Below are 72089 nucleotides of genomic sequence, written 5' to 3' on the forward strand. Positions count from 1 at the left end.
TTTATGGTACTTATCAATGCATCTACTAGATGGTCGCATGCATGTTATTATCCACCTGCAATTTGACATTTGCAAGGATGATGTGACCATCAAATGAATATTATAAAAAGATATCGAACTGATTACCCAGAGCCAAGCACAAAAGACTCAAATGACTATGCTTTTCTTGGATAATTGTGCTATGAACTTCATTATCGAAGAAACTTTCAAAGATAGAACAACTATGGAATCTTATAGGTTTGATTTCCCAATCACTTAATCATCTCGAGATCATCATCAGAAGATCTGAAACTGCCAACCAAGACAACTAACAATGAATATCAATAATTATGGAAGAATTTTATAGTTTTCATAATTCTATTTCTTTATAGAATAAGTTTCCTTTTATTATATTTCCTAATAGGTTGTTTCTTTATTTTATGTTTCCAAGTTTATATGTTGTCTTTTAAATTTTTTCCTTGTTTTCAATGTTTCCTTTCTTCTACCCTCAAGGACCTCAATATAAAGGTCTTATTTATCATTTTCAAGACACCACTTTAATAATGATTATATAATTTCTTTGCTTTCAAGAGTGATTCTTACTCATTGATTATTCGAGATTGTGCCATGCAATTCTCGTAGTCTTTTAAAATTGGCTTCTTTTTTAGTGATTCGAGACAGTTTGTCGCCTCTCAATCGATGTTGGACCGCTTGTTGCGTCAACTTCATTCCTTGATTGGTTTAGAGATCTTGTGTTGTGTGCTGCCTAATTCTCACGTGGTGCTTATCCGACCAACCATATGGATCGAGAATCCAGATTATCCTTTTTTATTCCTTGTTTGGTTTAGAGATTTTGTGTTGCATGTTGCTTAGTTCTCACGTGGTGCCTATCCGATCAACTTGTGAATCAAGAAACCAAAGTATCCTTCTATCCATATTATTTTATCTCTATTCTTCCACCAAATTCCGCATCTTTCTATTTCTTTATTTCCTGTGGTTTGCGAGTTTTCGACTCCTTCGGTTACGTTTGCATCATCTAGTATCAGAGTTAGTTGATACAATCTGATGGTTGATAACACGGTTTTGATTTAAAAAAGAAAAAGTCCCAAAAAAAATCCAAAAAAACAAAAAAAGCAAAAAAAAATCTGTAAAAAAAGAGAAAAAAAAAGTAAAAGAAAATGGCTTGAGAATATTTTGTTTCCTTTTCTATATAATATATTAATATATTTTATATATTTTTATCCATTTTTCCTTTTTTCCATATCATTCTTCTTAATCTTTTCTTATTTAATATTTTTATATTCATTCTTATCCTTTTCCACTTCTTTACATATATTTCTCCTAATTTCCTTTTCTAACATCTCCATATTCATTCTTTATATATTTGTGTGTGGAGTTAATGCATTTGTTTGGTATGTATTGATTATTGGTATCGAATAGAGAATTTTCTCTAAAACTTTCCGAAATTGAGAGCATGCAACCAAATTGGTGATAAGACCTGTGTTGAGTGATATACGAGTTGAGAGAAAAAAGTGATTTTTTTCAAGAGTGTATTACATCCCGGAGAGATTATTATCTGAGAGGAGAAACTTAAGTGAGGTTGTCCTTATTTTTTTCTAACGTGCTATATATATATATATCTTTATGTATAATCATGTCAGGAGGCAAGGGAAGAAACCAAATTCCCTTGGAATCAAAACTCATCTATGATGTCGCTGATGTTGCACTAACCAGAAAGAGCAATGAAAGATATTCCGGACTAAATCAAAAGTTGGATCGACTAACTTCACACCTCTCTATTGATGCACAATTTAGGCCCGCAGTTGGCCCATCAAAAGTTCGTAGTCCTCAAAGTCACACCCCAGAGTCGAAAAGGCCAATATCTCATGAAATATGTTTACCATAATTTGATGACAAGTGGAGACCAACCAAACCTAGACCTTAACCGGATGAGCCATTACGATGCATCCCTAATTTGAATGGTTGTTCTAACCCCGACACATTCCTCGATTGGGAGCAAAGGATAGAGAATATATTTGATTGTTATGGATACAATGACGAACAAAATGTACGAGTTTTTATTCATAAATTTATTGATTATTCTTTGACTTGGTGGGATCAAATCTGTCACAAAAGAAAAGATGAAGGGAACGCACTCATAACTACATGGGAGGCATTGAAAAAAGCGATGAGGAAAATATTTATACCATTTTGGTATGAACGAGAGCTTTACCAATGCGCACAAGAACTCCGTAAAAAGAAAGTGAATAAGCGAGTTGATTTGGATTACCAATTCAATATTTTAAATCTAACCCATTACCCTAGTTTTGTGTTGTTTTTGAGGAGCTTTTGTTGTCTCTACTAATGATCTATCCGGTGGATTCCAACCATTGAGAAGAATTAAGCATCCAATTAATTTCAAGCCCGGAGTTCGACTACCAAATCAAGCAACATTTAAAGCTAACCCCAAGGAGACGAAAGGAATCCAATTTCAAGTTCCAAAACTACAAGCATCAGGTTGCTTGCTCAAATAATTAAATTGCGAGCACAACTTCCAAATCACCCAATAAAGAAAATTCATCTTTATAATGCTGGTGAATATTCATCTAAAAAATTTGACGATTATTGTATGTCTATTGAGATTGATATTGAGCATCATGTATCATATGTACATACTCAAAACGGTCTAACTGAATCACTTATAAAAAGGTTGCAATTAATTTCCAGACCTATGTTGATAAAATCAAAAAATTTTGTATCTGCTTGGGGGTATTTAGTTATGCATGCAGCAACATTGATAAGATTAAGACCGAAAAGCTATCATAGTTACTCTCCATTACAATTGGTATACAATGAAGACTCAATATATCACATTTGAGAACTTTTGGATGCACAGTTTATGTGTCGATCGCGCCTCCCCAACGTACAAAAATGGGCCCCCAACGGAGATTGAGGATATATGTCGGGTACGAATTACCATCTATTATTAAATATCTTGAATCATTAATTGGTGATTTATTTACGGCTCAATTTGCTGATTGTCATTTTAACAACTCGAATTTTCCGACATTAAAGTGAGAAATTGATCAATTGAAAAAGGAAAATATTTGGGAAGTACCTTTCAATTTTCTTGACCTCGTAATAGCCAAAGTGAATTAGAAGTGCAACAAATTTTACATTTGCAACAAATAGAAAATAAGTTGTCTAATGCTTTTTGTTACACTAGCAGAGTTACCAGATCATATATAGCTGCAAATAATGCACCGACTAAAATTATTGTCCCTGAAGGACAAATACAAAGTTCTAACGAATAGAATGCACGTGGCAGACTTTTAGGTTCCAAAGATAAGAATCCTCTAAATAAAAGATAAAGAAATGAAAGATTTATCGATTTAAATATATATCAAAATCCTCATGAAACAAGTATTTACATTGACCAAATTCCTGAAAAAATTGATCCTAATTAATTTCCTGAAAAGTTGATCTTAATGAACTTCCTGAAGAAGTTGAACCATATATAATTTCTCATTAAGAGAATGATGTTATTAAAAATTTAATAAATTATGTTACTATTGAAAAACATTGAAACAGAAAGGATATAATTATCGATAATGTTTTTGCATATAATGTAGAACTTAATTTAAGGAAAAATGACGAGGATCCTGAACCTAAATCAATTAATGAATGTCGGAAAAAATAGATTGGACTAAATAGAAATATGCGATCCGGTCTAAATTGAATTCACTGGCAAAATAAAAAGTTTTTGGACCCATTGTACCAAACACCTGAAGATGTTAAGCTTGTTGACTATAAATGGGTATTTGTTTGAAAATAAATAAGAATAATGGGATTGCCAGATATAAAACAAGGTTTTTAAAAAATACCTGAAATTATTTTAATTAAACATATTCTCCAGTAATTGATGAAATAACATTTCTATATCTTGTCAGTTTGGCAGTTCATTAAACTTGGATGCGTCTGATGGACGTCGTAACTGTCTATTTATATAGCTCATTAGATAGTGACATCTATATGAGAATCCCTTAAGGACTCAGTATGCTTGAAGCATGCAAATCAAAGCTGAAAGAATTTTATTCTATTAAATTACAAAATTCTTTATATGAGCTCAAGCAATCTGCTCGTATGTGGTATAATCGTCTAAGTGAATCATTATTAAAAAATGGGTATGTCAATGATTTTATTTGCCCATGTGTTTTTATAAAGAAAAATTGAAGAAATTTTGTGATAATAGTTGTTTATGTGGATGACTTGAATTTAATTGGAACTTCTGAAGAAGTCCAAAAAGTTATTGAATATTTGAAAAGAGAGTTTGAAATCAAAGATTTCAGGAAAATAAAATTTTGTCTTTGTCTAAAAATTGAACATTTGGAAAAGAGAATTTGATCCATCGATCTGCATATACCCAAAAGGTATTAAAACGAATTGCAATGGATAAAGCACATTCACTAACTACTCTAATGGTCGTTAAAACTCTCAATCCTATTCAGGATCCTTTTAGGCCAAAAGAAGAGAGTGGGGAAGCACTTGGTCTTGAAGTACCATATTTAAGTGCTATTGGTGCATTAATATATCTGACTAACTGTACAAGACTAGACATAACATTTGCTATAATTTTATGAGCAAGATTTAGTGCAATGCCAATAAAACGACATTGGAAATACATTAACTATATTTTTTGTTATCTTCAAGGAACGATTGATCTAGATTTATTATATTCAAAGAATTCTCTATACGAATTGATTAGATATGCAGATGCAGGGTATCTTTCTTACCCGTATAGATACAAGTCTCAGATTGGTTATATATTTATATGCGGTGATACTGTGGTATCCTGGAAGTCCACTAAATAAACTTTAACCATAACATCCTTAAATCATGTTGAAATAATAGCAATTTATGAGGCTAGTCGAGAATGTATTTGGTTGAAATCAATGAATCACCGCATTTTAAGGAATTGTGGTTTGAGATTTGAAAATGACAATCCCTTTACTACAAAGATAATGCAACTTTTATAACAGAACTGAAATGAGGATATATCAAACAAAATAGAACGAAACATATTCACCGAATTGTTTCTTTACTCGTGATCTTCAGAAAAATAGTGAAATAGATGTGTTACAGATTCGATCCAATGATAACTTAGCATATTTATTGACCAAGGTTTATCGATAGAAACGTTCAAAAATTTGATAAAGAACATAAGAATGCGTCGGTTGCGAAATTTCAAGCGATGTCCACATCAAGGAGAGTATTTTTTAATGCATGGACTACGTACTCTTTTTCCTTCACTAGAATTTTTGTTCCACTAAATTTTTTCCCAATAAGATTTTAACGAGGCATATTCATTGCATTTAATGACACCTAAGAGGGAATGTTATGAATCATTTAAATTATATATGATAGGTGTCATTTATTTGTATGGACAAGTCATCGTCTTGATGACTAATTGTTTTGTGAAATGATAGTTAAAAATTGCATGCGTTTTATGTTCATATTATATGCGATATTTGATTGATTTTGCTTGGATTCTACATAATTTATATGCGTATTGTTTATTTCCGACATGCAGGAGAGAAAAAAAAAACTGGTGGAGAAAAATAAAAGAAAAAAAAATCAGCATTAGACAATTAAGTTAGTCATGACCATGACTAACCATACCTTTCTGACATGGGAATTTAATTAAAGACTCAAAAGCCCACTACAAAAAATTAGGGCAAAATTAAATAGAAAGAATGAAGAGTCACACAAAAAAAGGAGGAGGACGGCAAGAAGTAGATACGCCCAGGAGCAAAAGACTGACAGATTCATAGATCCGCAGAGAAGATTTCCCTTAGATTATGACTTTATCTTTCTTTTTTGTTCTTTGTTGTTTGATTATGGAGTAGATATTTTTCTGGTTTGAGGGATGATACTATTTTGGTTCTTGTGTTTTGAAAATTCTTGATTTTCTTTATAAAAGTTCTTTTTTATTATCAATATTTGTTTAATCCTGAAAATAATGTTTGTGATTGTTAGATTGATTGGATATTTTAGTATCCATATTTAAATTAGTCTAATAATCTAAAGTCATTCATGCAGGATATCCGTAATTGTATTCGCACTTGAATATGTGACAACCAGGTTGAATAGTTCCTTCCCGAGGGGTTAGACAATCAAATCTAATTGCTCCTCTTAGGTAGTAATTGTTTTGAATTGGGTTTTTCTAGATTAGAATGCGATTAGACAATAATTCTTATAGGTGCACCTAGATTTATTAACTTAATTAGGGTTAGTTAACGGTCGTACCTTAATTACCTACACTGGAAAGAAAAATTGGTTGTCAGAGCTTGTTGATAACTATAACCAATTAATTAATACTTTAATAAGAACTAACTTTATTGAATCAATGATAAAACACAAGTGTCATAATTGCATCATCCATTGAGTTAGGCATCCCCTTGATAGCTAGTTCTCCGTTGATTTAATTGTCTTGTTATTTTGTCTTTATTAGATAATAAAATAAAAATTTCCCTTTTTATTTACTGCATTAGAATGCGAAAGAGTGAATCACACAATTCATGTGGAAACGATACATTCCCCTATGTTATATTAAATTGTGATCACAAAATAAGTGAAATATTTGATTGACTACGAGACCGGTCATGAAACTGCCTATAAATAAAGCATTTGATGAAATGAATGAAACACTTTTGTTCTAAAAAATTTTCCTTGCCTTTCTCTCCTCTCTCTCTCTCTAAATCAACTACACAAACACACATACAGTTGCATATATATTACTCTCTCAATTCTTTCTATTTTCGCATGTTCCACATAATTTATTATTTTTTTTTGAAAATATAATTATTCATTTTAATCACATTTTAAATTCATAATTTATAATTTTTTTTATTTTAAGTAAACTATTTAGTTATATTAATTATAATCAATAATTATTTTTATTAAATTATAATTATTTTTACTAATATATTTCTCAATTATTTACTAACTATTCCATACTTGAAACTTTATATTTAAATTAAAGTTGACAATTTAAGTAGGACCGGTGGGGTAATATATATATATATTAATATATTATACAAGATTACTATATGTATATATATATATTAGATATTGTATTATTATTATATTTTATATAGTTAATATATTATAACAAGATTACTTTTCTAAGATATGTCGGATCACATTTCATATATTACCATAGCAAGTAGCAAACCCCAAACCCATACCCACAATTGGGTTTGATTTAGTCATTGCACTAACAAATTTGACATTTGACATGCCCAAGATTTGATCTTTAGGTTTAGTAATCCCTACCCAATGTTAGAAATCGTCTTCCCCGCCCATTCTCCACGACATGCCCGGACCCACACCTAGGGTCCAAAACTGTTGAGACCCTTAGAGGCCCTTTATTATAAAAACTATATGTATATATATAAAATAAATGTTATAAATATATGTATAATATTAAAATATTTTATACTGAAATTTATTTGATTGTATTTAAATTTTGATTTAAATATATTTTGATATTATACTCCCTGGTCCCAACAACTCTTTTATTAATGACACTCTATTTAAAAAATAATGTTTAATTAGTTAATAATAATTAATTATGTATGATATTATTTTATTATTTTTTATGTAGTATTAAAATTTTTAAAATAAATTTAATGTATATAAATAAAAAATAATAAAATATGTATTTAAATATTTTAAAAATTATATCGCAATAAAAAATATATGCATTATATATAAATTCATAAAGAATATAATTTTTTTATAATACAAGTAAATAAAAGAATATATATTTTTATTTATTTATAATTAACATAAATTAATTTTATAAAAGAGGTGAAGTTTTAAATGTAAATAAAAATATTTGTCTTTTTTTTAGGTAAATGATGGAAATAAATGACTTGTGATTGAGTCCTAAGTAATGCATGATATTACTCTCACTATGTCCACTTTAGTTGGAGCACCCAATTTTAGATATTATGTAATTAGTAAGTAATTAATAAGTGTCTTAATATAAATAATTATGATATTATAAAACTAATTATAGATTAAGATTAAGACGACTAAATAGTTTAATTAAAATAAAAAATTATAAATTATGAATTTTAAAATGTGATAAAAGTGTATAATTATATTTTCAAAAGAAGAAATGACAAATTATGTAGGATTGATCGAAATAGAAATAGTGGACAAATTATGTCAAACGGACCAAAAGGAAAAAATAGATCAATTATGCGGGATAGAGAGAGTATATGTTAAGTAGTTAATTAAATTAATTTATATTTGTTAAGCGTGTTTTGATTCAGTCAGTTTTACCCAAAATAGGTACGTGTCAATTGTTACGGAATAAATAAAAATGAAAAAATATGTTAATTGTTATGAGACGAAAAAATATTTTATTAAAAAGAAAATACTTTTATTTTTTAATATTTATGATAGAACCAAAGAAATCTAAAAAAATTTAAAATTATTGAAAAATATTATTTTTATATTCAAGGTGACTTTTTCAATATTATTTTTCAACTGCAATTTGTAATTTTTCAAAAATAATAACAAAAAATACAATAAACTTTTTATAAAAGTCAAAAAGTTAAAGAAAAACTTCAAATATTCTTTTAAAATAAAATAATATATTTTATATTTTGATAAAATTTTCAATATCACACACACAAAAAAAAAAAAGAATTAATCTATTTAAAAATATTCCGTGAACAGAACCATTATTTATATACAAAATAATTAAATAAAAGCCTCACTTTTATATTTGTCCGGAGATCATCTAAATTCAAGAACGGGATGATTCTCCCTTCCTTTCAAGCCATGGTATGCATGTCCAAATTTTAAAAATATAAAAATAAAAATAAAGTACGAGAATAATTACGGTGCTGATTTGGAAGAATAATATACATAAACAACACACATTCTTATTTTACATAACATATATTGTGTATAATTAAAGTATGTGTTGTTTGTTTATAATTACAATTGTTGTATAAGTGTAAGTCATGTATTAAAATTAATTGTTGTGGATTGTATAATAATATAATACTACCTCCGTCCACCGTCAATCTATCTATTTACTTTTTTGCATATTCATCTTTGAATATTAATTATTATATCAAAACATAGTACAAATCAAGAGAACATGACAAAAATATTTCTATTGGTGTTTTATAATACTAATGTAATGATATACAAATATAAGAATATTTTTAATATTAAAAATAATGACGCCAAATCTAAATAAATATATTAGCAGTGAACGAAGATAATATATATTATTAATTTATATAATATATTTATATTATATTAACATGTATTATTCGTAAATTTTAAGTCAACACTGTGGCGCAGAGGTAAAGTAGAAAAAATAAAAGCATAATTTTGAGGTAAAGTAGAAAAAATAAAAGCATAATTTTTTTTTTGGAAAATCCTAGCTGTCTGAGTTACGTATGCTATGAGTCACTTTTATTGGCTCATGCTTGTGGCCTGTGGGTGATCATCCCACCCGGTCCTCGTCATTTTTCCATTCCGCTGCTACACCAAAGAGTAGTTACATGATTTGACTAGGTCAATTTGGCTTGGCTGTTGGGCTACTTTTCTTAGGTTTTGAGCTATTATTATTGGGCTTTTTTTGGTTTGTGAGAATAATGCACAGTCCAAAAATGAGTGATCATTCTATTTTAGTTTTGGGCTGTACTTTTTTAATTCAACACACGGTCAAAGGTAACGAAATTATATATATGAAAATAAAAATAATTTATTTTTATCGATAATTATATATATTAAATACTACAAAAACAACTAAAACCAAAATTAAACAAACCAAAAAAAATTCAATAAAATAAAATAAATATTAAAACTATTTATTTTATACTCTTTCATTTTAGACAGCTCCACGTCATTTTCTTTTTCTGAAAAATAATAACACATTTTAATTTTATTTTAAATACATTTTTAATTATTACTAATTATATTTATCGTAAATTCTTATGTTTACCGTGACAGAGTATTATGTATATAAAAAAGTTAATTAAGAGTTTTTCTTTAGACCTATTAAGAACTTAAAAATAACTTTGCTAGCTCGGTTGGTGCACTTATTAGATATTTGAACACGAATCAATGACTAAGAACTGATTTCTCAACATCTGTGCCTATAATTCACTAGCTGTTCGACAATATCAATTTTTATCATAAGTGATAAATAATATTCATTCTTACCTACAATATTTTCGCTATTTCAATTTCAATTGTTCACTTCAAATCTACATTTCACAATAACGAAAGGATTGTTAGCCTCCCTCTTAGTAGGCTTATTCTTTCTAATTTGGAATCCTTGGTATGTTTGTTTGTTAGGGTTTCTTCAACCGACTTCAAACTTAGAGAAATACTCTATTATTGGAGCAAAATCCCTCCAAGTGGCTTTATTTCTTTCTCTATTTTTGGAGGAATCTATAGTGTCCCTAAAAACATGTATGAACACCTTAGCATTCTCTGAAAATGGAGGATAATTTTTTTTTTTTTTTTTTTATGATTTGGTTCTCAAATTTTTTTATTTTATATTGTTTTATAACTTATAAATTAGATATAAATATTTATATTACAAAATATATGTTAATATTGAAATATAAAATTATATTATATTATAATTAATAAAAAAAATTTATTGGGGTTAATATATGAATAATAAAAGTTGAATAAAATTATGTAATTGTGTAAAATAAAGAATATATATAGAATATTTTTTTAGAGGAAAAAATAGAGTGGGTTGAAGTAAAGATAAAATTTAGAGAAAAATAGAACATTCCGTTGAAGATGGTCTTATGGTGTGATATATTCCCTCCGTACTATTTTCTATTTTTGTTTGTCCAGTAATAATTGATACTTTTAAATCATATAGTTTAAAAAATTTTATTCTCTACAAAATGATATTCACTTTAAACATATAGTTTAATTTTTTTAATCATATATATTAAATTTACTTTAAAATTATAAATATTATTAATTACATAAAAAAAAATAATTTAATAATATCATAACTCATTATTATTAATTAATTAAATATTCTTACCTTAAAAACGTATCCCTAATGAATTCACTTACCTTGTGTGTTGGTTTACAATTTTAGACGATCGAATGCAAAATTTTAATAATAGTAGAAGTTCCATTACAAATATAAATAAAAAAATTGTTATTGTTTAATGACTTTGACGGTGAAGATGATATACAATGAATGATTTAGACAATTATAGTGATTTCTCCTATAGAAAAAAAATAATAATTAAAAAAGACTTATTTTAGAATATTGTTCATTTTTACTTTTTAAAATGTCACTTCAAATTTATATATATTTATTTATATGATTATGTATGAAAATTAAATTCAGTTGAGGTAAAAAAAAAAAAATACAATTACCTAAAAGATCGAACAAGAATAAATAATTAATCGGTCAAAAAAAAATTTTAAGTAATGATAATTTGTGAAAAAATATTTTTGATAATTTTTTTTAAAAAAATTATGAATTATATACTATATTTTATAAGATTATATGTTAGTACTTTTTTTCAAAAATAGTAAAAATTAAATTCTTAGAATAATAAATTTAATATGATCTTTGTAAAATTGAAATAATATAATTTTCAAAAATTAAAAAAATTAAAAAGTACAAAAAAGATTTAAAAAATAATAATAATACTACAACATTCATTTCTTCATCGGATATGCGAGAAAAATGAAACAAAGACCCCATAAGTGAAGTGAACATATGGTATTACTCAATGAAATAAATAATAAGAAGCAAGGCAGTGCTCAATCAAACTAACTATGCTTGGTCAATCAGTGAAACTCATCATTCTCGCCAATATTGTAAAGAACTTAGGTCAATCAAGGTGGATCATCAGGTATATGACACATTTTGCAACAAGTAATTTGTGATTTTGGACAAAAAGTGTGTTCCAAACCTGTGCGTTACTGATGAAGACGATATTGCACGACTATTTTGACAATATTGCACAAAGATGGGTGCGATAGATCAAGAAACAATTAGCAATACCTACACAGAACAAGGAACTTCCGCAAGCAGGCTTAATGGAAAGAAACATCACACTTGGCATTGCCAAAATCATGGGAAGACAAATTGTCAAAGTGGAAACATAATGTGTCGTCAAATAATTTTAAATTTTAAGTATCCATTGACATTACCAACAGTGAGCAAGTATATACCAACATTGGCAGGCACAGAACAAGAAACATCGAAAAGCCAGTTTAATGAACAGAATTATCACAGTTAATGCCATCATAAATAAGGGAAGCCAAAAATCATTAAAGTGGAAAACATTTTTCGACACCAAACAATTTTAACTGGCAACCGCCCGCTGTTATTACCAACCGGGAGCAAGTACATATACCAATATGGGCAGGCACAGTAGAACAGATTATGGAGGTAATGAATGCATTTAACAAGAAATGAACTATCCATGTCATCATACTAAACAGTTGCAAGCACACTTACAGAAGGCACAAGTGGGTGTGACGCCATTGTTCATTTCATCTTGCTTCGCTGGAAAGATTAGAATATTTACAGGTCCACTTCCATGACTTCTGTGGGGTAAGAGGAAAACAAGGTTTTCTCTGTTGCTGCAAAACATAAATAACCAAAACTATGTCATCATATATGTTCAGCACCAAATGAAGCACATATGGAATCAAAGCAGAGAAGTCAAGATGGGTAGAGAGAGAGAGAGAACGATTTCAACAAGCTATAGTATAGTTGTATACCTCCACAGAGGACAGCACTCTCATTATAGTTAATGGTCCAAATGGATGCTTGTCAGACACCATCCTTTTCCTGCTTACAACTTCATTGAAGATGTATCTCAAGAAGTTATTTATAAAATCCCAATATAGCATTTCGAAATACCAGTTCTACTAAACTGACGGGTGTCCAGCAGATCAAGAAACACAATGTAAACACCCAAACAAAAGATTAACATCATTTGAGTTGCATACTTACTTCACAAGATTTCAACAGGGTATCGGGGTACCCAAATCAGAATGCCGAAACACACCCAACTGGATCAGCATGTGCATAATCGATTGTTTCATTGTAAATTTTTGACAGGATGCCGAATAATTTCATAAAATATACAGAAGGTTCAGTAGTAAGCATTTCCCTCACACTCAAATCTTGTCTCCAGCAAATATTATACATTCGGAATTACATTCCCCAAAGATACTGAGGAATCTCTAATAAAGTAAAGTTTTGACCTAGAGTTCATACACATGGGATAATACATCTTTCAGCAAGCCAATTTGCACAAATTCGAAAAACCAACTGTATCATCTATTAAGCTCAGATGGGTAGGAAAGGTGCTGCATTGAAGTAGCTGAAAAAACACTCACTTCTTATGTGGAAAAGCTGATATCTCATTGCTCGGATCATGTTAAACTCCCAACCTGGGATAGAATGATAGAACACATTTTTCCTGCCCAAGTAAGGAGAAATGAGAATGTAGCACTATTAAATGGATTAGCACAGGTCTGATCTTACTTTGCAAAATGAAACAAATAATAAAACGACAGCAATCTCAATTCACTATATTCGTCAAAACATGAAGGCTTTGAGATACTTGGATATATTTTCTAACACGAACTGCTCGGGGTTATTATAGACAATATTGCATGTATATATGAGGAAGATATGTTTAAGGCTGAAAAAATAACGTAAAGAAATAAAATCATAGGCATTGAGAGTTGAGACATCAAATTCCTTATGATAAAATTCATGGAAATATAGTCACACCCCGCTGCAGAAACACAATTACAGAAAGGCATATTTCATTCACAACTGGAGCATTCTTGCCTAAAAGCTATGCAACTCTGATACAGAAATTCAAGCTACAAATGTCCTTATAAATGCAAAGATAATTTTAGTAAGTTTGAATCCAATACCTAGATTGTGTGGTGTTGACTACCAAAGCCATTGGTATGTTTTTTGGGGGGAACCTCAGCACAATCAATTCCATCCTTGTCGTTTATCACCTTACGGTAGTGGCTTACTATCTGCTGATCTAACTTATAATAATGCTCCATTTTCTCCAGTGGTTTCATGTCCAAGTCAACAAAAGAGACCTATATGAAGGTTGGAAACATAAATATATGATTTAAAAATAGCAAGGATAACATTTCATAATGGAACATGAATATACAAGCCTCGAAACACAAAACAAAAAGATTTAATGCCATACAGAAGACAATTATTCTTCAAAGCCAAAATTAAAGAGTTGATGCATTTCTATATATAGTTGGATTGAATTATGTATCTTCAAAGATTTTGCAGTACATAAAGGATCTAAATGTAACAAACACTATGCAACAAAGTTGATGGCCTATGTTCCACATTAAAATAAACTTTTTATATATACAATATACAGAGACAAATAGCTAAATCAGTATACGCATGAATTATACTAAATAGCTAGTAATAGAGTTCAATGAATATCATCTAAATATTCAAATACATTTAGTTGATAACTGCAATTCAAGACTGTGTAAGATAAAGTTAATTCACACCTCAAACTTGAAGCTCTGAATTTCCGTGATTCAGATTCAATTTTAAAACTAGATTCTTTTATGCCCTTGTGTGATCATGCTATTTATCTGCAAGGAGCAATAAGGAATTCACCTTGTAATCAAAAGATTGATTGGTTGATTCCAGAAAGACAGAACTGCGGGAAGGTGCTGTATCCTTATTTTCCCGTGCTCTGAAAGTAATCATCATACTTATGTCCTTTGCAGTGGCAGATATCAAGTAATCTCTCACAACTTTCAACTTTTCATCCCTTGGCATAGAATGTAGTTTTGAATATGTTGCCATCAATTTATTTACACCTTTTTCCTGACAGACGATACAAGGTTTTGCGACAGTGTCGTAGTAGGTATGAATTGCACCTTCAATGTCAAAAGCATCAAGCTTCTGTATTTCAAGAAGCCGATTCAACAACCCCGACTTGATAATAATTTCTGCAACAAGTTCAAGAATATATTTTATATGCATCCCGTCTTTTGCCAGAATAACATGTTTGAGTCCATCCTGGAATACTTGATTAACCATATAACTTGTCTTGTCTAAAGCACCACCCATGCTTCCAAAGATTAGTGAACCATTTAAAAAAACCCTGAAGTTATTCTGAGGAGTATGAAAGAGAGACTCAATCGCTTTATGTATTCTCTCCTTGGATCCCGAAAACATATCCAGTGGATCATATTTACTCACTTGAGAAATCTGTATTAAGAGAATCCCCGTAAGAAATATGCTATGAAAAACTCATGCAAATAAGTTCTCTATACAAAAACAAGAAGCTATCAGCTAATAAACAAAAAGGTAAAGCAAGACACAGCTCAAATGCTGCAACAAAACAAGCACAAGAAAAAATGGTTATCTCAAGATGCAGTAAATCTGAAATGAGGAAAAAACATTACCTTTCCCTGATGAAATTTCAGAGCCTGGTGCATAGTAAAGCGAGAAATTTTCTTTTTGACTGCATTTTCTTCTGCTATAAATTCTGAAATGGGAAGAAACCCACCTTTAGGCTGCTTTGGTAGAGGAGGAAATGAAATATGTTATAAACAGTATACATTAATCAGGACATCAACAAAATTATATGGGGAGAGAATCTTGAAATGAAGATGTTAAGAGAAGCACCTTTATCTCAACTGCGATACAATAGTCCTCTTTGTTAACACCTGGAACTGAAGAATAGAACAGGACAAAAAAAAATGCATAATCAATCTAATCGTGATTATCCATCACAAACAGATCAAGTAACTGCATGCGGTCATAGAAACAAAGCAACCACCAGAGTTATGAATAGACACATTTGAGGACAATATACACCCAGAAAGCTAACATTCTCAATTTGGAATGCTATAGTGTGCATGTAACTTCCATTGGCAATCCATAATTCAATGGCCAGGAAACAGTTCATTTTATTCGTATTCCATGAAGATGAACTCCAGCAGTTATCAACTTACTAAATGGAGAAAACAAGCAGAACAAAACTTACATAAATAAAAATGATATAGGAAGAAAAACAAATCAAACAAGACTTGATTAATTTTTATACATCTCAATCGAGATAGCATAAACAAGACTTCTACAATTGAAATATGACAGTACTAACTCATACCACAAGGAAATGTTGAATGATCAGCAATGAGAAGCACTGAATCACACAGGGGATTGATTTTGGCAGCATCAACCCGCCAAGGAGGGCGCTGGTTGAGAATTTTTCTTTCAATTGCCTCCAAAAATTCTTTAGATGCAAGAACACGGATCTACAAAATCAAATGAAAAGATTAACTTTTCAGTTCAACTAGCTATTGTTGCAATATCTTTTTCAAAAGATAGGGATACATACATATATATATTTACTATAATACAATTCTAGAAAAGAAAGAAAGAAAGAAAAACTAGAAATGCTGGAAAGGGGCCAAAGAAGAAAGAAGGGAAAGGAAAAAATATACTCAAGGCCTATTTGAGCCAATCAACTTTTAGTTTTATTTTGGTGAAACAAATAAAAATTGTAGTTAGTAGTGTCAACATCACGCAATGACCATCATAAAATACAAAAACAACCATTTCAATGAAATAATAAATTAGGCCAAGTATTCAATAGAAAATGGTATGCTATTGTGCAAAGGTCTTCTAAGAGCCATGGAGTAAGGTGTCCAATGCACAGCCAAGCAATATCAAAACTAGCTACAAAAAACTCTCATAATCACATTATTTACTCCTATATAAAATAAATAAAAGGCATAAACTACATAGAAAGAATATATGTAAATAATTAGCACCAAAAGTGGTGCTAAATAAGTGCTGGGTTGTGCCAATTAGAAGACACAATTAAAGGTTGGAGAAACAGATCAAGTGTAATACCCATAAAATTGAATATTCATTTCTTAAAGTCCATTAGAAACAACTCGTTAAAATTCATTTTTTTCCCTGTTTGATTGCTACATCGTTTGATTTCAATAAATTTCCTATGTTAATGAAAAAAAAAAAGTTAATATGCTTACTTTAGAGAAATTTCAAGATGGGTAAAACCTCTTAACAAGTTTCTAAAGGTACACATAGTGGGGATATATGAGGGCACATTTTACTAAATTATAACTTACCCCAGCATCAACGTGTTCAGAACCCAACAGCGGACATATTACTTTCTGAACATATAATTGATCTGCAATTTCCCTTGTAGGAGCTGACACAATTCCTTCATATTGGCTCCACAGGAGATTTTCATGCTTGGTTAGAACTGTCTGACCATTCTCACATGCAGGCTCAGTATTTGAAATTTTTTGAATCCTTAATACCTTCCCAACCTAAAAGAAGGAAGCAAAGAGATATATAATAACAAAAATAAAAACACGCTTCATCAAAGAGCTCTGTGGTTTGAGTTATCTACTCTCAATATATAATAATAATAATAATCATTATTATTATCTTTTAACTATCTTCCTCAATCAAGAGCATTGCATGATTTGAATTATTAAAATGAACTTTAAACAGCCGTGGTCAGTCTTCATTTCCAAACTACACCACCCGTATTTTCGCTTGAGTTTTTTATTTGGTTTTTTGAATATCCCTTGGAAGAATCTGCTGGCAACCAAAAGGGTTTCATTTCCCTTCTGTTGCCTGCAGAAACTCTTGCAACCTTATTAACCAGCTTTTCTGCATCTATCAATGTTCAACGTCAAAGTTTTGATCACCCAGATCATGAATTGTTTTTACATTGCTATTTAGCTCAATATAAGTATTGATGTCCTATAACAAACTGGCTGCCCCCATGTGTGTAGTTTTAACAGAACAAAGATAGATTCTATATTTACAGGGACTCCAGAACATACAAAATTAGGTGAACTTCCGCAATAACCAAGAACCAAGTTCACAGCTCCTTCTCCCCTGTAAACCCAATCCGCCGGATCCTTGGCCTGTAAAGCTGTTGCCATCCACTACACAAATACGAAATAACAAGCAATTTTTGAGATGCAAGGAACTGAATTAGAACCCAAATTTCTATTAACCGGCTGAACTAATTGCATGCAATACAGAATAGCTGGATCATCCGAATTGATTCTAGAGGAGATGACTGTAACATAATGAACAACCTCAAATGAAAAATAAGTAAATAAACCACTTAGATTACAGTTTCACCAAATAATATAAAATACACTAACAAATTAGCCGAAGCGGTATACATATTAAGAACTGAAAACGAAAAAAAAAAAAAAAAACACACGCACGGAAGGAATGAAGAAAGAAAGAAAAATAAGCAAACGCTATTTACAGCGTACGGCGCCGGTCGACAGCGCCGGCCTCAACGTCGTATAACTCCAGCAGTCAGCGCGCCGATTGTGGATGTGTATGGTCTGAAGGTCCAGATTTGAGAAGAAAAGATCAGAGTTGGGTGGAGCACGAATGTAGTGCTGATTCAGGAGTGGGAGCCAGCGAATTGATCAAAGGAAATGCAGATCGTGCTGAGAAAAAGAGATTCTGCGCGCAGTAATTCAAGGGTTGTAGAGAGGGAGAGGGAGAGGGAGTGAGGTTTTTACTTCCAAGAGAGACGAAGAAGAATTTTTAATTGCTTTATTTATTTGTTGTTTTGTTCGGAAATAATTTGCTGGATTAAGGATATGTATGGGTTTTTTTTTATTTATTATTATTATTATTATTATTATTATTATTATTATTATTATTATTCAGTTCTAATTTTTTAATTATATATATTTATTTTTTGTGATAATTGGATTTAAATCCCTTTGCACTAAATAATTTGTGATTCAGTCTCTATTATAAATTTATCATACTGCAACCCTTACTTTTACATTTCAATTGCAAATTACTCCCCATTCTTTATTTTTTTCATTATTATCCTTGATTGTGTGAAAAGTCTTTTATATCCTCATCTCTTTCATTTAAATGTATTGAAAGGAATCCCGGTGCTTATCATAGCAATCTAATCTAGCCTAGGAAAAATATTTAAATGAACCCACCAATCCTGAAGACAACGTATTGTCGATCTGTTGAATATCGAAGAGACAACAACAAGCTGCCAGAGACGAACAATCCAGCGTTGATGGAGCCTAAAATTGTCCGCCTGAAGATGCGCCAGAGTACCGCGGTAAACCGTTGGGCTGGACAATCTTCGTCATCGGTTGTCTTCGATATCATCGATTAAAATATATGCAATCGTAAATGAAATATTTTTCTATTTATTTATTATTTTTGTTTCTTGGTTTCTTTTTAAAAAATATAAAACTTATATAAGTTCTAATGGAATACATTAACATGTAGCTACAAAACTTATTTGATGAAATTCCTTAGTAGATTGTGTCATTGATTTGCGGCTTGTTCGATTTGTTTGATGTATATAGCATTTGATGCTTTTATCTATGCCAATATAAGTTAGTCTTAAGTTAATTCGATTATGAGTTGGATAGATTTATACATATGGCTATTAATATTTGGCAAGAATAGCAAACAACCAGTACATGCGACTTGTTGCCCTGTTAATTTTTTTATATCTGTCTAAGCTTAGAGTGGTCATCTTCATAATTTTTACATCGATTGAATTGGTTTAAAGTTCCCAAATTGATGATGTTAGAAGAAAATTAGGTAAACTTTTGGTGAATTTGCATGAGAGATTTCAGTCATAGATAATTTTCCACTGGCATTAATTTGTTTCGAAAACTATTGAATTAAAATTTTGTTGCAACTGTGATTGTAATTGTTCATATTGATTTTCTTTATAAATTGTAACTATATAGCACTCTCACCTTTGTTGCAGGTAAGGACTTTCTAAACAATATTCGTGTGAAGTTGGATCTTATTTTCCCAGCATGCTTGGCAATATCTGATGGTATTGCATTAGGTCGACTTGAGGGTTGTTGAAATTCATCCGCCAAAATCAGTGGATGCCTTTCCAGGAATTGTTTTCAACAATTCCAATGTTATTATGGTCTACTGTGCTTCTCTATGAAATATGTTTGTATGTGTTGGAGTTCACGTTTGTTTTTTGTAGTCATTTAACTATTATTTGTAAGTATATTGATATATTAAGGTGGTTACTATCGAGCAAATAGAGGTTTATGAAATATTTATAAAGGAATGTACAATTATGACATACATATATAAAATTTAAATGGAAGTATATGAACAATGAATAAGAGTATATAGAATCATACAAGTTTTGACATATATAAATTTCATTGTTTTTTACAATATTATCGTAATTTTCAATCAATACACGATATATAGTTTTTGAGCTACGTAGATGACCTTATATGCCAATAGATTGGATCTCAAATTGAAGAATGAATAACCCATGCCAATAGATTATCCACCCAAAGATGTGATGACAAAGGAAAGACAATCACTTGTTACATTTAAATTGTGTAAGTGCATCTATACATAAATAAATTAGCCGAGTCATGCCTCATGCAAGTATGCTCATGACCGAATATTGTTGTGTGTGCTATAATGTGAATTACTATGTAATATGTCTAAATATTTTTAATTTGTGGTAGCAATCATGTAATCTAACAATCAGCATAACTCAACTTAGTCATTTATGACTTGTTTAACCATCTACAAATGGAGGTTGAAACTATGATTGTACATATATCATACAATTTAACTAACTTGTTTAGCCATATATACTAAACATGTGTTTTTTTACCTTTTCAAACAATTCAGGGTGTCGCGAAAATACTATCATGATGAATTCATCATTGGTTACCTATAGTAAACGAATACTTCAAACCGAAAATGGTCAGTTTCCCAAGCACATGTTATCAGATATACTCATTACTTAAGCATATGACACCAATATTATAGGTACGTAAGATTTGCGCCAAGGTATGTCGATATTTGATGCAAGTATGTAAGTATGTACTCTATATATAAACACCAACATTCAAGGTATGAATGGTGGTTGTTTAGATATTATCCGTGTAGTAGCAGATATCCATAAATGTGGTTGATTTCATTCGATACTTTGACGGAGGGGCCACGTCACAAACTAAAATTTAATAGTAGATTACAACTTGTTGTTTCAAGTAAATACTACATTTGTCTTGCGTTACTTCGTCAATGTGAATTTAGATTGCATCAACTATTTATTAATTTCATAGCAACACGAATGTAGCTTAATAATGAAAAACATTTTAAACAAGTTCTTTATAACATTTATTGTGTATATATGATAATATTCCCTTTTTTTTTTTTTTTGTAAATGTGTGGTGTTTGTCATTTCATACTTTCCTGGAAGTTGCAAGAATACTATCATGTTGAATTAATCATCAATTACCGTTTACAAGTGAGTATATGATACTCAATACGATCGATTTTTTTAGTAGAGGTTACTAAGGTATAAGTACGTATTTTCGGAGTATTTGATATGATAATACAGGTACACAACAAATAAACAACGACATGTTGATAGTGTATGTAGTTACATAACTATGCATACTGGGTATAAACACTGACAATAGAGGTATATATAATTGTTTCTAAGGTATTATGTGTCAAGTACTAGGTATCTTTGAGTGTAATTGATTTCTCACAGAGGCAGTCAATTCTCTAAAAATGGAGGGTATAAAGGAACTCGATGAGGGCACACCCTTTTTTTTCCTCTATTATACTTTGTTGAAAAGTTCAAGCATTACGTATACATTCAACAAATCATGCCACACTTTCCATGAGATTGCCGTCGAAATTGTAAGACTATTAATACTTATCTTTTAAGTCCATTACATCTAACTTAGCTTTAGGTATGGATAAAGTTAAACCATCATAAAATATTAATTTACCACCTCAAAGCAGTGTGTGTCATTAAAATTTGGATTGTGGAACAATCATAAACGAACGCACGCTTCATGAGTACATTGACAATATGTATGAACATATATATTTTATTTGGGGATATTTTCATGCATATTATGCCGGTATATATATTTTTATTGAAAGTACATCATGAGCATTCAGTTATATTTAATCGAATTTATAAAAACTCCAAGAACAATTCTAACTATTCACATGAGCATTAGGAAATAAAATAGGAGAACCACCGTAACCTACAGACAAATATGAACGACAATACTCAGTTTATTTCCCCCAATTCAATCCCAACAACCGAGATAGTTCCAAAAAAAGTAACTGGGATCATCAATTCCGCTTAAAAACGTTACATACAAATACAAATTACGAAATGAAGTCTACGTTTTAGATGGTGGACCTTTTAAAATTCAGTCAGCAATTTTACCGTGATAAGTTTTCACATCATTGTAGTCGTTACCTAAGCCCCTTTAAAGATGAACCGTCAGGTTTGCATGAGCGTAACACTAGACAAACATTTAGACCAAAGGATCGTAATATAGAGTATTACTTTGATGGCGTCATCTTATGGATTCAAGATCATCTCTCACCATGAGCCAGAGATGAGCTGCGTTCAGGTATATGTAAGGTCATCTACGTAGCTCAACAGAAATATAAGAATAACATAAAGAAACACACCTTTTATGATTATATTGACAAACACGTATGAGTGTATACATTTTAATTAGGGGTATTTTCATGAATATTATGACAGTATATATACTCTTATTGGGAGTATATCGTGAGCAACCCATTATACTTTCGGCGAATTTATAAAAACTCCATGCATAACTCTAACTATTTGCAGAATTATTAAGAAATAACATTGGAGAACTACCATAACCTATAGACAGAAATAAACAACATGTACTCTATTTACTTCCTCCAATTTAATCCCAAAAACCTAGACAATTCTGAATAAAGTTACTAAGATCATCAATTCCACATATAAAATTTAAATATTGCAGTATTATTTACTCTAAAATATGCCAAAGTATAAAATCCAACTTTAATAATATAGGCATACATTACCAAAATGGAAATTAACACACAACTATGAACAAACATACATATTGCAATATTCTATTGAATCATGAAAATATTCTACTATTCGATTCGATATGCGATTTGTTTCGAATCTTAAAATGATATATGTATTCGATTCTAAATAATTTTTAAATTACTCCGAATATTCAATTTGATTTCAATATTAAATATTTAATTTAAGATGTGATTCATTTTTGTCTCATCCGATTCGATTCAAAGCTATTCGATTTAGATTTTTAAATTAAAAATATAACAATAATATTAAGACAACTTGATAATAAAATACAAAATTTTATATTGACACATAAAAGATTTTCGTACTTTAACATAAATATAAATATCATGATATAATTTTAATTATATTATTTATTTATTTATATAAAATTTTAAAATTATTATACTTAATAAATTTAGTTTTTAATACATATATGTATGCTACATTTTATACTATGTATGTATTTTTTTCATTATTGAATTGAATATTTACGAATATGGAATCGAATATTAAAATTTTTATCTATATTCCATTCATATTTGAATCGAATAAAATAAATCTATTCAAATTCGAATCATAAATTTGAATCAAATATCAAATCGAACAAAATTATTTGATTTATTTACAATCTTAGCACGAAAAAGAGGTATAATTTTCCGTCTTACTCCACAATAAAATGTGATTGTAATTGTAATTTTTTTTATCTTTATTCTAATTATTTTAAAATACACAAACAAAAATATACATAACGTAAACAGAAGTATACCGGTGGAACAACTTAGGTAGAGCGAAATGTAGCATATGTAGAGTGGAATATATTATAAGTATATAAAATAATTTTGAGAGTATTTGAATATATTTTAAAGGTATATCAAATATATACTAGGCTGACAAATGGAAAAATAAAAAATAGATACTGAAATTAAACCAATATTAAAAAGAAGGGAGTGCAGGTCAATTTTTTAGTAATAGAGACTGATTTAAATCCAACACTACTTACAGGGACTGAAAATCAACTCTCCCTTATTTTTTTTAAAAATCTACCAATATTATTAATTAGATAAAAATAATAATAAATCTTTAATGAACGTATCAATTACATTGGATCGAAAAAATACTATTTTTTTATTAAAAAAATAAAATAAAATATTTTTTTTATTAATAATTCAAATGATATGATTGTAATTTATATAAAAATTAAAATTATTTTGATATTAATATATAATTATTTTTATTATATTAAAAATAAATACTTTATTTTTCAATTAAACAAAAAAGTAATAAAATTGGTCCTTACAATTGGAACAAAAGAAATATAAGATATGGTTATATGCAATTAGAAAGACAATCAGCTTACCACACTTAATGAAACTTAGAGATTATAATGTTGAGAAGAGTGCTAGGTGATGACTAAGGGTTGTTTTCCAATTAGCGGATAGTTGTTAGCCGATTTGACTAGCTGATTCGATTAATTATTTGTATTAAAGTATTTGATAAAATAATATTAGTTTTTATACGTAAAATAACAATTTAAGATATTTTATATTTTATTTTTAATATATTTAGTATTTTCGGTGGATAGATTTTTTTTAGACATTTATTATTAATTTTAAAAGATAGAAATTTTTTATTAAGGTATTTATTTTTATTATTTTTAAAATATTTTCTAAAGAATTAATGCAAGCTTGTTGAAAAAGACATATTTTTTATTAGAAATAGTATAAATATAAAACAACAAAAATCATTAGTATATGTATTTTTATTAGATTAATTTTTAATTAATATATAAAATAAATAAAAATATTATGTGATAAAAAATATTATATAAATAAATCAATAATATTAATCTTTTTATATTATCTTTATTCTAAAAAATTAAAAAAAATTATAAATAAGATAATTGACATAAAAAAAATAATTATTTTAAAGTTATAAATATGAATTTATAAGTTATTAAAAGAAAATATATATTAATAATTACTAAATAGTGTAATAAAAATATATATTAATATACGATGAAAAATTAAAATGAAAAAACTAATATGAAATGCTGAGATATACATTTTTTTAAAAAAAATAACTTTTTGGACTCAATAAACAGGTTTACAATAAGTTGAAAGCTCTTAAAAGCAGTTAACCAAACACACTCTAAATGTTAACAACTATGAATTTGTTTTAATGCGATTTCAAAATGAAATCAAAGCTATTCAATTTTTTATAATTTTTAAGAAAAATATATATTTTTTTATAAATATTATTTAAATAAAAGTTTAAATAAAAATATAATTTTAAATTAATTTTAAATTACAATAATAATAAAATAAACTTACGATGTGTTAAGATCTTATACATCCACTTTATTGAATTCTCAATAGTAAAATTAGTTATGTATTGACATCCTACATAGTAAAATTTAGGACATTCATTTTATTGAGTTGTAATGGCTCGATATTTGAATGTATATAATAATATTACGATATTAAATAAATATTTATATAATATTAATGAAATCAAAAAATTAATATTATATATTAAATTTTATTTTTATTTTATATATCGATTATAATTCAAAGATCGTAAAATGGACAAATATTGATAAAAATAATAATAAATATAAAATGTAACATAAAATAATAGAAATAATAATAATAATGATGGGTAATAATATAATTATATATATATTAGCACTCGTGTGAGCCGCGCAAGTTTTTGTTATGGTAGAATATTTTATTAAATAAGTAATTCCTATAAATTTATATATATATTGAATTGGTCGGATAGAGAACCATCCAGTAGCTAGTCGGTTGAATAGAAAGATGAGAGAAAAAAATATAATAAATTATATAAATATATATTTCGATAATTTTTTTTATTCTATTAAAAAAATATTTTCTACAAAATGATATATATACTGAATTGGTCGGATGACAAGGAGGAGAACCGTCCAGTAGGTAGTCGGTAGGGATAAAAAGATGAGAGAAAAAAATTATAATAAATTATATAAATATATATTTTTAATTTTTGTGCAACCAACCAATTTAAAAAATATATATATTTTTCTTTGGATAATTTTTTTTCTATTTTATTAAAAAATTATTTTCTACAAAATGATATATATACTGAATTGGTCGGATGAGATGGAGGAGAAACGTCCGTAGGTAGTCGGTTGGAATAGAAAGATGAGAGAAAAAATTATAATAAATCATATAAATATATATTTGTTACGTACAAAATAATAATAATAATAATGATAATGGTAGAAGGGTCTTAAAGGACGTCGGTCAAAAGAAGGTCGGTCGAAAGAAGGTTGGGCGAAGGAAGATAAGACGGACGATAAGGAGGTACGGCCAAATGAGGTCGGTCGAAAGAGGAAGTCGGACGAAGAAGGACGGCTGATACGAAGGTCGGACCAAATGAAGTCGGCCGAAGAAGGCTGAGACGGCCGATACGGAGGTCGGGACAAATGAGGTCGGGCAAAGACGGATGAGACGGCCAATACGGAGGTCGGACCAAATGAGGTCGGGCGAAGACGGATGAGATGGCCCATATGGATGTCGGGCCAAATGAGGTCGGATGAGAAGAAAGGAGGAGAAATGTCCATTAAGTAGTCGGTTGGGAAAGAAAGATGAGATAAAGAAATATAATAAATTATACTTATTACGTACAAAAAATAATAATAATAAGGATAATGGTAGCAGGGTCAAAATAAAGAGGTCGGTCAGAAGAAGGGCGGTCGAATGAGTAAGTCGGATGGTGTGCAGTCAGTTAAGCAAGTCGGTTGGTGTGCGTTCGGGTTCGGCGTCGGATGGTCCGCGCCAGATAGGCAGGTCGGGAAGGCCGCGGTCGGATAGGCAGGTCGGGAAGTCCGCGATCGGATAAATAGGTTGGTTGATCCGCAGGCGGATAGACAGGTCGGTTGGTTCGCAGTCGGATAGATAGGTCGGTTGGTCCGCAGGCGGATAGCCAGGTCGGTTGGTCCGCAGGCGGAAAGACATGTGGGAAGGTTCGCGGTCGGATAGGCAGGTTGGTTGCTGCGAAGATCAAGTGGGAGGAACAGTAGTTTGGTCGCTTGGTGGGTGCGGCCAGGGAATCGTTTGGTTTAGAAAGAGGAGATAAAGAAATATAATCAATTATATAAATATATATTTTTTTTATATCAGTGCAACCAACCAATTTAAAAAAAAAATTCTTTGGATGAGAAGGAGAAGAACCGTGCAGTCGGCTGGCATATGGACTCTCAGACGGTCTCTTGGTATAAGGACTGCCAGACTATCTCTTGGTAGAAGGACTGTCAGACGGTCTATTGGTAAATATATGTATTCAACAGCCGTCCGGTCGGCCGCAATTTTTTTTGTTTTGCGTGCCCACCAAATTAAAAAATCCCTGCATTAGTTTCAAATGCATTTTTTAATATATCATAGATTTAAAATATTATAACTAAATTATTGTATTAAAGTAAATTTTACGATCTACAAAATGATATCCATCAATATATTTTCTACAACTAAATCACTACAAATTAACTAATGGAATTGGAAAAACACAAACCTCAACAATACACAATATCCTCACTATAACTGACAACGTGGGGGTAAATTTAGCCATAAAACAAAATATATGTTAATTTGACATTACTGAATAGTTATTGTTTTCAACACGTATTCAAATGTCGTAATGGACGTAAGGTCAATAAAGAGAAATGACCCATTTTAACTTTCTTTACAATATAAACCACAATATTATTGAAATTAAAACCATACAATTTTATACATTAAGGGTGCTTAGAAGACATTCAAAAAAAAGAAAACATTGACGAAGCAGTAAATGTCAATTAATAGACATTGTCAACGTGGATTATTGAGTAAGCAGTAGGCTTCAATGCTCAGTACAAATATGCTTCTAAACTATACAATAACCAAAAATTTTGGGCCATCAGTAGGCATTAATTAGTGGATATTTGTATCGTGAATCATTGAGATGGGAAAAGTGGAAATGTGCCACGGACAACCTTTGTCCTCATAGTTGTTTTAGTAGGCCAAAAACTGCATATGCCAAAAGATATGTTGATGTTGATGAAAAATATTTCTTCATACTGAGTTTACTCTTTTTGGTGGGTGTTGCAGGTTGCTTTTCTTTTGTTGTGTGGTTTGTGGACAAGAAGCTATCATCATCAATCAGCAACGGTGTTAGGTTTTTGCGGATGCTACCTATTATATAAATTAGTAACATTGTAAGTAAATGTGAATATGAAAGAGTAATTTTATGTTTGAGATGGTTATATATATAAGTAAAATTATAACATGCATTTATGGTGGACATGATTACTTAACTTGTATTTGGAGCATGGAATGGTGAATCTGATGTTGTAATCTGCGATAGTGATGGAGTGAGTCCCGATGCTTTCGGATTGATATGGGTTGGTGAATCAGTTGTACCTAAATTCAGCTGGTCTTCAACTAAAAAAGGTTAAATAGACGATCATTACAATGTTACATTTAGAACGGATAGTACTTTTGGTTTTTAGATCAATGACATAGTAAAGTGAATTACCCAAATTCAATACTTCCACGGTGTTGATAGTATTGTTGTCTGTGTTGAACTTTACTGACGTTGGTTTTTTTTTCCTGATTGTGAAGGTGAAGTCGGTATTGCTGACAACTTTGTTGCGACTTTCGCACAATGAAAGAAGCTCCTGGAAATGGTATATACCAATATAAGGTTATATTGGTAGTAAAGTTGTCTGGTTATGTGATATATTGAAATTTGCATTAGTGTTCCAGGAGCTACTTTAAAAAAGGTGTTATATTGTAGCGTTATATTACCTTTTCTGTTCAGGCTTGCAAAAGTTCGAGCTGACAATCCAAAAGTATTGCTACAGTTTTCTCATATGCAATGCATTTGACGGAGCCAGTTGTGTCTGCAATTTTCACGTTCAACAAGTATCTGCAATTGTGAAAATGAATTAGTTATATAAGAATTTAGAAGTAAATGCTGCAAAAAGCTTTACTATACCTTGCTTCACATTTTTGAACTCTTGAACAGCGAAAACAATGGAAATGTGGTTAACACGTGTTTTTGTGGATGTGTGGCATTTGGCACACGCACCATATGAGAACTTAAATTTTGTTGGTACAAGGATTTCATAGGTTCCTCTAATTCTATGATCAGTTGCCTGCTTATTGAATTTACAATAGTTAGTAAAAAAAGGTCTACGTACATTAGTATTGGATGATAAATGGTTGGGAACTTAACTGGTGAGTCGCACATTGTTTTCACTGTTGAAAGTCCCAAATTTGGTACTATTGCATGTTGGGCTGGACTTTCAGAATTCTTTAAGGATACCACTTCGTCAAGATATGCCTTCTCATATTGTTTCCTAAACCAAATTTCTTTGTATTAATTTAAAAATGTTTAAACTATGTTTAAACTAAGAGATTGATAATAATGCCTTAAATTTTACCATTGATGAAGTGCCATCCTCTCCGGGTATGGTGGATCAAATAGAAAGTTAGCCATTGACATGGCAGACAATAAAACCCCTAATTTAAACCTCAACGAAAATATTATTGTGAGCAATATGTTACATGTGCTGCTATGTTGTATAACATTACACTGATATTAACAAATTGTCATATATGATAAATAAATCTGTTGTTACTAATGATGAAGGATGAGCGACGCATATGCTATTGTAAAGAGAGGATACAATAACATTAAACATAGCAAAGATAGGATTTTATATTAAAATAATCCCTTATTGAAATTAACATTAAACATTTTTTGTTAGTTTAGAGATAAAATAATGTGAAGCTACCTTTAAAACTTGAAGCCTTGATGTTAAGTGCTGCCATAATTGGTCTTTCTGAAAGTAGAGAGTGGATTTTATATCCTTCTGCCTGTACCAGATCATTCCAAATAGTTAACTGTGTTGGCAATTTCCTGTTGATAGAAATAATTTGTTAACTTTTACACACAGGTTGAAAAATATTACTAATGTTATTTGATAGAGAAATTGAAATTACTCTTCAGTAACGATTGTTATTTCTTGTAGTTTGTCGGTTCATCTGAGCTTGACGGGACCAACATCGATTACAACGCCGATGACATCTATAATATATTCGGATATAATCATTTTGACATTGTCACAAGTAAGAGGTAAGTGGTAATGCAAAGAAGATGAAAGATTGTGACATATAAGTTAAAGAATATGTTTCTACTATTAAGGAAATTTTTCAAATGCAGTATATGTATGATTGATAGCAATAAAGTATATTACCAAAGAAAGACTTAGAGTCCAAAAAAGCTTGCAAACTCGATAGTCTGACGAAGGATGGCTTTGCGACCAGACTATTTATAGCTTCATAAAAAATTAGGGATATGCATGACTTCTGGTTCAGGATGATTTGTACATTTGGATTATACCCTGAAAGTGTTGTGCTGAATGGCTTGGAAAAATCTCCGTAGATATCGTACGTCTGAAATAAGCTTAAGCATTCATCCAATTTAGAAATATCGTGTTCGAATGCACACGCTTGGATTTTTGTTCCCTACATTGATTAATAAAATGTATTAAATATTTTAAAAATGTTTAAACAATTATGGGTATATAAAGGAAATTAAAAACATTGAGGAACTGAAGGGGTGAGGGTAAGGATGAGGACAAACATTGGAATCTACAAAAATGTATCTTTTGTAGGCCTTTTCTATCCGACTGGAAATGCGCTCGGCTGAAGTCTCGAGTAGCATAACCCGAATGGTCCACTTTGGAAGATTCACTGTAAGGTTGGCAACATTTGTTATTTCTTGCTCTTCGTCCATTTCAGATACTTGTGTGAGAATCGCAAGTTGCTCGAAGAATAAGTTAGAAGTATGTACGGTATTACCGAAAATAAATTATGATAAAGTTTAAGTGTGGAGGATTGAGTTTTCTGTGTTTCAATAATTTTTATAACTGTGCAGTTGTAGGCTCTTACTTCTGCCCAATTTGCGCCGGTTATGTGTGGGAAGATGTACTGTGAGATGTGGTTGAATGCTTTTACGTATAAGTCTTTCTGGAAGTAGGTATTATTATGACTGGATACTAAAGATACAATCGCTCTGAATTATTAAGTAGAGTTGTTAATATGATATATTTTAAAACTATGTCTAAGGAAGTAAAGACTATTGTCTACAGTAGTGAAGAATATTTAATTAATAAATGTTTCTCATATAGACTGTTGCAGAACAATGAGGAATGTTTTCGATACAAATGCTTGAGTGGTGTAAATGCAATCATTACAATTGTTTTTGAATTAATTATATCTATTGTACCTGTTCTGCACACAAATTTAGGGAAATATTGTTGCTTCTAATCTTGTATAAGAGATGCAACTGCATTCAATGTTATATATTGCGAGAAGCAATCGTCTGTACCAGAGGACTCATTTAGAGAGGACCAGTTCTTTCATGGATGAATCAGGTCAATGTTTGCAGGTATAATTTCGCAGTTGGTTAAGCAGGACTGATGGTTCGCAGTCAGTTGAGCAAGTCGGGCGGTCCGAAGTCGGTTGAGTAGGTCGGATGGTCCGCCGAAGGATGGTTCGTGGTCGGACCAAATAAAGTTGGGCGGAGACAGAGGTGGTCTGATACGGAGGCCGGTTGATACGGAGTTCGTACTAAGTGAGGTCGGGCGAAGAAGGTCTGTTAATTGGTCACCTACTTAAGTGAACAGTAGTTCAGTCGATTGTTTGGGGCGACCAATGACTTGTCTGATAGTTCATTTTCCAGCCAATTAAAGAGACCAGATAGTGGTCACTTGATGGAGCGGCCGATGAGTCGGATGATATATATATGTACAACCAACCTATTTTTAAAAAAAAAAAAATTCTTTTTTGGATAATTATTTTTTCTATTTTTTCTATAAATATATAATTTTTATATCAGTACAACAAACCAATTTAAAAAAATATATATTTTTTCTTTCGATATTTTTTTTTCTATTTTATTAAAAAAATATTTTCTACAAAATGATATATATACTGAATTGGTCGGATGACTAATAGGAGGAGAACCGTCCAGTAAGTAGTCGGTTGGGATAGAAAGAGGAGGGAAAGAAATATAAAAAATTATATAAATATATCTTTTTCATATGTATGCAACCAACCAATTAAAAAAAATATATATTTTTCTTTGGATAATTTTTTTTCTATTTTATTAATAAATTCTTCTGAACAAAATGATATATACACTGAATTGGTCAGATGACAAGGAGGAGAACCGTCCAGTAGGTAATCGGTTGGGATAGAAAGAGTAGAGAAAGAAATATAATAAATTATATAAATATATATTTTTTTATTTGTGCAACCAACCAATTTAAATATATATATATTGTTTGGATAAGTTTTTTCTATTTAAGTGTGGAGGATTGAGTTTTCTGTGTTTCAATAATTTTTATAACTGTGCAGTTGTAGGCTCTTACTTCTGCCTAATTTGCGCCGGTTATGTGTGAGAAGATGTACTGTGAGACGTAGTTGAATGCTTTTACGTATAGGTGTTTCTGGAAGTAGGTGTTATTATGACTGGATACTAAAGATACATTCGATCTGAATTATTAAGTAGAGTTGTTAATATAATATATTTTAAAACTATGTCTAAGGAAGTAAAGACTATTGTGTACAGTAGTGAAGAATATTTAATTAATAAATGTTTCTCATATAGACTGTTGCGGAACAATGAGGAATGTTTTCAATACAAATGCTTGAGTGGTGTAAATGCAATAATTACAATTATTTTTGAATTAATTATATCTATTGTACCTGTTCTGCACAAAGATTTAGGGAAATATTGTTGCTTCTAATCTTGTATAAGAGATGCAACTGCATTTAATGTTATATATTGCAAGAAGCAATCGTCTGTACCAGAGGACTCGTTTAGAGAGGAGCAGTTCTTTCATGGATGAATCAGGTCAATGTTTGCAGGTATAATTTCTCCAATATGTATAGAATCTGTGTAAATTGTGTTTGGTAAAATGTAAGTGTACTGAATGCATATGACAGTGAGATGTTAAAATGGTTAAACCGCACAAATGTAATAAGTAGTCATGCATGTGTTGTACCTCTATGAAGTGTTGTTCAATATATTTGAAAATGTCTATAAATGAAAACTAAAATTTTGAAGTGTAAAGAGATTATCTTGTAATACCTGCTAGCTGAAGAATTTTTTCATACACTATGTTTTTGGTCCATTCGACAAGAATATTTGTAGGTTGTTGAGGTCTTATCGTTATATGTAGTGATGCAAATGACTTTGCACGTGACAAGGCCACGTACAGCTGACCATGCATGAATACAGGATCACCTATGTAGATACCAACGTGTTCTAAGCTTTGGCCTTGAGATTTATTAATTGTCATTGCAAAGCAAAGTCTAACTGGAAATTGTGTGCGTGTAAATTCTATAGATGAAAGATTATTGCTATTGGGTTGTAATGGTATACGAGGTATTAAAGAAGTTCTTCCTGAACAAGGTCCTGTAATTATTTAGCTTCAATTAGATTTCGTGTGATGTTTTTGCATATCAATCTTGTGCTGTTTGATAAACCGTTTGTTGGATCAAGGTTTCTTAGCAACATGATTGGTGCACCAATTTTAAGAGTTAATGTGTGTAGAGGCATTCCATTTGGTGTAAGTGTGACTAGATAATCTTCATAATGAGGTTGTTGTGTTACATTTTTGGTAATATCATGACTTATAGATGTGATTGGTTGTCCAGTCATTTTTTGTAGAATATTATTGTTAATTTGGTAAACTATCTCATTTTTAGTGGTGAGGATAGATCTAGTTACAAATGTTTCTGGAGAAGGATTGTGTAATAGGCTTGAAGGGTAGATCTTTTCAATCAATGAATTTAAATTTGCATCATCAAACTTCAGCAATGTTTGCAAGGGAAGCCTGACTTCTGAGTTACAGTTTTGTATACATGTATTATTTTCAATGCCTTCTAGAAATGAGGAGAAATCGGGATCTTGTCTGGCACGCATATTGAATGTAAGGTGAAATTTAGCTGCTTTTTGAAATAAATAGGAAGATACAATACTTGCTTCAATAAACATCTCTTTAGTGCCATTTGGAATAACATGAGTAATCTGCCGAAAATCTCCTCCAAATATAACAACTTTCCCTCCAAAGTCCTCAGTTCGGTCTGTTATATCCCTTAGTGTGTGATCTAAAGCTTCTATTAATTCACGACGTGCCATTGAAATTTCATCCTAAATAATTAGTGACGCTTTTCTTAATTCATTGTCAAGGTTGGATTGTTTTGATATATTGCACATTTTTTTGTCAGTCATGTCAAGTGGTAGTTTAAATTTCGAATGTGTTGTTTGGCCATTAGGTAATAATGATGCTGCAACACCTGATGTAGCAACGGGAATTGCTAAAATATTTGCATTATTTGCAAATGCAATTATAGTGTTATACAAATATGTCTTGCCGGTCCCTGCTGGTCTGTCAATAAAACATACAAATGAGGAGTTACTGCTTAATTTTTCTGTAATGACCTGGAAAATTGATAGTTGTTCGGCATTGAGGCTTTGAGGTGAGGGCAATTTTGTTGATGAAGCAATATCTAAAAATGGGTATGCTGTTTGTAATTGGTGTACACTTGAGGAAGTAGGATTTTCAGAGCAATGTATTCCAAAGTCTTGCAAATGACTTCCCAGAGGTGCTAAGAAATGATTGACAAAAGTAGCAGCTTCTGCTTCCAAAGTTGATCTAGGACTTTCCAATGTACAATTTGTATTAGGTATACAGAACAAGTAGAAGCGGTTCCACAACAGTTGAGGTTCAGCAGGATTGCAAAATATGAGTATTGTTGCAAAAAGTTGAGCAAAAGATGATGGTAGTTGATATTGTGATGCTTCTTGAAGGGAATCAATAATACATGTATCACTTTCCAATAAACCAAGCGCAACACAGGCAGCCCGGAAAGTTTCATAATAAACTCCATTTATAGTTTTAAGTCCTTCAAAGGATGTCGGCGCTCGTCGAAATTGAAGTAGCATACGAAGGAAATATCTTTCATTTTCAGAGGGGCGTGCAGTCACAATTCTACCGAGAAGTGTGCCACGTTTTCGTATATGCCACTTATGTGTTTGACGATCCCATACAAAATGCTGAGGAAATTCTCTATACAATAAGTCCATACTTTTGGCATGAGGATTTTCAACATTCATTCTAAAAAATTCAGTTAACATTGTCTGTTGATTCCGGAGGGAATCTTTGATAGTAGTAATTGATCTGCTAGCTTGAAATGAAGTGTATTGATGATTTGGTATATGCAATTGAAGAGCAAGGACTGGAGGTTGCATTTCATTTAAAGGAAAGCTGAATATACGCCAACATGCTTCAAGAGGTGCTACCCAGCGGCCTGATTGGAAGGCAGAAATTTCATCAATTGGTTGATCAATAGAAGAACGGCCAACTGAGTAGGCAATTCTATCATGTCCTTTGTAGATATATTTGTACAAATACTTCACAAGTTTAATGGTAGAACATATTTCAACATTGATATGGCAGTCAAATTTTGTGAGCAGCGTAGGATTATAAGGAACAACCCAACGATTGTCTAATATTCTTCCATGAGCATAAGCAATGGTTCCACAGTTACGCCTTCTATATTTTGGGAACTCATTTGGTGCATGAGTGGTTTCTTCTATGAAATCCTTTGGGTAGTGGTTTTTGCATTTTCCATTTGACATACAGGCATTGTTTTGATTCATTAATCCACAAGGACCATGTAGCATATGCTTGCTAACCAAATTGTACAAAACAGGTTGATTTTCTTGGTTTGGGAGTTCTGCGGAAATAAAGGAATCATACAATGATGGATTATCTAATTTTGATTTAGTGTCCATGATTAATAGCATATGCATATGTGGAAGTCCTCTTTTTTGAAACTCAATCACATATGAATAAGCTTTGACTATTCCGAGTATATTTTTCTTTAGTAGATCTTGCTTTAATTCTTCAAGTTTTAAACAGAAAATTCTTGCTACTAAATCTGGACGATTTGTAGTACTGTTAGAAGAAGATAAATAGGATTGAATTTTAGGCCATTGTGGATTACATGTCATTGTAATGAAGAAATCAGGCTTTCCATGAGTTTGTACAAGTGTCATAGCATCCATGTATCTTCGGTGCATATCTCGAGGACCACCGATAAAAGATGTCGGCAGTACAATAGGCTTTCCTATCATTGACAAATTGTTTTCACCGTTGTTGTTTTAGGCATCAAAGATTCCTTGTAATGTTTCTTGTCTTATTGTATTTTGTGATTGTTGTGATCGTAAGAAATCAAGTCGTTGGGTTTCTATTTTAATGTATTTATCAACAATGTATTGTTGTAGTAGACGACATGTTTGCAGTAAAATACTGGGACAAGAAAGTCTAATCTGCAATCGATAACAATAGTACTCGCGCATGGAAACATGGTCTTTATTCATCCGTCTTTTCTTTGGCCCTATATGAATAAGTCCCAAATCAATGTTTGTTAAAGGGTCTAATATTTATAACAGTGTAAATAAGTTAATTGAGAATGTTAGAAATTTACCAGGTGGCATAGTTATGGTTGTTTCATCATCTGCTAATAGTTGGGAGTAGAAATCAGTGGCAGAGACATTAGATTCCGTTGTTGGAGCACCTATGTTTTTTATAATGTTAACATGCCAACCTGGTTGTCCATAAGGGTGTATCAATGGATATTGAAGTGGATCATAAGCGAAAGAAAAATATGAAACTTTTTTGAAAGTTCCTTCAATAGGATAAACTTGAATGTCACGATATACATCTGCAGATGGATTATCTCCATCTTGCCAAATGATAGCGATATCATTGACAGTGGGTTGGTTGTAAACTTAAGACGAGGGCTTGTGTTTAAGTAAATCTTATAGTTGTTAAGACAAGACATTGTGTACAATTTTCTAAAGAAGCATGCATATGGATTTAAATGGGAAGAGGATATAAGTATTGACACAAGGTCAGGCAGTAAATTTGGATAGTTTTCAAGGCGAGCTTCAAGTTCTGTGCTTGAGTCATGGTAATATAGTTGTAGATGTTTTTTCCCATAAATGGTCGGAGTTAATGAATTAATGAAATGATGCATTGTTCTATTAACTCGAAAAATGTACAGGTTTTGTTCATTACGACACATATCAACATCATATTTTACTCCGAGAGTAGAGAATGCGAAAGAGTTATTGTATGTACGAATATATGGCATTAGGTGTTCAGACAATTCATAATTATAGAGAATGGGATTTTTTAGTATAAGAGGTGTTTCTAGGGGAGCTAGAGAGAATGTACCACCGCTACAACAGAAGGTTGGGGTTTCACGGTAGAAAAGGATTGCTCCACAGTGAATGCACGGGGGAACATTTGGAGCAACCCATGGTAAGGAAGCAGTTGTATTTCTGGTAGAGGAATTTCTTTTTGCATCTTGACGTATCAAACGTCTTCGGACACTCTGCAATTAACATTTGGAGCAACCCATGGTAAGGAGGCAGTTTTAGGTAAAGATTGTATATTCATTCATTTACCAATTAGCTAAAGGTCAAATAAAACTGCCTCTAAATGGCTGGACTATGTAAGAACGCACGAATGCGGAGCTCTATGAACATAAAGGCAGATCCTGGTTAATAGATGTGTACCTTAACGTTAAAGAGCTTTCCGAGCTAATTTCTATGGTGACGATAGAGGAGAGCGATCGTTGAACAGATCTCAGTGGAGGGTCTAAGAAGGACTTCTTCAATGTACAGAAATGAAGTGATTTAGAACTGCAATGCTTACATCTATTTAGTGAAAAGTTGAATGGAAGTATAGAATACCTTGGGAGGAGTTCGCCGACGGCAACTGTGAGTCTGATTTAGGTGGTAGCAACTTTGCGAATCAGTGAAGAGTAGAGTGAGGAGGTTACATGACTGAAATGGGTAATATAAAGCAAAAGTGTTGACTGATTTACAGCAAGTATGACTGATGTTCATGCTATCTAAGCACACCGAAAACTATAAACTCATTTCTAAATTAATTATCCTTTCGTAGAAAGATGCAAACCAAGACAATATAAATTGAATCCCTGAAGTGGTACCAAATGATATATAAATAACTAACAAATAATATAGGCAAATATTATTGTTGAGCACAAAAAATAATAATAATAATAAATAATGGCAGTAGGATTCTGGATGGGTCTCGATATAAGCCAAACGACCCAGAAGTCGGGAAAAAGAAGTCGGACAGACGCGGAGGTTTGTCAAGAGGAAGGTCGGGCAAGGAAGAAGTATGGACAGACGCGGAGGTCTGTCAAGAGGAAGGTCGGGCAAGGAAGAAGTATGGACAAACGGTCTGTCAAGAGGAAGGTCGGGCAAGGAAGAAGTATGGACAGACGTGGAGGTTTGTCAAGAGGAAGGTCGGGCAAGGAAGAAGTATGGACAGACGCGGAGGTCTGTCAAGAGGAAGGTCGGGCAAGAAAGAAGTATGGACAGACGGTCTGTCAAGAGGAAGGTCGGGCAAGGAAGAAGTATGGACAGACGCGGAGGTCTGTCAAGAGGACAGTCTGTCCATCCAAGGACAAGGAGATAAGACAAATAGAGCCGGTCGGTTGCTCTGTGGTCGGGACCACAGTCGGTTGCTTTGTGGTCGGGACCACAGTTGGTTGGTCTGCAGTCGGGACCGAAGTCGGTTGGTCCGTGGTCGGGACCACAGTCGGTTGTTGCGGAGTTCGGACCAAGTGAGGTCGGGCGAAGAAGAATGAGACGGACGATACGTGGTCGTACAAGAGACCAGATGGTGGTCGCTTGACGGGGTGGCCAATGAATCGTTTGGTTTAGCAACCAGTTAGTGTCTGGATTGGTTGGGTGGCACAGGGTCAGGCGAAACGAAGTTGGGGAAGAAAGGACATGGCAGTGGATGTGCAGGTCGGACGAAAGGCACTTCTGGGATGGTTCAAGTCGTGAGAGGCAGTTCTGGGGCAGTTGGAGGAAGTTGCAACCGGCGAACGGTTGAAGAAAGTTGCAACACGTGTCAACAGAGGAGAACTTGGTGGACGGTTAACAGCAGTTACTGTAACCGACCAAATGGTGGTTCAAACCGCTTCTTTAAGGGGTTATTTAAAGGTCTGTTTTTGACCTAAAAAAGCATCTTCAATCGACAAAAAATTCAAGAGAATTGCTTTTGGGGATCACCACTTTATTTTTCAGTCTTTATTTTTATTTTATTTTATGTATTCTACAGTGTTTAGAGATCCCTAATCTCAGGCACTCATATATCAAATTCGAAGATATTTCTCTATTTTCGAATTTTACTTTTTATTGTTGAAAAAATACATCAACAATTATATAGTTATTATGGTATGAAAACTTAAATGAAAAAAATTAGTTAATATGTAAAGAACATATTGTGTACTACAGCACAAGTTCAAACCATTCTCTGGAAAAAAATGAGGCTAAAATGTTCTTTGGAAAATGGTAATTGATACCTATTTCAGAATTTATTTTTGTGGAGAGTCATAATCTTGGGGTGAAAGCCCAACCACCTCTTGTTGTTGGATAGATGATTTATGAGGCAAAATGATATATATATATATATATATAGTGAGTTGGTCGGATGACAAGGAGGAGAACCGTGTAGTAGTTAGTCAGTTTGGATAGAAAGAGGAGAAAAAGAAATATAATAAATTATATAAATATATATTTTTTATATCTGTCCAACCAACCAATTTAAAAAAAAATTTCTTTTTATAATTTTTTTCTATTTTATTAAAAAATTAATTCCTACAAACTTATATATATTGAATTGGTCGGATGGAGAACCGTCCAGTAGCTAGTCGGTTGGATAGAAAGATGAGAGAAAAAAATATAATAAACTATATACATATATATTTCGATAATTTTTTTTATTCTATTAAAAAAATATTTTCTACAAAATGATATATATACTGAATTGGTCGGATGACAAGGAGGAGAACCGTCCAGTAGGTAGTCGTTAGGGATAGAAAGATGAGAGAAAAAATATAATAAATTATACAAATATATATTTTTAATTTTTGTGCAACCAACCAATTTAAAAAATATATATATTTTTCTTTGGATAATTTTTTTTCTATTTTATTAAAAAAATATTTTCTACAAAATGATATATATACTGAATTGGTCGGATGAGATGGAGGAGAACCGTCCCGTAGGTAGTCGGTTGGGATAGAAAGATACGAGAAAAAATTATAATAAATTATATAAATATATATTTGTTACGTACAAAAACAATAATAATAATGATAATGGTAGAAGGGTCTTAAAGGACGTCGGTCAAAAGAAGGTCGGTCGAAAAAAGGTTGGGCGAAGGAAGATGAGACGGACGATAAAGAGGTACGGCCAAATGAGGTCAACCGAAAGAGGAAGTCGGACGAAGAAGGACGGCTGATACAAAGGTCGGACCAAATGAGGTCGGTCGAAGAAGGTTGAGAGGGCCGATACAGAGGTCGGGACAAATGACGTCGGGCAAAGACGGATGAGACGGCCGATATGGTGGTCGGACCAAATGAGGTCGGGCGAAGACGGATGAGACGGCCGATACGTAGGTCGGGCCAAATGAGGTCGGATGAGAAGAAATGAGGAGAAACGTCCATTAAGTAGTCGGTTGGGATAGAAATATGAGATAAAGAAATATAATAAATTATACTTGTTAGGTACAAAAAATAATAATAATAAGGATAGTGGTAGCAGGGTCAAAATAAAGAGGTCGGTCAGAAGAAGGGAGGTCGAATGAGCAGGTCGGATGGTCTGCAGTTAGTTAAGCAAGTCGGTTGGTGTGCGGTCGGGTTCGGCGTCGGATGGTCGGCGCTCGGATAGGCAGGTCGGGAAGCCCGCGGTCGGATAGGCAGGTCGGGAGGTCCGCGGTCGGATAGATAGGTCGGTTGGTCCGCAGACGGATAGCCAGGTCGGTTGGTCCGCAGGCGGATAGACAGGTCGGGAAGGTTCACGGTCGGATAAGCAGGTCGGTTGCTGCGAAGATCAAGTGGGAGGAACATAGTTTGGTCGTTTGGTGGCCAAGGAATCGTTTGGTTTAGAAAGAGGAGAGAAAGAAATATAATCAATTATATAAATATATTTTTTTATATCTGTGCAACCAACCAATTTAAAAAAAAAAAAAAGTCTTTCGATGAGAAGGAGGAGAACCGTACAGTCGGCTGGCATACGGACTCTCAGACGGTCTCTTGGTATAAGGACTGTCAGACGATCTCTTGGTAAATATATGTATTTAACAGCCGTCCGGTCGGCCGCAAATTTTTTTTGTTTTGCGTGCCCACCAAATTCAAAAATCCCTACATTAGTTTCAAATACATTTTTTTTAATATATCATAGATTTAAAATATTATAACTAAATTATTGTATTAAAGTAAATTTTACGATCTACAAAATGATATCCATATCAATATATTTTCTACAACCAAATCACTACAAATTAACTAATGGAATTGGAAAAACACAAACCTCAACAATACCCAATATCGTCACTATAACTAACAACATGGGGGTAAATTGACAAATTTAGCCATACTAACTAATGTAAAGATACAAGATAATTTAGTAGGAGGGATGAAATAGTCATTTTATGTAGCTATTTTCACATCTTGGTATATGTAAGTATTAGGATATATATATATATATATATATAAAGAACTTAAGAATCAAACAAACTCGTACCTTAAGCAGAAGCAACGTGAAAAAGAAGTAAAATAGGAGGTGAGGAGGAAAGAAAGAACAAGAAAAAATAAAATAAAATCCAATCATTCGATTTTAATTTATTTCTAAAAATAAAGTAAAATTTAATTACAATTTTAAATATGACTTAAATGATTTATTTTATAAATTAGAAATTTGATAAAAAAAAATTCAAAAATTTATAATTGAATATTTAATTATTGAATCACGATAATTTTTAAGTTATTACGTCCGATATAATTTTAAATTTATATTTGAAAATTTTGCACATTAATTTAAATTAGAATTATTTTGACAATATTTTAGATCTGTCTATTTATTCAGAACTTAAAATATTTTTATTTTTAAAATATGTCGGTCAAAATGATATTAGATATAAGAATTTTATGATTACTATAGAGTATTCTATTACAAGAAAAAGTTTGGAAGCTAACATATAAATTCAAAAATTTATCATTTGAGCAAGCTAATAGCTCCTCCTTTGAATAACCAAACAACCTTTCTCGTATGGTACCAAATCATCTTTGCAAACTTATTACTTTATATGTTTTTATTTAAATTGCGTAAAAGTGAATATATTAAGAGATTTATAGTTCATATTACATGATAATAAAATCATTAATCTAACTTGAAAAAGAATAAGACATATATTTTGCTTCCAAAGGTAGTTAGCTGTCAGTCACAATAACGTATTGGAGGTCTCATATTGGTATAGCTCGTTGACCTGTCGCCCGGTCAATCAAATATTTCACCTAATCCGTGATCACAATTTAATGTAATACAGGGGATGGGATCGTCTCCACAGAGATTGTGTGATTCACTCTTTCGTGTTCTAATGCAGTAAATAAAGGGGGAATTTTCTTTTATTATCTAATAAAAATAAAATACAAAGCAATTAAATTAAATGGGAACTGACTATCAAAGGGATGTCTGGCTCAAGAGATGATGCAGTTATGACACTTGTGTTTTATCATTAATTCAATAAAGTTAATTCTTATTAAAGTATCAATAAATTGGTTATAGTTATCTACAAGCTCTAACAACCAATTTTTTCTTACAGTGTAGATAATTAAGGTACGATCGTTAACTACCCCTAATTAAGCAAATAAACCTAGGTGCGCCCATAAGAATATTGCCTACGCATTGTAATCTAGAAAAACCCAATTCAAAACAATTACTACCTAGAAAGAGCAATTAGATTTGATTGTCTAACCTCCAGGAAGGAACTATTCAACCCGGTTGTCACCTATTCAAGTGTGAATACAATTACGGATATCCTACCTGAATTGATTTTAGATTATCAGACTAATATAAATATCGGTACCAAAATATTCAATCAATCTAACAATCACAAACGCTATTCTCAGAATTAGACAAATATTGATAATAAAAAGAACTTTTATAAAGAAAATCAAGAATCTCCAAAATAAAAGAACCAAAACATTATCACACCTCAAACCAGAAAAGTATCTAGTCCATAATCAAATAACAAAGAACAAAAGAGAAAGATAAAGTCATAGCGGGAGGGGGAATCTTCTCTGTCGATTTGCTCCTGTGTGATCTATGAATCTATCAGTCTCCTGCTCCTGTGTGTTTCTGCCCTAGCTGTTCTCCCCTGCCAAATAAGCGTGTCTTTTTCATTCTTATTTGATTTTTGCCTTAATTATTTTGTAGATGGGCTTTTGGGACTTTAATTAATTTTATTTCCTTTTTCTACCAATTATGCCAAATTTAATATTTGCCTTCTGCACACAGCAAATAAACAATTCGCATATAAATTAGGTAGAATCCAATCAAAATCACCCAAATATCGCATATGATATGAATATAAAACGCATGCGATTTCTAACTATCAATTCTCCCCACACCTAGATTATGCTTGCCCTTAAGCATAAATTCGAAATAAGCCAAAGAAATCGCAGGCAACTCGATATGACAAGAGGATCCAACACAACCAATTCAATCTGAATTTTAACACATCAAGCCAAGTCAACCTCATAAGATAAAGTGTATTCGCACATGCTCTCTGAAGGAATTAAGTGTATAATTTGCTCAACACTCAGGTAGTGCAACAAAAGATTATCCTATAGGCTTGAGTAAAAATCAAATCTCCCTTACTTAAATATTCGAACCTAGCATGAAGAATCAACGGGACTTTCAATAAGGGTTGTAGCGGGGCTTATGGAAATGGGTAGGAAAACAAGGATAAACAACGGCTAACAATGCCAGAAAAGAATACAATTAAGAACACGATGTTAGCATATGAAAAACAAATCGGCATAAACAATGAAATCCTTACTCTATTCACTACCCAAACTTTAATAAAGGAATTATATGAAAATACTTTATTAAGATAATTATTTATTATTTATTTTTGTATTATTTTTTTTTTTTTTTTTTTATTTATTTTTTTTTTTTTGTTTTTTTTTTTAATTTTTTTGATTTTTTGATTTTTGATTTTTTATTTTTTTTTGCTTTTGTCTTTATATATATATATACTTTTACTACCCATAATTATTCCTTCATACTATGACTTATTCGTACCCAAATTTCGTTTCTCACTAGTGCCGAAGAAATAAAGTTCATCACAACATGGACTTCAAGTAATTCTTTCTAACATAGGGTTCAAATTGGAGAAGGCACAATCGAAAGAACGGTATGAGGCTAAAAAACAGTTTATTGTAAAAGAAAAAATAGGATAAGAAGGCTCAAATGGGCTAACTAGGGGAATATATTGTGCTGGGTAATAAAGAAAGGCTTAATGGGTTACCTAATGCCCTTATCATTTTCAAAACGCAAGACTTGATAGTTGCAAGTTCAACATGCATAATAACTCAAGTTCTAGGTCATCTAATTGAGCACTACAAATCACACATGAAAGAAATTTCCAAAAGCTTGAATATATGCAATTTATTTTCTAATGTGACTTTTGGAACATAGGCTTAAATTCTCACAGGGTTCAAATGTCGACTTGACTCAAAATATCACCAATCAAATGTCATTAGTCATGCCAAACTAACCTATCACACAAATCACCTTTGACTCACTTCAGACTAATCTAAAAAACATGCGAAAAGACAGCAACTCAGGCATAAAAATAGCACAAAAATGAAAATTTTGCCAAAAAATTTGCATAACTCTCCCCACACCTAAAGTATGCATTTTCCTCATTATAAAGAAAGCAATAAAAGAAGAGAGGAACTTCCCTGGAGTCCATAGGGGGTGTAGTAGTTGGGAGCTTTGTTAACTCCTTTTCATTTGATCGTGATTTTTAGGGAGGCTTGAAGTTCTCCTGAGTCCTGCGAAAATAACTAACCAACGCAAGCTACTTCAAAAAGTGGGTGATTCATAATCCAACTAAACTAGTCAAATGCGTGGCAATTCACAGCCAATTCAAACTATCCGAAGCAACTATCCAAAGAAAAAGAATGATAGTGATGGACTAGTCAAATGCTTTTCTCAATTTAGACATAAAAGAAGCAATATAGAATAAAGTCAATAAGAGAGCACATATAACACTAAGATTCAACTCGAGAATTTAATTTTCAATCATGCTAACTCGCGATGCCAAACCACGCCAAATTGAAACAAAATATCCCACGCATTAGCTATAATCAAAGTAATGCATAACTGTCCAAAAATCAGAGTCTTGATACCAATTTCAGAATATAAGTAAGTAACACATCAATGTAAGCAATCAATCAACCTTATTAACTCAAGCCAAATAATCCATGTAAGCAATCAATCAACCTTATTAACTCAAGCCAAATAATCCATGATCATCGCATATAAACATTATAAAACACCTAACAGTGATTTCAATCTCAATTCCAAATTAACAATTGCATAGCCTCAATAAATCCATCTTCAAAAAATTGAAAGAATTAGAACAAAGGGATGAATTGATATTACCCATTTAGAGGAGCAGATGTGGTGATCGGCGATGACTGAACAGGGGAGGAAGAAGTCGACGGCGACGCGCAGGAGATCGTCGTCTGCAGAGGACGATCGGTGAAGGTCTCGGCGGCGTCTGGTGGAGGAAGGCAGGAATTGCGGCTGGTTTGGCTAAATCGGAACAGCGGCGACGCTGGCTGTGGGCGAAAGGAGGGCGCAGTGGATCGGGGCAGAGGAGAAGAAGGAGAATGGGGGGAAAGAAGAAGAGAAAGAGAGAGAAGGGGAGAGAGAGATTTAAAATTATTTTTTTTTTTTTTTGGAGGGATTTTGGTTTAAAATTGGGTAGAAGAAGGGAAGAGGCCAGCAGTGTGATAGACAATGTTCAGTCATGGTCATGATTAAATACTATCTTTTATTCTGGAAATTGGTTGGGTAAAAAAAAGGTTGGGAGAAAAAAAACAGCATGCGAGGTGCCAATTAGTCATGGCCATGACTAAAAATCACCTCTTGATCTGATTTTTTTTTTTTTTTTTGGGTTTAAGAAAATTGACGCGCCTTTGCAAAGAGCCAGTAATTATTTTCCAAAAGAAGGTTGAGAGGGCCGATACAGAGGTCGGGACAAATGACGTCGGGCAAAGACGGATGAGACGGCCGATATGGTGGTCGGACCAAATGAGGTCGGGCGAAGACGGATGAGACGGCCGATACGTAGGTCGGGCCAAATGAGGTCGGATGAGAAGAAATGAGGAGAAACGTCCATTAAGTAGTCGGTTGGGATAGAAATATGAGATAAAGAAATATAATAAATTATACTTGTTAGGTACAAAAAATAATAATAATAAGGATAGTGGTAGCAGGGTCAAAATAAAGAGGTCGGTCAGAAGAAGGGAGGTCGAATGAGCAGGTCGGATGGTCTGCAGTTAGTTAAGCAAGTCGGTTGGTGTGCGGTCGGGTTCGGCGTCGGATGGTCGGCGCTCGGATAGGCAGGTCGGGAAGCCCGCGGTCGGATAGGCAGGTCGGGAGGTCCGCGGTCGGATAGATAGGTCGGTTGGTCCGCAGACGGATAGCCAGGTCGGTTGGTCCGCAGGCGGATAGACAGGTCGGGAAGGTTCACGGTCGGATAAGCAGGTCGGTTGCTGCGAAGATCAAGTGGGAGGAACATAGTTTGGTCGTTTGGTGGCCAAGGAATCGTTTGGTTTAGAAAGAGGAGAGAAAGAAATATAATCAATTATATAAATATATTTTTTTATATCTGTGCAACCAACCAATTTAAAAAAAAAAAAAGTCTTTCGATGAGAAGGAGGAGAACCGTACAGTCGGCTGGCATACGGACTCTCAGACGGTCTCTTGGTATAAGGACTGTCAGACGATCTCTTGGTAAATATATGTATTTAACAGCCGTCCGGTCGGCCGCAAATTTTTTTTGTTTTGCGTGCCCACCAAATTCAAAAATCCCTACATTAGTTTCAAATACATTTTTTTTAATATATCATAGATTTAAAATATTATAACTAAATTATTGTATTAAAGTAAATTTTACGATCTACAAAATGATATCCATATCAATATATTTTCTACAACCAAATCACTACAAATTAACTAATGGAATTGGAAAAACACAAACCTCAACAATACCCAATATCGTCACTATAACTAACAACATGGGGGTAAATTGACAAATTTAGCCATACTAACTAATGTAAAGATACAAGATAATTTAGTAGGAGGGATGAAATAGTCATTTTATGTAGCTATTTTCACATCTTGGTATATGTAAGTATTAGGATATATATATATATATATATATAAAGAACTTAAGAATCAAACAAACTCGTACCTTAAGCAGAAGCAACGTGAAAAAGAAGTAAAATAGGAGGTGAGGAGGAAAGAAAGAACAAGAAAAAATAAAATAAAATCCAATCATTCGATTTTAATTTATTTCTAAAAATAAAGTAAAATTTAATTACAATTTTAAATATGACTTAAATGATTTATTTTATAAATTAGAAATTTGATAAAAAAAAATTCAAAAATTTATAATTGAATATTTAATTATTGAATCACGATAATTTTTAAGTTATTACGTCCGATATAATTTTAAATTTATATTTGAAAATTTTGCACATTAATTTAAATTAGAATTATTTTGACAATATTTTAGATCTGTCTATTTATTCAGAACTTAAAATATTTTTATTTTTAAAATATGTCGGTCAAAATGATATTAGATATAAGAATTTTATGATTACTATAGAGTATTCTATTACAAGAAAAAGTTTGGAAGCTAACATATAAATTCAAAAATTTATCATTTGAGCAAGCTAATAGCTCCTCCTTTGAATAACCAAACAACCTTTCTCGTATGGTACCAAATCATCTTTGCAAACTTATTACTTTATATGTTTTTATTTAAATTGCGTAAAAGTGAATATATTAAGAGATTTATAGTTCATATTACATGATAATAAAATCATTAATCTAACTTGAAAAAGAATAAGACATATATTTTGCTTCCAAAGGTAGTTAGCTGTCAGTCACAATAACGTATTGGAGGTCTCATATTGGTATAGCTCGTTGACCTGTCGCCCGGTCAATCAAATATTTCACCTAATCCGTGATCACAATTTAATGTAATACAGGGGATGGGATCGTCTCCACAGAGATTGTGTGATTCACTCTTTCGTGTTCTAATGCAGTAAATAAAGGGGGAATTTTCTTTTATTATCTAATAAAAATAAAATACAAAGCAATTAAATTAAATGGGAACTGACTATCAAAGGGATGTCTGGCTCAAGAGATGATGCAGTTATGACACTTGTGTTTTATCATTAATTCAATAAAGTTAATTCTTATTAAAGTATCAATAAATTGGTTATAGTTATCTACAAGCTCTAACAACCAATTTTTTCTTACAGTGTAGATAATTAAGGTACGATCGTTAACTACCCCTAATTAAGCAAATAAACCTAGGTGCGCCCATAAGAATATTGCCTACGCATTGTAATCTAGAAAAACCCAATTCAAAACAATTACTACCTAGAAAGAGCAATTAGATTTGATTGTCTAACCTCCAGGAAGGAACTATTCAACCCGGTTGTCACCTATTCAAGTGTGAATACAATTACGGATATCCTACCTGAATTGATTTTAGATTATCAGACTAATATAAATATCGGTACCAAAATATTCAATCAATCTAACAATCACAAACGCTATTCTCAGAATTAGACAAATATTGATAATAAAAAGAACTTTTATAAAGAAAATCAAGAATCTCCAAAATAAAAGAACCAAAACATTATCACACCTCAAACCAGAAAAGTATCTAGTCCATAATCAAATAACAAAGAACAAAAGAGAAAGATAAAGTCATAGCGGGAGGGGGAATCTTCTCTGTCGAGAAGAAAATTGACGCGCCTTTGCAAAGAGCCAGTAATTATTTTCCAAAAGACTTGCACAAAACCAAACAAAATTATCAAAAGTATTGTTAGCAATTAAATAAAAAAAAATAGAATTAAAGAAAGCAATTAAATGGTTTGGGTTGTCTCCCAAGAAGCGCTTTTCTTTATAGTCTTTGAGCTAGACTTCGTTGCGCATTAATTATGAACATCGAAATCAGAAACGGGTGCCGAATTTATAGGTTCAAGTGAGGGTCCATCGTGGTATGATTTGAAGCGATGTCTGTTGGCCACACACTTTTTCTTCGGTTTAAAATTTTGATTCTCCTTATGACATTTTTTCGCTGCCAGCAATGGTGATCTCTTGGGAATCCATTTCCACTTTTCCACAATCTTTTTTCTTCTCTTACTCTCTCCAGTTGGTCTTTTCTCTAACTGTTTTGTCGACACAGTTCTTCGTTTATTCTCATTACCAACTTCATAAGTATCCTGCACCACAGAATTAATAACATTAATTGCATATAACGATTCAGATTCAATAGGACATTTGATGGGATTAAGAATATTGAAATGAAATTCTTCTCCATCAAACTTCAAGCTGAGTGTGCCCTTTTTAACATCTATTTTTGTTCCTGCAGTGCACATAAAAGGTCTTCCTAACAAAAGAGACGGTGGATTAGAGCAGTGCGCATCATGCATATCCATAATATAAAAATCAACAGGAAAAATCAATTCATTCACTTGAACTAGTACATCTTCTATCATACCATCAAGATAATCATTGGTTCGATCAGCAAGTTGAATAATAATTCATGTTTCTTTTAGAGGCCCTAGATATAAAGAGTCGTATATTGATCGAGGCATGACATTAATAGTAGCTCCTAGATCTAGCATAGCCTTAGTTATCTCAGTTTTTCCAATCTTACAAGGGATAGAAAACATACCTGGATCACTTGTTTTAGGTGGTACCTTTCTTTTGAGAACAGCAAAAACGTTCTCACCACTATGATATGCTCGTCCCTTCGCAATTTTCTTTTGTTGGTGCACAGTTCTTTCAAAAACTTCGCGTTCTTGGGGATTTGGTTGATAGCCTCCAGGAGCGGGATATTAAGTTCCACCTTCTTGAATATCTCCATCATCTCTTTTCGTTTGTTTGCCTTTTGTGGTTTCTTCAACCTGTCAGGAAAAAAGAGCTAATTTACCTTCAGTAGGAAGAACAAAGTTAGGAGGTATCTTTTCGTGAAGTTTAGCTTCTTTTTCAATCTCCATCTCAATCTTATCCTCATTATGTTCCTTTGAGATAGGAGGTGGACCTTCCAATTCCTTTCCGCTATGAAGAGTTATAGCACTCGAATTTTTTGGATTAGGCCGGGAGGAACATTCAATCATCGTATCACTGCAGATAGTGATGGCGCTGACATTTGCTAGATTTGGCTCTGGCTGAGCAGGCCACTTTCCTCTTTCACGTAGCTGTCTCACCTCCTCTGACACTTGATTAATCTGACCTTGTAACTTGTCGACAGTAGACTTCATCTCATGCTGGAATTGCAGGGTACTGGTAGCCATAGACTTCACCAGGTCTTCCAAAGATGGACTGGAGTTGTTTGTGGGTGCTTGGGGCGGCTGTTTCTCATAGAAACGAGGTTGTTGCATCTGTTGTGTAGCTCCGAATGGTTGATAAGCATTAACCCTGCTGTGCGTTTCCATAACGTAGATTCGGATGATCTCTCCAGCCTGGATTGTAGGTGTTGGAGTATGGATTGTACACTAGAGGTCCATTAACACCATAGTTTGCAGCATTTACATCCACTGCATAGCCTTCCTGAAAGGTTGGACATGCATCCGTAGGGTGGCCTGTACTCATGCATACTCCGCACGCCTTGACCTGGACACTCGGGTTGGATTTTTCCGCGACCATCTTGCGAACAAAGCTCGTCAACTCAGAAAGTTGTTGTTGTATCGATTGGATGGTATGTTCGTTGTTGTTTCCGCTCATATGTCCAAAATCTCTTGAACCAAATTGGTGCGTGTTTTCAGCCATCCTCGCAATAAGATCCCAAGCTTGTGCCGGCGTCTTATTTACTAAAGCTCCACCACTTGCAGTGTCGATGATGTTCCTGTCCATCAATGACAAACCATCATAAAAATATTGAATCAATAATTGAGGGGGAATTTGATGTTGTGGACATTTAATGATAAGTTTATTAAATCGCTCCCAATATTCATGGAGCGTTTCACATGATTGTTGCTTAATGCCACATATCTCTTTCCTCAGGATCGCAACTCTGGAAGCTGGAAAGTACTTCTCCAAAAATTTCTTTTTCATGTCGTTCCACGTGTCGATGCTTCCAGGTGGGAGATAGTAGAGCCAATCCTTTGCAGCATCTTTGAGTGAGAATGGGAAGGCTCTGAGTTTGATCTATTCGTCAGTAACACCTGGGGGTTTCATGCTGGAGCACACTACGTCGAACTCTTGCAAGTGTTTGTGAGGTTCTTCACTTGCAAGTCCATGAAAAGAAGGTAGTAAATAGATTAAGCCAGATTTTAGTTCAAAAGCAATAGTGTTATTCAGAGTTGGAAAGTTAATGCATAAGGGCTGCTGCGCCAAGTTGGGAGCAGTCAACTCCCTTAGAGTGCGGGTATCCTTAGCCATGACAGTCTCTTGATCACTTTCAGAGTCGCTAGAGCTAGAGATTCTGAGGTGGTTTAAAGATTCTGCCAGCTTCGCAACCTGAGCAGCTTTTCGTTGCTTGGCTTCCTTTCGTAGCTTTCGCTCAACCTTCTCGATCTCAAGATTAAATATCAGTTCACCTGTACAAGAAGAACGGGGCATAAACAGGGGGATAAATTAAAATAATACAAAAGAGTAAAACAAAGTGCCAATCCCCGGCAACGGTGCGAAAAATTGACCTGTCGCGCGGTCAATCAAATATTTTACCTAATCCGTGATCACAATTTAATGTAATACAGGGGAAAGGATCGCCTCCACAGAGATTGTGTGATTTACTCTTTCGTGTTCTAATGCAGTAAATAAAGAGGGAATTTTCTTTTATTATCTAATAAAAATAAAATAACAAAGTAATTAAATTAAGGGGAACTGACTATCAAGAGGATGTCTGGCTCAAGGGATGATGCAGTTATGGCACTTGTGTTTTATCATTAATTCAATAAAGTTAATTCTTATTAAAGTATCAATAAATTGGTTATAGTTATCAACAAGCTCTGACAACCAATTTTTCCTTACAGTGTAGGTAATTAAGGTACGATCGTTAACTACCCCTAATTAAGAAAATAAACCTAGGTGCGCCCATAAGAATATTGCCTAACCGCATTGTAATTTAGAAAAACCCAATTCAAAACAATTACTACCTAGGAGGAGCAATTAGATTTGATTGTCTAACCTCCGGGAAGGAATTATTTAACCTGGTTGTCACCTATTCAAGTGCGAATACAATTACGGATATCCTACCTGAATTGACTTTAGATTATCAGACTAATTTAAATATTGGTACCAAAATATTCAATCAATCTAACAATCACAAACGCTATTCTCGGAATTAGACAAATATTGATAATCAAAAAGAACTTTTATAAAGAAAATCAAGAATCTCCAAAACAAAAGAACCAAAAGATTATCACCCCTCAAACAAGAAAAGTATCTACTCCATAATCAAATAACAAAGAACAAAAGAGAAAGATAAAGTCATAGCGGGAGGGGGGAATCTTCTCTGTCGATTTGCTCCTGCGCGATCTATGAATCTGTCAGTCTCCTGCTCCTGTGTGTTTATGCCCTAGCCGTTCTCCTCTGCCAAATATGCGTGTCTTTTTCCTTTTTATTTGATTTTTGCCCTAATTATTTTATAGATGGGCTTTTGGGCTTTTAATTAATTTTATTTCCTTTTTCTGCCAACTATGTCAAATTTAATATTTGCCCTCTGCACACAGAAAATAAACAATTCGCATATAAATTAGGTAGAATCCAATCAAAATCACCCAAATATCGCATATGATATAAATATAAAACGCATGCGATTTCTAACTATCACTCGTTAGCTTGATTTGCTTACCGAAACGGATAAATAATTATATGTGAATAACATACACTTAATCATAACATAATTGTTGTATTCTAAATATAATTTCGATGGCTTAATAATTGTATCATTGTGATTCAATATCAAATACGAACACATTATACCTCTTTGTTGGGAGCTTGATAGTGATGTGATCCACTTGGTTTGTCATTGCTTTTATTTCGTGGATCTTATATCTTATACATGTAGCATGACTACTAAGTATGGACGTTTTGAATTCTTTTGCGGTGTACGGTAGTGCTAGGCAAGGGCACCATCATACGTAAGTATATTGACGTATCGTTACACTATGCAATAACAGTAGTTAGTCGGACAACCGATTGAACTGTGTTGTAAGGTCCTTAGGGGATTGGACTTGGTTATTTATAGCTCTATCTAATTATTATAGTGCAGATTTTGGTCCACTCATTAGATTTGCACTTAGTGAGGTTTACCGGTAGTTTAGGATCATTAGCCAACTCCAAACGTGATCACAAATGGGCGCGCGAGGAGAAGTAGAGTTTTCGGGTTCCCTTTGGGTGATTTCTGGGGTGCACGAATTTTACTACTATAGACGGGATAGATCCCTAGATAGGTGTATCTTCGCTACCACAAGCTCTAGATAATTCCGTGGTTAATGGCGATATATGTTGGCTATCCATATTATTGATTGACATACTTCTATTATCTATAACTTGTTGGTTATGTCTTTGATGATGGAGCTGATTGTCTGTTTGGTGGTATCAAACTCTTTGCATTATTTCTCGAGAGACATTCCCCTTGATCAATTTGTCTTGTCTCGTGTTATTGATGGTGTTGATGGGCATTTTGGATAAAGTCAATTTTGATGGATGACTTTACTTACTGCCAATATTAAATAATAGAACATTTATATTGAAAGAATAAGAAAGGTTTTATGAAATGCGAAATATCACATATATATTATAATCAAATATTCCTTGTTGTATGATGAAGTTTTTCTTTCGTGGCTTTATATCTTTAAACGAAATAAATATAAAGGGGAAAAAAAAATATAATCATAACAAATGTACATCAAATCTATATGTGTATGATTTAAGTTGTATTTTCTTGTGTAAATTTTTTCTACTTACTTAGCAATTTGCTGATGTTAAATCTATATTTTGTAAGTAATTTGGGTGAGAAAGACTGACCCTATGCATCACGATGGGATTTATACGGGATTGAAAGCACTTAATTAATTAATTATTATTATTATTTGATTTATAATGGTCTAATCATTTTAAGTGCGAGTAAAGACACTAACACATGTTTCATTTTAATGCACTTATAAAAAGGAAAAGATATTTATTTAGCATGTTGTATTTTATATTTATATTATATAAGCCTTAGCATCGCATTAGGTGGACTCGGTAAAATCGATCTCTTAGTTTGTTGTGGTGGTAATATTCCGGTTTGAGCCGAACGTGATGTTACAGTTTGGTATTAGAGCTAAGGTTATAGGTTTTAGGCTCGTCGATCTAAATGATATTTCAAATTAAAATTTTGATTAGACCTTGATAACTCTCAATTTTGACAAATTTTATAGCTTATTTTTATTTAATTAATTATTTATTTATATCGAGTTTTGATATGTTAATTTATTCCAATAATTGTATTTATTTCATATGGTATGTAAAATATTAATTTATTAGTTTTTTGGTGTAATTTATAATTTATTTAGTGTATAAATTAAATTAATTGATGTGTTCCTTAAATAATGTTTTTAGGCATTATTTATGTATTATTTAAGTATTTAATTTTGGCTAAATTAATATTATTTAATAAATATACTAATAAATATTTATAAGATGTTTATTATTTATACAGGTGAAATTATGCTTGAAAATTATTTGGGAACCTAAAATTGGCCTTAAAAAGCGAAAAAATGCCTTTAGGAGCGAAATAGAACGGCGGCCGCGAAAATCAACAAAAATCAACAGTCAACGACACGAGTCAAAGTCAATGGTCAAACACTGGCGCGGAATTCCAGCAGCGGCTGCACAGAAGTAAGTGAGCGCGAAAAGCGAGCGGCTGTTGTGCGAAAATCCCTGCATGGAGGTGAACGAAGCGGCTGCGCGGAAAGTGAGCGGCGGCTGTTCGAAAAGCGAGCGGCGGCTGTGCGGAAAATAGCGGCGCGGAATTCGTGAGCGACTGCTGCATTTATGAGCGCAGAATTCATGGCCGAAGCGGAAAGCGTGCGAATTCGGAACGTAATGAGCAAAACGGAGATCCATGCACGGAAAACAAGTGACGGCTGGTCAGCGACGCATTTACTCTACATGGAAAGCAAGTGACGGCTGGTCAGCGGTGCATTAACTTTGCGCGGAAAGCAGCAAGCGGCGGCTGCACTGAATTCTTGGCTGCATTTACTTTCGCTGGTCAGTGGCGCATTTACTGCGCCAGCCAACATTAAATTTGTCTCCTGCACCCCTAGCTGTGGTATTTACTGCACTCTCCAAACTCCCCTAATTTAACTCGTGCATCATTTTTTAGCCAAGTTTTGGCTGTTTTGTATATTTTTTTATTTTAGAACCTTCTACAAATTAGGTAGTTATTCGTAAGTTATAAGTAGTTATTACTAATTATTTTTAGAGGTAGTTATTTATAGGTAGTTGTAATCGTCAAGCTTCTAGAAGCTTCATTCCCCTATATATATATCTCATCTCATTGTATATTATATATATAACCATACACTATCCATCATTTCATACATTTCATTTTCTTCATTTATTCTCTTCTATATTTTATCTAGGTTAATAATACGAGATTTTTGTTTGTGTCGAGAGAAAACTGATTTTCTCCCAATTTTCTTTTAATTCCAGCATATTATTTTAGCTAATAAAATTCCTATCATTTTTCTCCACCCCACCTTCACCCAAAAATTCTATGTTCGATTATAATTGCTCAACCTAGATTTCGACAAGGTTGCGGAAGGACGACATAAGGGTTAACTATCCATGCCTATGATCGCGTCATATTCATTAACAGAGATTAGGCAGTTTGTAGCAACTAAGTACGCGGAAGCCTTGTCGACTTGCTTAGTTGTTGTTCTGAATTTAACCTCGATTAAAGAGAGGTATCAGAGGGGTAGAGCCACTAGCAAAACGGTTGGAAGAATAATTCATGTAGCATAGGGGATGATCTATTGGGTCACAGAAATGTCCCATGACAACGGCTTTTCTAGCAAATAATGTTCTATACCGGGTGTCGTTTAAGTTTCGTTGTAAATCCCCTAAGGTCAAGTACCAACCGAGTCGAGAATCGGGCTTAAGCGAGCAAATGCGATCACGCTCATTCCTTCGAGCTGCCCCGCAATTATACATATATTGGGTCACAGAAATGTCCCATGACAACGGCTTTTCTAGCAAATAATGTTCTATACCGGGTGTCGTTGAAGTCTCGTTGTAAATCCCCTAAGGTCAAGTACCAACCGAGTCGAGAATCGGGCTTAAGCGAGCAAATGCGATCACGCTCATTCCTTCGAGCCGCCCCGCAATTATACATATATTTTTTTTTCGCTAGCACACCATCGTCATCCCGCTCATTTCATCCATGGAAACCTAGGCATTAAGGAACACAAAAGTCACACACAAACGCCGTGCTCCATCCTCTTCGAGATACATATATTTTATTGATTTTTAGTTAGAATTAATTTATGCAATTTATCTTTTTAGTTCTTCGATTGCATTAACTCATTGTACTTTTTCTAATTAAATATAAGATATTTGCATATTCCATGAGTTCGACCCGGACACTCACTGGTTAAAGAGGGTTTTTTTTTTAAAAAAAAATTTGATGAAGGGTTTTTGGAGTTACTATACGAACACGCACATTACTATTTTTATTTTATACATATATCAACTTTTGTATCTTAAAAGTATTTCTAAATCTCCCAAAACTCTTCGATCAAATTTTGGCCCCATTTCCGGAGAATAAGCCTAGTCTAGTATCTTTGTTTTAATTGAAAAATATTAAATTTAATGCTAATTTATTTTTAATTCTAAAATTTATATTATTTTAAACATCTAATCAAGCGGGTGTCATATTGTCATATCTGTCAATAACAATCAAACCTGCATAGCTCTTATCTTTTCGCAAAAAAGAAATAAAAAAATTCAACTGTTTTGCCACTCTGCTTTGTTCTATTTCTCATTTATTTCTATGTATACATATAAATAATAATAATAATAACAATAATAATAATAATAATCATAATCATAATCATCATAATAATAAAAAGTACTGATAACGATAACTATATATGCATATATATATTAATGAATTAATAAACATTTAGATATAGGAGCCGCTGTCGCTCCTTTTTCCATACACATATATAGTATAACGAATAAATAATAAATAATATTACTATTATAAATAATAAATAATATTAATAATAATTTTGTGTTTATTCAGTACCTTCAAGATGATCCGCTATTCTATTGAATATTGAAATTGAAATAAAGCGGACATTTGCCATTGTGAACTGTACAGTGGCCACTGCCAAACGGTGACCCGCTAGTTGATCAAACTATGTCTGCTGCAGCGATGGAAATCGAACCGAAACGGAGAAGTTTACCCGCAGTGAACTGGCCGATCTACCCAAGCCAAGTGGCAACTTCAGCCAAACAGCAAGCGAGCGAAAACTTTCCGGCAAACGAAGCGGAGCCGATTTGCCCCAAACGAGCTGCCTCTTGAAGCGGCGGTTGAAAACCTGTTGACCCGTCCGTCCTAAGTGAACCGGCTGCAGCCCAAACCAGCGGAGCGGCATATGTAGAAAGAAGCGGCCGCAGTCAGTCCAAGCCGAAGTGAAGCGACGAAGCCACCGCTGGGATGATTCCAAGTCTGTCACTAGCCGAGCAGTAAGTTCCTAAGCCAAGCAGCGGCCATGAACGGCGATTGTCCAACCGAAAATTAGCAGTGCCGTTTGTAAGTAGCGTCTGCAAGCGAACCGGCTGGTGAACCGGCCGGTCAGACCAAACCAACAAGTCTTCTCCAACCAATTTAGGGCAAAAAGCAAGACGAATTTCTCAATTCATTCACACATTTCAGTCTTAGCCAAGAATCTTCCTAGCGCCTAGATGTGGTGAGCAAAATCTTCTCCGTCCAATTTAGGGAAAAATTCAAAACCAATTTGGGAGCTTGGGAAGGAATTCCTAAATTTCAGTGCTGGGCAACAAATGTTGAATTAAGTAACTATTTGGGCTATGAGTGAGATAATGATTTATTAATTTATTGGATTTAGATGTATTTAGTAAGTGCGGACCTCTTATGTGCAGAAACACGGTAACGCAACAACCATTATGTTCCATATCTCATCGAGAGTAACGCTGGAAATCCTAGCGGTTTTCTCAGAAGGGATTGCGCCGCAGACTTACGAACACAAACCCTCCGTTAATTTGCATATCCAAATCCAACAACGCTCATGGAATAAGATTATATTTAATTGCTTTATTTTTATCTCGGTAGATCCTGACTTAGGGTTAAATTTCTGATGCTTAGGATTAAATTCTTAATAAGTTCCAACAATTGGTATCAGAGCAGTTTCGTGTTGAATTTTTTAGATTTATCTGTTAGATCAATTGATGTTTCATTGGTCCGATTTAATCCATGCAAGATATAGAATTAATTTATTTTCTTCGGATCGACCAATTGATCTAGAAGTTGGTGTCGTTTTTGAATCGATTTTATTAGACGAAGTAATTGGTTAATCAAGGTTTAATTAATTAGAAATTCAATTGGATCTTTGATGCGGGCTCCTGTATGCCCTTTCTTAATTGTGCACTGCCCTTTCCATCGATAATATGAATTTTGCACTTTCGTGTCTTGATCTTTGTGCCCTGTATTCAAATGTATGTTAATTAGTGTGTGATTGGAATTAATTGCAATAATTTATTATTCCTTTTGTGCAAATATATATATTGATTGATATTTGGTGTTTGCATGAATTTTGCATATCAATTGATTAATTTAGGATGTTGCGGGACTGAATTTATTACGATTTGCAATATGCATCCGGTTGCCTTCTTCTTTGGTTGTCCTGCCATACTTATTTAATTTAATTTCCAGCATGTTACATGTACCGATTGTGGGAAAATTTGGATTTGCTTCACTGAATTTAGAATCATAAGTCGAATTAGTGGATCGTTTCATACAGTTAATCGTTCAATTGGAACTGTATATATGCATTTATGCAGCCGGTTGATTATTGCAAGATTTATTAATTAATGGGTGGGTGCATGATGTTTGAAACTTTGATTAGATCATTTGATTATATAATTGTAAAATAAGTTGGCATACGTATGCATTAATGCATTTACAATTAAATTCAATAACTTCAAGAGTGTACATTTATTTTATTTTATTTTATTTTGGTTAGTGTGATTATATATGCATTTACATGTATAAATTATTTATTCATTTAATCATTTACACTGTGTAACTCAATTAATTAAATATGTATTCATATTTATAAGTATGCAATTGGAATTTGGAATCGCAACTACATATGTGCCAACGGTCACTTTAGTTTATTTTATTTTATTCTATTTTTTATTTTATGAAATCAAATTAATTCTTATATGTTTAAGAATTCAATTAAACTTGTCATTTGTACGTGGTATTATGATTAGATTAATTAATTTATTTAATCAATCGGATGGGTCGAAATTGACTCCAAGTTATATATATGCATCCGGTTTGATGATTGCAGAATTATTAATTATTGTGCGTATGTTAATGTATCTACAATTAAATTTAATATGTGCAGAATTTATTTATTACTCATTAGTGCTGATTTTTTGTAAAATCAAATTCATTATGAACTATTTTAATTTCCAATTAGATTTGAGATACGACAACATTTAATTTTGACAATATGTATTTGTGCAAATTCGACTATAAATATTCATTATATTAATTTATAGTCTCTTTGGGTGCATTTACTACCTTCTTGGACGACTTGATTATTTTAATAAGTCCAGGAATTAATTGATACGGCTAAAGTTTTCATTTGTATATGATATTTGTATCAGTTTCTTTAAGGTGAATTTAATTAGCAATAAATAATATAATATATTTTAGAATTGGTTGAAACAGTTATATTACCAAAGCAGTCTCTGCTGTGTAAATCAGTTTATTATATATATTATAAGGTTACATGCATATACGGGATTGAACTTTTATTAAATGAAAGGAAGCTTTTTTCAGGCTCTTGGCAGTGACATTGAATGTGGTGACGATAATTTGGTTATTTGTGTGTGAATAATAGATCTGTCCAAAGATAGGGTGTTTTTTGACACACTACTATATTGTCAACATTCAATTGTCAAAACAAGTTTATCACTAGTGAGTCAGTAATTTTTCCAACGACATTTGCTGATGTTGCTCAATAACTTGTGATAAGATTGCTAATTTATTTTATAAATTCACATACGGAGCATTCAGTAGCTTATAGACATGTGTATTCAGTTGCTAATAAACATTCTTTATTTTTTTATGGAATCAGACTCGTATACATTAAACGTGATTCTGATTATAATTTAGTTTAACAAAATTATAAATTCATTAATAATGCATGCTGCATTTTGACGGTGAAGATCAAGTATTTGACGTTGCCAAAGTAACATCTCTTATATAAGATTTTTTCTTGATAACGTAAGTGTTTATGTGTATTTTAATTCATGTGATTATTCTTCGGCCCAAAGGGAGTCGGTAATTGACAGAATGACATATACATCTGCGATAGTATGTATGGGACGATTATATGGATTTAAATTATGTGAAAAGTAAATCAGTCCAAATATTGGTTGCTGTTTGACATTACTTATTGTCCGTATATGATTATTGTAACAAGATGACTGCTAGCAATCAATGTTATTGATCCAAAGATTGATCATTGATGTTGCACTTAGTGTCTTGGGATGAAATGCATTATTATTGAGCTTCATTATGCTTTATGAATATTTATGTGTATATTTATTCAGTCCCAACACTGCATCGGGAAAACTTTAGGCACTGAAAAGAATCAATATTGATTCATTTGGTTATATGAATTTTGCCTTGGCATTAAGAGTAGACCAACCCACTCATACGGCGAAAAAAACTGCATATGAAAAGCAGTTATTTGAGAAGTGAGATAGTTCCAACGCCTAAGTCTTATTATCATTAAGAAAAGCACTCCATAAATTTTAGGAGTACGATATATGATGATATAGATTCCTTTTCGAAATTAAGAAACACTTTTCCAAAAGTGATAAGGTGAAAATGCGTACTCTTCTTAAGAGTCTCATTACCATAAAGTATAACAACAAACATAACATAAGGGAGTACATCATGAACATGTCTACTATTGCTACTAAATTGAGGGCACTTAAGTTAGACATTTCGGAGGATATTTTTTTCCTGTTAGTCTTGCTCTTGAAATTAATTTAATTTCAGTTCATAGACACACCTGGGGGTGGATTTTGTTGTAACAACACACATCAGTGTGTCTATGCAAGATTATTTTATTGTCGAAATCAATTGATGTTGAAAGATACATCTATATGGGTGACGGCAAGAAGGTTAAAGTTGAAGTCATTGACAATTTTAAATTATTATTGAGCACTAATTACTATTTGAATTTGGATGAGACATTTTTTTATGATACCATCTTTAGTCGAAATTTAATTTCAATCTCTATTTTGAACAAATTCGATTATTATTGTTCATTCGGATATAGAGTTTTGTCTTTTCCAGAATTCAAAATTGGTTGGAACTAGTACATTATTTGATAATAATAATCTTCATATGCTTAATAGTCTGACTTCATATCATGAATTAGTTATTGAACATATTCATATAACTTCCACGATTGCGGATCCGCTTAATTACTAAAGGGTTTCCACATAAGTTCTATAGTGAACATATTGCTTGTTTGATAGTGGAACCATATTTCGATACTTCGGTTTAGTGGGAGCTGATTAGTAATATTCAAATACTATTAAAGTTAATTTGGTTTACACTGCACAATTCAGTATTCAATGTTCAATATTCAGTGTGCAGTATTCAATTTTAATTTTAAGCATGTTAAGATCACATTACATGAAATTTCCATACTGTGCATCCGCACTTGATCAAATCTTAGGTTAAATTAGTGTTGTGACCACTGATCGGTCCCATTGTGATAAATGCAGTGACGGCCGCTTTGATCTGCATTGATGTGACTTATAAATAAGATTGGTAATATACATTAAAGAATCTGATAGCAAATTTCATGAGCTCATAAGGTTATTCAGTGTACATTAACCCAAGTGAGAGATTGTTCGATTAACAATCCAATTGTAGGTTAAATGTAACTAGTTGAGCTATCAATCAGATTAAGCCTATATTAAGTGATTTATTAATTTATTGAACTTAGATATATTTAGTAAGTGTATGCCTCATATGTGCAGAAATCTGGTAATTTATTAATTGGGTGATGAAGCCAATTAATAATAAGGGATATAAATGGGGTTGTGATCCCAGGTCTAGACGCAACAACCATTACGTTCCATATCTTATCGTGGGAGTAACGGAAGAAACCCTAGCGGTTTTCTCAGGAGGGGTTGCACCATAGGCTTAAAGAACACAAACCCTCCGTTAATTTGCAGATCCGAATCCAACAACGCTAATGGAATAAGGTTAGATTTAATTGCTTTATTTTTATCTCAATTATTACAACACAGTAGATCATGGACTTAGGGTTAAATTCCTGATAAGTTCCAACAACAAAAACTCAGATTCATTGCAAGGAACTCGATCCCTAACAAAGGAATCCCTAGAAATTTCAATTTGTGCTCCTGCTCATCGAATTTTAGATGATGGTCAGAAGAATCTATCAACCTCAGATAACTTCTCCAATTTCCAGCTCTGCCCAACTAAAGAAACTTTCAGATTTCGATCCAATGGCGCGCCAAGGCATTTAATGAAAATCTGCAACATGCTGCTGTGCGCCAATAATCTGAAATTTTCAGATTTATTTCATTAATTTTGTAGTAATTGTGAAGAGAAAGATGTTTTGAAGAATCCTGAGCAATAAAGATGTTTCCTCGATGACAAAAAGGGAGTTTCATAGCATTACATATTTTGATTGTTGATTTGCATCTTGCGTGAAAATTGTTCTTTAGAATTGTTGTTTGGTTTCATTGCAACCCCTCCCGAGCATAATCAAGGTTGTTTAAGGGCGAGCAACAATTCAAGTGTGAGGTGTTGCGGGAAGTTCAATCGGCACCACCAATATATATATTATTTTTTTTGAAATAGTTGGCTGCAAGACATGATTCAGGGAAGTCTTCTGGATTCCCTTCTCGATTACTTATGTTGATTTATTTATTGTTGGTTAACTTGTAGAAGTAGCATTGTAGAGTTAGTTTAGGCGTAATATAGTGCATTAGGATCACTTTCAGATTAGTAATGTTAGAGTTAGATAATTAGCTTAGTTGTTATATGTTACGATTAGTAATTTCGGTTGTACATCAGAATTTGTTATCATCCTATTTCTCCTCCTTTAGTTTAGAAGTTAGTTGTAATCTAGTGTTGATTAATGTAGCCTAGTGTAATGCATAGAAGATATAGTATGATGTTCTTGGTTAGATTAGCTTGCTGTATGTTATGGAATTGGGTAAAGTCAAGGTCTATATTAGAAGAGGGAGAAGCACCGTAGTCATTTAGGATAGTTATTATTTTATTATTTATTGTTTCTCTTATTATTTTATTTATTGCTTAATTATTGATTATGAGTCTTGGGCTTGGCCCATATGTTCTTCTATATATAGGGTGCATCTAGGTCATGTTAGGTTAGACAGTCATTATTTTGGTTTTGGTTACAGAGCGAATTGGTTTTCCTCTGTGGTACTCTATTTCCTTTGAGTAGAATAAATTCTCTCTTCGATAACCCTAAGTCATAACAATTGGTCCGACCTGCTGGATCCTCTTGGTGTCGGAATCATGCCCATCTCCAATCAACAACGATTCGAGGTATTGGAAGCAACCGTTGGAGAAATACAAGAGGAGGTAAACCAGATCCGTCAGGATCTTTCCGCCAAGCTCGAGACTTTGGGAGAACAAAACACGAATCAGACGGTTTCGCTGCGGCAAGAGTTGCTCGCAGCGATCAAGGCAACGCTCGGCAGCGTCAGTGCTGCCGCTGACGCCACTGCGCCAATGGGTCAACCTCCGAGTCAATTCCCGGTGTCCTTAGCGTTGCCGCTCATGGCGCAGCATCCACTCACGCCTGATTCTCAACCGTTAGGGGGGTTGACACCCCGCTATGGCAGCTTCGCCACCCTGCTCATTTCAGAAGTCAAACTACCACCATTTGACGGAACGGAGCCTATTGGTTGGGTTGCTCGCGCCGAACAACAGTTTGAACTCCACCAGGTGCGAGCAGAAATCAAGGTTCCATTAGCGCACATAGCCATGGAAGGTACAACGGTGCATTGGTCTCGATGGCAACACTTTCGCCACCCAACTGCCACTTGGGCGAAATTTTCTAGAGCCCTAGTACTTCGTTTTGATAATCGTTACATAAGGAGCCCCTACGAGCGCCTTGCCACACTTCGGCAAAAAGAGAGAGTTGATCAGTATATCAACGAGTTCATCCAACTGGCGACACAGGTGCCAGGCTTAACGGATGAGCATTACCATGGATACTTCATGGGGGGATTGCAACAGAACATCCGCAATCGTTTGAGGACACTAGACCCTAAAGATTTGGACTCACCTATCCAAATCAGCCGTAGCATTGAGTGGAAATTCAATGTTGGTTATGCCACGATATATCAATAGCCTGGACAACCGCCTGGTCAATTTGTGAGTTCGCGCCTTAGAAGTGGAGCGCAAGTTAGACCTCCGGTAGGTCCCTCCAATCTTGGGAATGGCATCGGGAGCAGTACACCAGGCACGGACATAAGCTCCACTGGCGAACGCCCGGTGGCTTCGGACCAGTCCTCCGTGCGAATTCCCTTCCAGAAACTGAGTCATGAAGAGTGTCGCGAGTGTCAGTCTAAGCGACTTTGCTACAATTGTGAAGAGCCTTATACACCACTGCATAAGTGTGCGAGCAAGTCCCTTCGAGCTTGTGTGGTGGACCCATACACGAATTGGGTGTCCGAGCTCAAAGAGATGGACGAGGTCGAAGGGTGGACAGAAGATGAGGTCAGATCCACGGAGCTCGAGCACATGGGGGTAGAGGGGACAAGCTCATTCCTCAGATTTTGATATATTGGCGAGGACTAATGTACAAGGATTCGACTTGGGTTGATGAAGAGGAATTGCGCTTCCAGTTTCCTGTCTTCCGCCTTGAGGACAAGGCGGTTTTCAAGAATGATGGAGTTGTTATTGAGTTGAGTAAAGTCAATGTCTATATTAGAAGAGGGAGAAGCACCGTAGTCACTTAGGATAGTTATTATTTTATTATTTATTGTTTCTCTTATTATTTTATTTAATGTTTAATTGTTGATTATGAGTCTTGAGCTTGGCCCATATGTTCGCCTATATATAGGGCGCATCTAGGTCATGTTAGGTTAGACAGTCATTATTTTGGTTTTGGTTACAGAGCAAATTGATTTTCCTCTGTAGTACTCTATTTCCTTTGATTCAAATAAATTCTCTCTTCGATAACCCTAAGTCATAACACTGTATATTAGATTACATTAATATTCTGTTGCGTATTGTGTAACTTAGATAGTTGTTTAGCTTTGCTCTTTAGTTCAAACCCTAATTAATTTTAATTTGGTTTGTTCCGTCTACTGTAAATTGATTTATTTGTGTATTATAGTTTAGTTAGTTAATAGGCTTAGTTAATTTTAGATTGCTTAGATTAGTCTGCTGCTATCTTTAATTTTCTTACTGTATATTACTTTAGATCCGTTCCTGTACCCGTTTGTTGCTTTTATTATGCTTCTTGCTTGGCTTGAATTATGCTAGTTTTATATATGTAGTTTAATTTTATTTAAATAGCTTTAGTTTAGGTCATTATCTAATTTAATTGGTCCCTTTGAGTGTTGATTATTATGTAGTTCTATTTATTATGCTACTTGTTTATCTTAGCTGTTATAGATTGTAAATTGGATTAAACCCATTTATTAGTACAGAAAGAAGTTTGCTTAATTTCACTAATTAATTGTGTTACTAGTTAATTATTTATTAAATTACTTAATTTTATTTTAGTTCTTCTTTTGATTTTGGTCTGTCATTTTGTTTAGTCTAGATAATTAGCATAGCGAATTCAAAAGTTGAACCACTCTTTAGTTGATTATTTATTTAGCAACAATTAAATTTTATGTGGATTAAATTATTTTGGTCTAATTTATTCATATTTACTTTATTTTTAATTATGTTGTTTAATTTATGCAACTTAATTTATTTTGTGTAATTTATGTTGATTAAATTATTTTATATTATTATATTTATAATATTTAACTTATTTATTTAAAATAAGGTTAGCGTAAAATATGTTATTTTCTCAATTCAATCGATTTTTATTGTGATTAATTTGAGTTTGAAATTGAATATTTTCAATAATTGAAATTCTTTTGAGTATGGGTATAAATCAGAATTTTGATAAAGTTGTTGATATCCCCTTCATTTTATTTGTTTCATATTTAGTATAATTTTTAGAACTTTTATCTATTTAGCTGCGCTTGTTAGCGGAAATGATGGATTAAGTTTCCTTAAAAATGGGATTGACGAACGAATAGTGTAAGGAGGATGCCGATTATCTTTGTATGCGACTTGACTTGGCAAAGAAAAAAATCGACGCAAAAATGTTAAAATTAATTTATTATCCGTAGCAAGTCTATCGGTCCGCCTTGTTTCTTAATTTATTGTACCATATAATTTATTATGGTGGTTTATTTAAAAGCTTTGAGTCGTCGCATTATTTCTAGAAGCTACCCTGAATACTTGAATTTGAAATTATTTCGGGTGACATGATTTAGAATCTTTGTAGATGAGCAATAATGCTTAAATGCCTTAAGGATATGAATTTTAGCTAAGATTCGCTTGCACACCACCATTGATATTGCCGACAATATTGAGTCCTTATGATAGGTTTTAGGCTCGTCGATCTAATTATTGAATGATATTTCAAATTAAAATTTTGATTAGACCTAGATTTGAGTGGAGTTTGATGCATTCATGTTTATATTCGTTTATATTTGAATATTTATAAATGTTTTAGATGTATTGCCAAGTTGATGTTGAATCCAAAATGTTGAATAGCAGTATTGAAAATTTGAGAGATGGTAGTTTACATAGGGTTATTTGGAACCTAAAGCTTGATGCTTCATCTGCTAAGTTACCGTATTCTGTGCCAGAATTGGTAACCGAAATAGTAGAATTTTGTTTATATGTTTTATGTGTGGTGCCAATGGTCATATTCCAAGGTTGTGCCGAAGTGCAATGTGTCAAAAACCCCACATAAGATTGCACTATCAGGGCTCTATAAGGTAAAGTTGCCGGTGCAGGAATTGTTAGACATGTATATATTTATTCAAGTACATTACCTTGAAAATAAGCTTTAGTTTTATTTGTGAGAAGAATGTCGAAAACTTGAGGTTGTGTATTGACTATTGTGGGCTAAATAGATTACGGTGAAGAATAGATATCCACTTCCGAGAATTGATGATATATTTGTTCAACTGAGAAGCAAAAGTATATTTTTAAGGTTGAATTGAGATTTCAATATCATCACCTAGGGATTGCATAACAAAATATTCCGAAGATAATTTTTTGCATCGGATATGGACGTTATTAATTTACAGTTATGTCATTTGGGTGGAATCATAGACAAGTCTAGCCACAACATATAGAAACATCACCTTAACGATGAATCATTTACTTTGAAAAGTCCTATAGGGCTCTATCTCTTTTGGCGCTAAATAGTATCTTTCTGTCTCCTCAGACACTTCTCATCTATATGGGTGTGTTCGTTTAAAGGATTTGTCCAAAATCCAACTACTCATCCAATTTTTTTTCTCCCAAAACATAAAATGAAACACCGATTTTTTAGTTTTTATATTATACTAAAAATTAATTTTACATTCAAAATATCACATCAACACCTATTTATATCACATCATACAACTATTACAATTCAAAATTTTTACTATTCAAATCCCAACTCAAAATTGAATCCCTCAAACAAACACACGCTGTATGTACCACCTGTGACATACTTTTAAACTCAAACTTTTTGCTAATGTTTAAATCCCAAACTCCTTAAGCTGAATCTTAATAGCTCATCCTTATTTTTGTCACTAAGATAGGGCTTGGTGGCATTCGTGTGTGGTTCAATAAGCCCTTACTTTGCCCAAGTTTCTATAGTTGATTTACTGACCTGCAACTCTTTTTCTAAATTCCTATATGTTTTGTGTACATGAATGTTTAATAAGTTGTCTCTATTAAATGACTTTCTTTTTTGGTGTGGCATCACTGTATTTTTGTTAACTAACATAATAAATTCACCTGTGTAATTGTTCTATTGCCCTCATCCATACTTTGTGCACCACGGGCTTACTAACTTTGAATTTCATAGTAGCTTCCTTCATTTTTTTCATGTAACAACTTTCCAATATCTTGAACCTTGCAACATTAAATTGTGCAATTGTGTTAAGCTCTTCAACACTTAAATTTTTTGTCCTTATGTCACCCATTGTTGAAATTGTGTTGTGAAGTTATGAGCAAAATATCTTTATATAGTGATTTTGTGGGATAATTATGATTGAATTGGAAGGAAAAATTTATTTAGTGTATTAGAGAAGAGAAAAAAATAATGATGTGATGGTTTGATGATTACCTATAGATTTGGAGGGTCATGAAAATGAATTGATAATTACTTTTTGCTCAAACTCATCCTTATTGTTTGTTGTATTGCTGGTTCTGTTTCTTGCATTTTTATTCTTAATGCCTACTGTGCAATCTATTTCGGTTGAGTATTTCTGCGGTTGTAGTTAAAAATGCTATTTTTGTGACACTACATGCAATTATGTTGTTTTTTGTTGCGCAACAACTTGTCTACGCGTGGATGTAATTATAATTTATTTCACTAATTTTCTCTTTTCTATATAAATTTTAGTAAATCAAAATGAATACTTATTGTATGTTTTTTCTTCCAGTATGTGTTATTTTGATTTTATACATTACTCAGTTCTTTATTTTTTATTGAGGATTAATAAGATATTTGTCGCTTCTATTTGCATTGCTTGGATTAGATTGGTTTTAGATGAATAGGATCTGGGATGGCGAGGAAAAACATATTATTATGATTATAATAATTATTTTATTATTTATGTACTTATTATGTTTTTGTTGTTATTCTTGTTAGCGGCGTTTCCTGAGATTTTTTTATACATTCACTTTTGCACACAAACTCTTCGCGAATCAAACTAATTTTGGGCTTTGTACATTCGCCAAATCGGCTCATAAAAATATTCTACAATTTCGCATGTAACTTTTTGATCGCCCTACTACAATTAACCTAATTGTGGGTGCATTTATCGGCATTTGCGAGGAAGTTCCATATTTACCTAATTCGAGTTCGCTTGTCTACGACGATTCTCCCATTTCTTTATACAAAGAATGTTTGCAGTTAAAGCACGTGCAACGCGTTTCTTAAATTATTGTGAACTCACCCTTTCTGATGTACATCAACCAAATAATAAAAAAATAAAATAAAAATTGAGGTACCGTTCCTTGCAAGATCAACAGAGGAATGGTTCCTCTCTTTCTCTCTCCTCCACATGAGGAGGGAGAATATTATATACATTATATATATTATTTAATACTCCCTCCGTCCCAAATATCCTATAATATTTTTTTTATGTCATAAATACGCTGCAACATTTTTAAAATAGGAAATAATTAATTATACTTAATCTCTATCTCACACTTTATCCTCTCACATCATCCAAATAAAAAAATAAATTATATATTTCTCTCTTCATCACATCAACTAATTTTTAAATTATCCTACTTAATACTACCCACCTATAATATAGTATAATATTATAGTATTGATAATTCTATTTAATATAATAAATTTATATAATAATAATTTTATTATATAAAATAATTAGTATAAAATGTATTTTATTTTAAAATTTATATTATAAATTAATTATTTTTATAAAAATATATTTATACTATAAAAATTAATTAAATTTTAAATTATTAAAATTAAAATTTATATTTGGTAAAATTTCTCATAACTCTCATGTGATTTCAAAATTTTATATAAAATCTCCCTATACTTTAAAAATTGTTTTGCCACTTTCCCTATACTTTGAAAAATATTGCATGAAACCCCACCCAATGAAACCTCCATTGTGTGATGAGAAGATGATTTCCTATCCATATTTTTTGCATGGTGAGGGATTTCATGCAACATTTTTGAAAATATAAGGGGGTGCCATACAATTTTTTTTTTTAAGTAAAATGGAGTTTTACACTGAGTTTCAAAATCAAAAAGGGGTTTCATGCAATAATTTTAAAAATATAAGGGGACAATGCAATTTTTAAAGTAAATGGGGGATTTCTGCTGAATATTAAAACCACAAGGGAGTTATGTGTAATTTTGCCTTTATTTTATTAAATTTTAAAAATTATAGTATAAAAATATAATTTGTATAAAATAAAATAATAATTTTATTGATGGGAAAAAGGAGAAATTCGGGAAACATAAAATTCGGTTCTACAATATGAGTAAAACTTTGGAGCGATTCTTATTGGATTCTTATTCTGGCGTGACATGACGTGGCGGAGAGAGAAGACTCGGGTAACGGAAAAATGTGTTTTGCATTGAACATGGTCTAAGATGCTTGTTTCGGTTTCCTCAACTGGCTGCTGGCTAAATTGGTCTTTGCCTTTTCATGTTCTATTTGAAAAGATCGTTTCCATACAAATGACCTTTGCGCTTTGATAGTTGTTTCTGTTTGCGCACCTGCCTGATAGGTTAAGTTGTCTTTGCCTTTTCATATTCTATCCGGAAAGATTGCTTGAATATAAAGGACCTTTGTGCTTTGATGCTTGTTTTTGTTTGCTCAACTCACTGTAAGTTGAACTTGTGTTTGTCTTTTCTTGTTCGGTCCAGAATGCCTCAGCATCCAAGGAAGCGATTGAACGTGAGATTCGAAAATGAAAAGATCTGAATTTCAAAATAATTTTGAATTAACTGAGCCTTAAACCAACAGTAATAGAGTTCCAACATGTCCGAACAAATAACACGATGATTTCTAAGCACGACACAAATCTTATTGCGCAAAAAACGAAACATATGAAATCAGACATCATGAGTGGCCAATGCGTTTTAAAAATTGTGTGAGCATGAAGAATTTGGGAAAGTGATGAAAGTAGAGTTGGGCACATTTCAGATATTTGCAAGTATATAGGTACTTCGTATCCCAGCTAAACAAATACCAAAAAATCCTGAACCTTATTCCGACAAAATATTCGGTTACCACAACATCTTTTTGGTATTTGAAAATGTTTATAATTGAACTGAAATTAAACAAATACATTAAAAAAATCACTAAATTTCTCAGCATGCAAGGGCACAATTGAAGAGGAGATTCGAGAACGTGAAAAATTGATATTCGTTACAAATTTGAATTATCCTAGGCTTGAACATCTTCTATACCAAAATCGAATAAAATATAACTATTTATATAAAATTTACTTTTTTTGTGTTGTCTCCTCAACATCGATCCTCCCATCACTTTCATAATTACGACCTTTGCAGATCTTCCAGATCTAAATAAACTATATTATAAATATTAATTTTAAATTTTAAACATAATATAAATATTTTTGGTTTGATTACAAAAAACACCGCTTTCGTAATTATCGTTTGGCAGCGCCAGCGCGACTGCCCGTCAAAGTTTTGCAATTTCGTTTCCTTCATTGTTATTTAACCCCATCTACATCCACTGTCTTGTCTTATGGAT

The 72089-nt window shown here is 32.7% G+C and overlaps 1 protein-coding gene and 1 non-coding gene across 2 annotated transcripts; one reads left to right on the plus strand and one right to left on the minus strand.

Annotated features, from left to right (window-relative positions):
* Positions 1 to 13099: 13099 nt before the first annotated feature.
* Positions 13100 to 18640, minus strand: LOC127257445 (inositol-pentakisphosphate 2-kinase-like). The gene is made up of 9 exons (XM_051283876.1): positions 18360 to 18640; positions 17920 to 18024; positions 17191 to 17394; positions 16203 to 16350; positions 15719 to 15765; positions 15496 to 15606; positions 14699 to 15298; positions 13966 to 14145; positions 13100 to 13499 (listed from the first exon to the last, which is right to left on the minus strand). Exons 2-8 carry the CDS (start codon positions 18019 to 18021, stop codon positions 13966 to 13968), a joined length of 1392 nt encoding a protein of 463 aa, XP_051139833.1. The 5' UTR covers positions 18022 to 18024; positions 18360 to 18640; the 3' UTR covers positions 13100 to 13499.
* Positions 18641 to 51201: 32561 nt separating this feature from the next.
* LOC127257569 (small nucleolar RNA R71) lies at positions 51202 to 51308 on the plus strand. Its single transcript, XR_007840017.1, has one exon. It is a non-coding gene; the product is annotated as a small nucleolar RNA R71 (small nucleolar RNA).
* Positions 51309 to 72089: the final 20781 nt, after the last annotated feature.

The sequence above is a fragment of the Andrographis paniculata genome, unplaced genomic scaffold (assembly GCF_009805555.1).
Source record: "Andrographis paniculata isolate CXL003 unplaced genomic scaffold, ASM980555v1 Contig57END, whole genome shotgun sequence".
NCBI classification, from domain to species: Eukaryota; Viridiplantae; Streptophyta; class Magnoliopsida; order Lamiales; family Acanthaceae; genus Andrographis; species Andrographis paniculata.

Bases quoted from the DNA above. Each gene is read 5' to 3' on its own strand.
- LOC127257445 (XM_051283876.1), bottom strand. From the start codon at position 18,021: ATGGCAACAGCTTTACAGGCCAAGGATCCGGCGGATTGGGTTTACAGG. The intron at 15,607-15,718 runs GTGCTTCTCTTA...CTACCAAAGCAG, and splicing joins GTATCGCAGTTGAGATAAAG to CCTAAAGGTGGGTTTCTTCC. The intron at 15,299-15,495 runs GTAATGTTTTTT...CTCTTAATACAG, and splicing joins TGAAATTTCATCAGGGAAAG to ATTTCTCAAGTGAGTAAATA.